The sequence below is a fragment of the Oncorhynchus clarkii genome, chromosome 18, assembly GCF_045791955.1.
Source record: "Oncorhynchus clarkii lewisi isolate Uvic-CL-2024 chromosome 18, UVic_Ocla_1.0, whole genome shotgun sequence".
Classification (NCBI taxonomy): domain Eukaryota; kingdom Metazoa; phylum Chordata; class Actinopteri; order Salmoniformes; family Salmonidae; genus Oncorhynchus; species Oncorhynchus clarkii.
In genome coordinates this window covers 65914677-65986765 of record NC_092164.1, presented here as the reverse complement: position 1 = coordinate 65986765, position 72089 = coordinate 65914677, and the positions used below count along the sequence as shown (strand labels likewise).

Here is a 72089-nt window from a genome sequence, read left to right as displayed (position 1 = left end):
TCCTATTTCAGACTCAGACCACTGAAAACATAGTCCCTGTAGCTATGAGTTTAGGACTAACATTCCTATAAGATTCTAAACAGATGTTGAACTAAAAAACAACCATTTCCATCAATCGTTAATTCTAGTCCTCTCGTCCTCTGCGTTGTGCATTTATCTTCGACATAGTTTTGCAGCAGGAAGGCAGGCGACAAGCTTAGGTCTGCATGTTAAGCCCATAAAAATGCTTTGGGTTTATTCTGGATTTATTTTGGTGAGAGTGAGCGCTCTAGATTAGCCTCTTCCTCTCCGCCTTAATCGTGCTTGCAACCAAAGTCTTTCAAGATACAGTATGACGCAGGAGTCAGGAGGGTAGTGACGAGAAAAGTCAGTGATTAGAAGTTTACTCACAGCAGCCCAGTGATGAACCATGATTACTGATCAGCCACGGTAGTCTGAGCCCAGGGCCTGTTGATCGAGTCACAGTATCAGCCACAGTGTTCTCGACCCAGGGCCTGTTGATCGAGTCACAGTATCAGCCACAGTGGTCTAGACCCAGGGCCTGTTGATCTAGTCACAGTATCAGCCACAGTGTTCTAGACCCAGGGCCTGTTGATCGAGTCACAGTATCAGCCACAGTGTTCTCAACCCAGGGCCTATTGATCTAGTCATAGTATCAGCCACAGTAGTCTGAGCCCAGGGCCTGTTGATCGAATCACAGTATCAGCCGCAGTGGTCTGGACCCAGGGCCTGTTGATCGAGTCACAGTATCAGCCGCAGTGGTCTAGACCCAGGGCCTGTTGATCTAGTCACAGTATCAGCCGCAGTGGTCTAGACCCAGGGCCTGTTGATCTAGTCACAGTATCAGCCACAGTAGTCTGAGCCCAGGGCCTGTTGATCGAGTCACAGTATCAGCCACAGTGGTCTGGACCCAGGGCCTATTGATCTATTCACAGTATCAGCCGCAGTGGTCTAGACCCAGGGCCTGTTGATCTAGTCACAGTATCAGCCACAGTGGTCTAGACCCAGGGCCAGTTGATCTAGTCACAGTATCAGCCACAGTGGTCTAGACCCAGGGCCTGTTGATCTAGTCACAGTATCAGCCGCAGTGGTCTAGACCCAGGGCCAGTTGATCTAGTCACAGTATCAGCCGCAGTGTTCTAGACCCAGGGCCTGTTGATCTAGTCACAGTATCAGCCACAGTGTTCTAGACCCAGGGCCTGTTGATCTAGTCACAGTATCAGCCACAGTGGTCTGGACCCACATACTTTTGGCCATGGAGTGAACAGACTAACAACCATTTATCTATTTGACAATAGATATAAAGTGTGTGTTTGTTTTTCCACAGGAAATCTACACAACACGTTGTATGAATGGTGCAGCCTACTGACCTATTTTATTACTGTCCTATTTACGTTATCCAAAAGTGTCCGGTATGGTCATTTGTTATCAAGACCCGGAGTAAACATAACCCTGGACTGTCCATATTTGAGATGTGTAACTCCGTCAAATCAAAATCGGGGAGATTGAGTTATTTTGCCTGAATGGCAGGGTTCTGGAGTCAAACCCATGCCGACATGGTAGTCTCGCTCTGTACGCTCTGAGGGCAGCCCACGATTCAACTCAATGAGGATACACTAGTGAAGCCTATTGAATATCTGTCGTGTGTTATTAAGCTATATAAAACAACGGTTGTTGATCTGCACGGCTGGATTTCAGTTACATTTTTGCACATTTGAATGTTGCAGTAATAGGACGTGGGCCTAACATTTCAGCGAGTGAGAGAGAACATTATTTTAGATAACAATGACTCGACTGCCTTCGCATTGAGAAAAAAGAGAAGTACAACTGTTTAACCCCTCACAAGGCTCATTTGAATTTTCCTGATGCATCAGGAAAATTCTCTGCAACAAAAGAGTGATCGAGTTAAGATCTGACATCTGTAATGCTTGTATGGATGTCAACCCCAATACGTGTCCATGTCATCGTCACCAATTAACTGCATAACAGTTAAAAACGACTATGACTATCACCACTGAGCTTTGTACGCTAGCTATGCTACCAGTTTATACGAACAGGAGTTAGCATTTAGCAGTAACTTATTATAAACATGAAACTTTTTTCATGTTTATAATAAGTTACTGCTAAATGCTAACTTCTAAATGTTATGCAGTGAAAACAGCCAGATATTTACACAAATCCAGACTTTAACCTTCATTATGTGCCTGTTACAACACATCAATCATGACGAATTTGACAAATATCCACTTTAGTTAGATCAGATTTGTTGAATGTGCACCAGTCGTCATTCTATCCCCTGTGGTCTGCATTCCATCGACCCCCTTTACCGCATCTATAACTCCTTCCTTCCTATTGGGTCCTGAGACACAATCTATCTTACCCCATACCGCTGGGATAATGGTGAGTATTGTCAGAATTATAGGGAAGGACATTGTGTTTTCTGTCTGTCTGGAAACAGGTAGCCCAGTGGTTAGAGTGTTAGGCCAGTAACCAGAAGGTTGCTGGATCAAATCCCTGAGCTGACAATGTAAAAATCTATCATTCTGGCCCTGAACAAGACAGTTGACCCACTGTTCCCTGGGAGGCTGTCATTGTAAATAATAACTTGTTCTTATTAACTGACTAGCCCTGTAAACATTTTTTTTTTTTTAAAGCAACAACATTATTGCAGGGAAACTTGGTATTGATTGGTGATGGCCCACAGTCTGGTGCATTGATCAAGGTATTCTGACTTTGTCACCGGTCTTACAGATAGAATCTAAATCCAGACCCAACAAATTCTCTGTTACTTTTCAGAGAAATCAGAAACAAATGCTGGGTTAAAAAACATGTTATTTTGGTCCTTCTGGCAATATTCTGCACAACGTTCCTTTTTTTAATCAATGAGTATAAATAAAGTTTGCGTTAAACACCTCCCCATTGATTAGCTTGTTAGTTTGGGAAAATAACCAAAAAACATGAACAGAAAGTGTTTCACTTGTTGTTATCAGAAGCAATTATCAGGCTGAAATTACCCAGAGCTGGAACGGTAAATGCTACACACAGCACACACACACACTCACAGACACACACGCGCACACACACACACACACACGCGCACTCACAGACACACACACACATGCACGCATGCACGCACGCACACACACACACACACACACACACACACTATTACATGCACACACACACACTATTACACGCATACATGCACACACACACACACTGTTACACGCATACATGCACACACACACACACACACACAAACACACACACACACACACACACACTATTACACGCATACATGCACACTGCAGATAACAGAAACAATTAATAGGCTGAAGAAGATAGATAAATCTTGTGTGCCTACTGCCGCGTTTCCATAATGACAGGTAAATGGAGAAGAAGTGGCGTTTGGGATGCAGACGTTCTTCTAACTAATTAATTATAAACACAATTTACGCTTCATTATTCAGCAGCAGCCAATTTAGTTTATCACCCCAATTATTTAAAAAGGTCAGAATGAAACAACACTTTTTAGAGTCAAAATATGTAATAAACATTTAACTGTGGGCTGTGAGAATGGATGTATGAGAGGAAGGACATTTTCTGAAGCCGACTATAGCCTGGCTGCAACTCTGTCGACCGTAGCCTGGCTGCAACTCTGTCGACCGCAGCCTGGCTGCAACTCTGTCGACCGCAGCCTGGCTGCAACTCTGTCGACCGCAGCCTGGCTGCAACTCTGTCGACCGCAGCCTGGCTGCAACTCTGTCGACCGCAGCCAGGCTGCAACTCTGTCGACCGCAGCCAGGCTGCAACTCTGTCGACCGCAGCCAGGCTGCAACTCTGTCGACCGCAGCCAGGCTGCAACTCTGTCGACCGCAGCCAGGCTGCAACTCTGTCGACCGCAGCCAGGCTGCAACTCTGTCGACCGCAGCCAGGCTGCAACTCTGTCGACCGCAGCCAGGCTGCAACTCTGTCGACCGCAGCCAGGCTGCAACTCTGTCGACCGCAGCCAGGCTGCAACTCTGTCGACCGCAGCCTGGCTGCAACTCTGTCGACCGCAGCCTGGCTGCAACTCTGTCGACCGTAGCCTGGCTGCAACTCTGTCGACCGCAGCCTGGCTGCAACTCTGTCGACCGCAGCCTGGCTATAGCCGTCGACCGTAGCCTGGCTAAAACTCTGTCGACCGTAGCCTGGCTGCAACTCTGTCGACCGTAGCCTGGCTACAACTCTGTCGACCGTAGCCTGGCTACAACTGTAGACTGTAGCCTAGCTATAACTGTAGACTGTAGCCTAGCTATAACTGTAGACTATAGCCTAGCTATAACTGTAGACTATAGCCTAGCTATAACTGTAGACTATAGCCTAGCTATAACTGTAGACTATAGCCTAGCTATAACTGTAGACTATAGCCTAGCTATAACTGTAGACTATAGCCTAGCTATAACTGTAGACTATAGCCTAGCTATAACTGTAGACTATAGCCTAGCTATAACTGTAGACTATAGCCTAGCTATAACTGTAGACTATAGCCTAGCTATAACTATGTTGAGTTTCTGCATTTTGTTCTTTTTCAATCTATTGCAAAGACATTGTTGTTCTTGGTAGATGTCAATATATTGATTGTTGGAATAACAAACAAGGAGAGAAGGCAGAATATTACCTAGCTACAGAATAACAAAAGGGTTTGGTACTACTATGACTGCAATCAGTGCATACTTTGTAAGAGTGGTCTTATAATCCATCAAGAGTTATTCAAAGGTCTCTTTACAGGCTCAGTCAATTACACACCAGTACTGTTCATTGGTTCCAGAGGTAGGTAGTTACGTGCTAAAAGTAATTTAGGTACATTTTGGGAGGAACTAGTATTTTCATTTACTCTGTGGGCTATACTGTCTGGATGAACTAGTACTGTTCTAGTTACTCTCTGTGGGCTATACTGTCTGGAGGAACTAGTACTGTTCTAGTTACTCTCTGTGGGCTATACTGTCTGGAGGAACTAGTACTGTTCTAGTTACTCTCTGTGGGCTATACTGTCTGGAGGAACTAGTACTGTTCTAGTTACTCTCTGTGGGCTATACTGTCTGGAGGAACTAGTACTGTTCTAGTTTCTCTCTGTGAGCTATACTGTCTGGAGGAACTAGTACTGTTCTAGTTACTCATTACACCAGGAATGACAGTATACTAGTATTTTAGTTAGTGTGAGGTTCTGTGTTATACACTATAGCCCTTACCATATCATATGTTATGGAATATTATTTGCTGTTGGCATGTGTGGGTATATGTGTTATGCAACATAGCTGACTTGAGACATTGTTAACAGTTTCAGGGCCATGGGTCTTTCTCATGATGGAAAAATACAGAATAACATGAAGACAGGAACTGTGCAATGAGTTGGGGGGGCACATTCAGAACGTAGTGTTGCGAGAACAAATGGTCTTTTGTTAGATAACATGAGCCAGGTGCCTGATAACTGTATATTCTACACAACTACAACGACTGACCGCTGGAGCGCCCGGGGGCTGGGACCAGCTCTGCGCCAACAATCAACGATAGGCTGGGTGAGTCTAAACCACGCCCAGTCTCTACTCTGACAGGCCGGCTCGGAAGCAGGAACTACTTCTGTCAAGAGTATATTATAATATCTTTGTCGGGAACAAGTCAGGAACTGCTACATTAGTTATGTTATACTCACAGACATGATTCAAACAGTTTTAGAAACTTCAGAGTGTTTTCTATCCACATCTAATAATAATATGCATATCATATATTCCTGGCATGAGTAGCAGGAAGTTGAAATTGGGCACGCTATTTACTCAAAAGTGAAAATGCTGCCCCCTATACCTCCAAAAATAGTTAAATCAGCTTTTTTGAGTCAAATAATAGTAACTGTAATGACTTTCCATTATTTGCTGTGTTATTTGCTGTGTACTGGCAGGACAGGAAATCAGCATTCCCATTCCTGGATCCAAGAAAATACTTAAGAGTGAGGTCAAAGGTGGCCAGCTAGGAGGCCCACCGCTGCTCAATTGCACCTAGTTTTGCCTTGTTCAGAGGACACAAAGGGTTATTATCAGTGACTACTGTACAGGGAGCCCCTAGCAAGTACTCTCTGAACCTTTCTGTACCCGCTCACTCTCTGAACCGCCCACTTAAGGCCAAGGAGCTCATGTTTCATGGAGCTGTAGTTATCCATGTTCTGCTCAGTGGGTTTGAGCCCTCTACTAGCAAAGGCAATAGGCCTGAGCCTCCCCCTGCTCTTGAGAGAGAACTCCCTCTAACCAAAAGGCTTCTGAAATTCAGAAATATGCTAGAAAAGGGGTTGAGTTTAAAGCTGGTGGAAAAACATGGTCTCGCAGTCTGTTGTCCATGCCCCTGCCAGTGGTTTCCCTTCCTACCTGGGGAGGGGGGGGGACTCAACTGGGCCCCCTTTCAATGGAGGAGTGCTGCTATCTTGGCAAAATCTGCTATGAACCTTCGGCAGTTGCTGGCAAACCCCAGAAAGGAGCGGAGATCAGCTTTATCTAGGTCAATGGCAACACGTTCTGCAGAACAACATGCCCCGTGGTACTTCACCCACTTCTGGAAGGAAGTACACTTTGACAGTTTAATCTCCAGCTCTTGCTGTTGCAACCTGGGAAAACATTTCCTCCAGCCTCTCCAGGTGTTGCCGCACTGAGAACGAGAACACAATCACATCATCAAGTGACAAAAGAACAAATTGAAAACAACAGTCTCTGAACACGAGCTCCATGAGGTGCTGGAATGTATTTGAGGCATTGCGTAATCCAACCGGCATCCGATTGAATTCAAATAGAGGACCTAACAAGATTCAAAAGCCAGTCTTGGTCCTTGTCCTTTTCGGCAAACTCTACATGACTATATCCACTTGCCAAATCAAGAGTTGAGAGCCACTCAGCCACGGTGAGGGCGTCCAACGATTTTTCAGTTCTTGGCAGAGGAAAAGTATCTTTCCTCATCTTTGCACTCAGTTGTCGACAGTCAACATACATCCTTAGAAGTTCATCTTTCTTCAGCACCAGTACGATAGAAGACGAGTAAGGCCTACAACTCTCCCAGATGACTTGACTCTCCAATAACTGTTTGATGTGAGCCAACTATAACTGGGAGGGTTGCATACGGCGGGAGGGCTGCCGTACTGGAGCGTCATACAGCGAGGGGTGGATACGGTGGTAGGGCTGCTGTACTGGAGCCTCATACAGCAAGGGGTGGATATGGTGGTAGGGCTGCTGTATTGGAGCGTCATACAGCGAGGGGTGGATATGGTGGTAGGGCTGCTGTATTGGAGCGTCATACAGCGAGGGGTGGATATGGTGGTAGGGCTGCTGTACTGGAGCCTCATACAGCGAGGGTTGCATACGGCGGTAGGGCTGCCGTACTGGAGCCTCATACAGCGAGGGGTGGATACAGTGATAGGGCTGCCGTACTGGAGCGTCATACAGCGAGGGGTGGATACAGTGGTAGGGCTGCCGTACTGGAGCGTCATACAGCGAGGGGTGGATACAGTGGTAGGGCTGCCAAACTGGGAGCATCATTCCGCGATGGGTGGATACGGTGGTAGGGCTGCCGTACTGGAGCGTCATACAGCGAGGGGTGGATACAGCGGTAGGGCTGCCACACTGGGAGCATAATTCTGCGAGGGGTGGATATGGTGGTAGGGCTGCCACACTGGAAGCATCATTCCGCGAGGGGTGGATATGGTGGTAGGGCTGCTGTATTGGAGCGTCATACAGCGAGGGGTGGATATGGTGGTAGGGCTGCTGTATTGGAGCGTCATACAGCGAGGGGTGGATATGGTGGTAGGGCTGCTGTACTGGAGCCTCATACAGCGAGGGTTGCATACGGCGGTAGGGCTGCCGTACTGGAGCCTCATACAGCGAGGGGTGGATACAGTGATAGGGCTGCCGTACTGGAGCGTCATACAGCGAGGGGTGGATACAGTGGTAGGGCTGCCGTACTGGAGCGTCATACAGCGAGGGGTGGATACAGTGGTAGGGCTGCCAAACTGGGAGCATCATTCCGCGATGGGTGGATACGGTGGTAGGGCTGCCGTACTGGAGCGTCATACAGCGAGGGGTGGATACAGCGGTAGGGCTGCCACACTGGGAGCATAATTCTGCGAGGGGTGGATATGGTGGTAGGGCTGCCACACTGGGAGCATCATTCCGCGAGGGGTGGATATGGTGGTAGGGCTGCCACACTGGGAGCATCATTCCGCGATGGGTGGATACGGTGGTAGGGCTGCCATACTGGAGCGTCATACCGCGAGGGGTGGATATGGTGGTAGGGCTGCCACACTGGAGCCACATCTAGCAGGGGAATCTCATGGGTGATCAAATTTGTGCACCCAACATCAGTTGTGCTATATTTGTCTAACAGGGCCTTGGCTTGTAGCTGCTCTGCCCTATCCAGCCCCTGAAAAAGGGAGGATAGTCTATCACTGGCCTTTCACTGGGGCTGGCTACCAGAGAAGAAAGTAAGCCTGTACACTCATGTTAGCCACTATCTAAAGAAACGACTCGGGGAGTCATTCTCAACGATTCTTTGAGACATTTGTACAGTAGCTATAACCCTAGCGGGTGACCAGCCAAACATCAGAGTAACCGGCATTGGTAATGGGGAACATAAGCTAGTGGTCTTTCTGATAGAACCAAGGAAGGGGAAAACAACGACCCGTCCAGGGGCACACCATCCTCTGGCTCCAGTGGTAAGAATTGATGCCCACCTCCAATCACTGCTGTCCTTCAAATATAATAAGCATCCAGTGTTAATGTGAAACTCCTGCATGAAATATGACCAAGATCATTTACTGTGTCCCAAATGGCACCCTATTCCCTACATAGTGCACTACTTTTGACCAGAACTCTATAGGCTCTGGTCAAAAGTAGTGCACTATATAGGGTAATAGGGTGCCCTTCAGCATACATTGTTCAATTTGAACTGAGCACTGTTGTTTATGAAGCATGCTGCCGGTAACCATTAGGTTGTGGGTGATTACCCTATACCAGGGGTATTCAAACCCTATGAGGTCTGGATTACTGCTGATTTTTCTATTCTACCTGAGAAATAATTGCACCCACATGGTGTTTCAATCAGTCCCTTATTAGAGGGGAAGAATGGGGGGGGGGGGGGGGGGGGGGGGGGGGGGGGGAGCAGCGGAACTGGCTTCGAGGTCCCGGTTTGAATTTGAGGGCCCTATATGGATCACATGTCTGATAACGCTGAAGGGCTTTATGGATTTGACAAGCTGTTAGGATGACAGGCTGTAAATGTGAAGCCACATGAAAGAGCTTATATGTTGAGGATTACAATCACCACCACAGCTTGCTGTCTATAAGCCATTTCATTTACACCAAGAGGAAATTGGATGTCTGAAAGTCATATCATACTGCCAGGACATTACTGACTATGCTGGTTGTTGTCATGTCATACTGCCAGGACATTACTAACTATACTGGTTGTTGTCATGTCATACTGCCAGGACATTACTAACTATACTGGTTGTTGTCATGTCATACTGCCAGGACATTACTAACTATACTGGTTGTTGTCATGTCATACTGCCAGGACATTACTGACTATACTGGTTGTTGTCATGTCATACTGCCAGGACATTACTGACTATGCTGGTTGTTGTCATGTCATACTGCCAGGACATTACTGACTATACTGGTTGTTGTATGGTCACTTATATCCTAACTAACCCAAATAAAAAATAATCACCATAAAGCCTGTTTTCCAGCCACAGGTAAATAAAATAGTTTTGACTTTCAAAAGTTCCTATTGAGTCTGTTTGATCGAGTTAGAATTGTCTTGTAAGTGGGGGGAGAGAGTTGAGAGACCAGAGAGGCACGTCTCTCCAGTGCACGTGTTCATCAATTACTGTCTGTGTACAATAATTGTATCATATTGATCTGTGAAATTAATTAATCTAGTACTGTTCCTAAGGGCTCCGTGATGCGAGTCCCTAGTTCCGTTACCAAATGGCACCCTATTCCCTATATAGTGCACTACTTTTGCAAACTTTATGGGTCCTGGTTAAAAATAGTACACTATATAGAGAATAGTGCCATTTGGGACACAGGCTCTCGGACACAAGATTATGTTGGCGTTACGGTGTCTATATTAGGACAACCTCAGAGTCACAATGAGCTGGTGCTAGCTTACTCATTAGGACTCTGACATGCTGACCAGAACGCTTGCGTGTTGATTTTGTCCACACACACCAGACGCGATCGGAACACCATGGTTGAAATATCAAAACGAACTCTGAACCAACAATATTCATTTGGGGACAGGTCGAAAAGCATTCAACATTTATAGCAATTTAGCTAGCTAGCTTGCTGTTGCTAACTAATTTGTCCTGGGATATAAACATTGGGTTGTTATTTTACCTGAAATGCACAAGATCCTCTACTCTGACAATAATCCACAGATAAAAGTGTTAGTTAGTTAGTTAGTTTCTAGTAATCTCTCTTCCTTCGGCTTCTTCTTCTTCTTTGGACTTTATATGGTGGTTGGCAACCAACTTTAAGGTGCATTACCACCACCAACTTTACTGGAGTGTGGATGTCAGTCCATCTTTCAAATCACCCAAGTGGGTATATGCTCCTAAAAACCAATGAGGAGATCGGAGAGGCGCGACTTCGCGTCAAGCATCACAAATAGAACCTAGAAATTTCTGTCTTTCCTAATATGGATACCATATTGATTACTCTGAGAATTTCCTAATATGGATACCGTATTGATTGCAAGCTGTTCCCCACATTCAGTCCCTATTGAGACTTCATATGCAACATCTTGCTGAGGATATTACCACCATGTACTATCATCATTATACAGTAAATACACTACCGTTCAAAAGTTTGTGATACGAACACTTCAAACTTAGATTCGTCTGCCCATACCACTTTTCCAATCTTCCTCTGTCCAGTGTCTGTGTTCTTTTGTCCATCTTAATCTTTTATTTTTATTGGCCAGTCTTAGATATGGCTTTGAGGCGTCTGTTTCTCAAACTGGACACTCTAATGTACTTGTCCTCTTGCTCAGTTGTGCACCGGGGCCTCCCACTCCTGTTTCTATTATGGTTAGAGCCAGTTTGCGCTGTTCTGTGAAGGGAGTATTACACAGCGTTGTACGAGATCTTCAGTTTCTTGGCAATTTCTCGCATGGAATAGCCTTCATTTTTCAGAACAAGAACAGACTGACGAGTTTCAGAAAAAAGGTATTTGTTTCTGGCCATTTTGAGCCTGTAATTGAACCCACAAATGCTGATGCTCCAGATACTCAACTAGTCTAAAGAAGGTCAGTTTTATTGCTTCTTTGATCAGAACAACAGTTTTCAGCTGTGCTAACGTAATTGCAAAAGGGTTTTCTAATGATCAATTAGCCTTTTAAAATGATAAACTTGGATTAGCCATTGGAAAATAGGAGTGATGATTGCTGATAATGGGCCTCTGTACGCCTATGTAGATATTCCATTACAAATCATCCGTTTCCAGCTACAAAAGTTTTTTACAACATTAACAATGTCTACACTGTATTTATGATACATTTTATGTTATTTTAATGGACAAAAAATAAAAATAAATCTTTCAAAAACAACATTTCTAAGTGAACGGTAGTGTACATCGAACAGAAGAGACTGGATTCCATTTTGTTCCTGTCCGTGACACTGAAGGACGATGTACTTGTCTACTCATCTTGAGAAATGCATTTTTTTATGGATGCAAATGTTCGATAACATAACATTGTATTTAGAAAGAACGTTACAATGTGGCCACAGTGTTCCAACACAATAGACTGCATAACACTGTGGTTAGATTGAATGTTAGAATGAATGTTATTGTCATGGAATGATTATTGAAAACATGGAGGATATTTTGCTTACAGTTTTTCTCAATTGCTAAAACACTAAAACCCATTGGCTAAACAAAGTTCTCAGTTGCCTGGACTCATTTAGCTAATTATGCAGTCTGTTGTCAATACCTTAAACCATTTCACATGATAAAACACAATTTGCAGATCTCACTTAGACTTTTCAGCAAAACTCTAAACACATTCTCATTCTCAAAACACATTCTGCACTCTAATGCACATGTCATCCATACTGGTAAACACAAGTGGCAACAATCAAATACAAATAGAGAACATACAGTGCCTTGCGAAAGTATTCGGCCCCCTTGAACTTTGCGACCTTTTGCCACATTTCAGGCTTCAAACATAAAGATATAAAACTGTATTTTTTTGTGAAGAATCAAGAACAAGTGGGACACAATCATGAAGTGGAACGACATTTATTGGATATTTCAAACTTTTTTAACAAATCAAAAACTGAAAAATTGGGCGTGCGAAATTATTCAGCCCCTTTACTTTCAGTGCAGCAAACTCTCTCCAGAAGTTCAGTGAGGATCTCTGAATGATCCAATGTTGACCTAAATGACTAATGATGATAAATACAATCCACCTGTGTGTAATCAAGTCTCTGTATAAATGCACCTGCACTGTGATAGTCTCAGAGGTCCGTTAAAAGCGCAGCGAGCATCATGAAGAACAAGGAACACACCAGGCAGGTCCGAGATACTGTTGTGAAGAAGTTTAAAGCCGGATTTGGATACAAAAAGATTTCCCAAGCTTTAAACATCCCAAGGAGCACTGTGCAAGCGATAATATTGAAATGGAAGGAGTATCAGACCACTGCAAATCTACCAAGACCTGGCCGTCCCTCTAAACTTTCAGCTCATACAAGGAGAAGACTGATCAGAGATGCAGCCAAGAGGCCCATGATCACTCTGGATGAACTGCAGAGATCTACAGCTGAGGTGGGAGACTCTGTCCATAGGACAACAATCAGTCGTATATTGCACAAATCTGGCCTTTATGGAAAAGTGGCAAGAAGAAAGCCATTTCTTAAAGATATCCATAAAAAGTGTCGTTTAAAGTTTGCCACAAGCCACCTGGGAGACACACCAAACATGTGGAATAAGGTGCTCTGGTCAGATGAAACCAAAATTGAACTTTTTGGCAACAATGCAAGACGTTATGTTTGGCGTAAAAGCAACACACCATCCCCACTGTCAAACATGGTGGTGGCAGCATCATGGTTTGGGCCTGCTTTTCTTCAGCAGGGACAGGGAAGATGGTTAAAATTGATGGGAAGATGGATGGAGCCAAATACAGGACCATTCTGGAAGAAAACCTGATGGAGTCTGCAAAAGACCTGAGACTGGGACGGAGATTTGTCTTCCAACAAGACAATGATCCAAAACATAAAGCAAAATCTACAATGGAATGGTTCAAAAATAAACATATCCAGGTGTTAGAATGGCCAAGTCAAAGTCCAGACCTGAATCCAATCGAGAATCTGTGGAAAGAACTGAAAACTGCTGTTCACAAATGCTCTCCATCCAACCTCACTGAGCACGAGCTGTTTTGCAAGGAGGAATGGGAAAAAATTTCAGTCTCTCGATGTGCAAAACTGATAGAGACATACCCCAAGCGACTTACAGCTGTAATCGCAGCAAAAGGTGGCGCTACAAAGTATTAACTTAAGGGGGCTGAATAATTTTGCACGCCCAATTTTTCAGTTTTTGATTTGTTAAAAAAGTTTGAAATATCCAATAAATGTCGTTCCACTTCATGATTGTGTCCCACTTGTTGTTGATTCTTCACAAAAAAAATACAGTTTTATATCTTTATGTTTGAAGCCTGAAATGTGGCAAAAGGTCGCAAAGTTCAAGCGGGCCGAATACTTTCGCAAGGCACTGTATGTCATTGATTGAACACAACCACTCAAAATTGATTTAACCAGTTTCAAATGATGCGACACAACCAATATAAGCCAGTTCAGAGAGCAAACAGGTTGTTGACGGTGGGAAGGAGAAAGTCTGAGGATGGATACTGTAGTGCAGTGCATTGTAGGCTGTATACTGTACAATGGACTAATTGTATGGCCCTGGACATTGTGCTTTCCATGTATTAACAGTACTGACGGCTCAATAGATTTTGACTGGCTGCAGGTTCATATCAACAAAGACCAAGAATTACAGTATCACAGAGACAAAGGACAAGTGTGTGAGATGCAGGGTACAGTACTGTACAAATAGGGGAACAAGGAGGAGGAAGAACAAAAAACAAAATTGCAAAGAGCAAAGCAGAGTAGTAATTTCTGATCCATTTTGAGCTACTATGATAGAACATGTTTTCGTTCATCAAAGGACAATGACGGAAAAATATGAATATTTGTTTTTGATTCAAAATGTACTTCTTCCTGAGAATTGTATGTTTTGAACAATGTGTTTTCTATTTTTCGGTGTATTGTTTACTGACTGCTTGAGAGTGTATATCATTTTGATCACTTTGTTTATGATTTGAGAGCCGTGTTTGTTTTTGAACAACAGGTAAAAACTGTTTTGAGGCGTTATGGTTCATTTTGCGAGAGGAGTCAGAGGTTATGTAAATAGTGCTTGAAGATGAGGTTTTGTGTTTAATGTTTTCAGGAAATGGAGCAAGGTTTCAGAAATTGTGTTTTAGCAATTGAGGAAAAACTGTAATTCTACGTCACTGTTCATCTCCAGCTTCTAATGGCACCCTATTCCCTAGTGCACTACTTTTGACCAAGTCACATTGGGTTTTGGTCAAAAGGAATGCACTTCATAGGGACTAGGGTGTCATTTGAGACGTACCCAATGACTGGTGACCATTTCAGGCCCAGTAATGGTGTGGATATCGGACTCTATCCAATGTGGGGAGATCCAATCGTTCAGTGGTTTCTAATATCAGTGAGATAGTTCCTGTTTAGTCTCGAGAAATGATTGAACGATGTGGGAGAATATTCTAAAATCACTTACTCAACATCACTTATCTAATCTACCACCTGAGAGAGAGAGAGCGAGAGAATATATGTCACATGCACAGTGAAATGCCTTTCCTGAAGCCCAACAATACAGTAATCAATCAACATGTTTAGTATTACAAGGAAGAACAAAAACACACGATATAAAAATATGAAGAACTCACTAAATTAAGTAAGCATACTATTTTCACACACACAAGGTCAGTTCCAGTACCATATTTACAATGTGGAGGGATACTGGATCGACAGAGGTAGATATGCATAGGGGTAATGTGAGTAGACATCAGGATATATGTGACTAATTTCGCGAGTCACGACTTCACAAGAGAGGCGTTTGAACATTTATTTGTATTATTTATCAAAATGCTTTTTTGGGGGGCAGAAATGAACGTTTTAACTTTCATGTACCTTAATGACAAACGAGTATGCCATCTGTAAATATGAATAAAGTTGTCAAATTACAAGGCTAGTTGGTTTAGCCACAGAAAAACACTGTGGAACCTTCCCGCTAGCAATGATTGGCTGAGATAATGAATGGGCTGGACATGCCGAGAGATGAGTTTCGGATTGGTCTGCGTGTGTAGCATCTTTCCGTCTATGAAATGAGCTCCTCGTTATGTGTAGATAATCAATTCTACTGCAGTTTTTTATAAAGATATAACGTTAGCTATGGTGAACTACAAATAATTGATGTGTCCCCTGCTCTCAATAACATTGCTGACAGGAATTTATCAGGCACTATCGACTAAGGTCAGTGGGAAAAAGTTGTGATGGCGTACACATCACTGACGATCTGAAATGGCCCACCCACACAGACAGCGTGGTGAACGGCGCCTCAGGAGACTGAAGAAATTTGGCTTCTCACCGAAAACACTCACAAACTTTTACAGATGCACAATTGAGAGCATCCTGTCGGGCTGTATCACCGCCTGGTACGGCAACTGTACCACCCGCAACCTCAGGGCTCTCCACAGGGAGATGCGGTCTGCACAACGCATCACCGGGGGCAAACTACCTGCCCTCCAGGACACCTACACCACCCGATGTCACAGGAAGGCCATAAAGATCATCAAGGACAACAACCACCCGAGCCACTACCTGTTCACCCCGCTATCATCCAGAAGGCGAGGTCAGTACAGGTGCATCAAAGCTGGGACCGAGACACTGAAAAACAGCTTCTATCTCAAGGCCATCAGACTGTTAAATAGCCATCACAAGGTGGCTTCCACCCGGTTACGTGACCCTGCACCTTAGAGGCTGCTGCCCCATATACAGTACAAAGACTTGAAATCACTGGCCACTTTAATAATGGAACAATAGTCACTTTAATAGTTTACACATTTTTGCTTTACTCATCTCATATAATCAGTTTGGGGCGGCAGGGTAGCCTAGTGGTTAGAGCGTTGGACCAGTAACCGGAAGGTTGCAAGTTCAAACCCCGGAGCTGACAATATGTATATGCTGTATTTTAATCTATGCCACTCCGACATTGATCGTCCTAATATTTCTATATTCCTGTAATTCCATTCTTTTACATTTAGGTTGTCTGTATTGTTGTGAATTGTTAGATATTACTGCTCTGTTGGAGCTAGGAGCACAAGCATTTTTGCTACACCCGCAATAACATCTGCTAAACATGTGTATGTGACAAATACAATTTTATTTGATGGACTACTATCAGGAGGACGATCGTACCACCCTGACTCTCTATGACTCCGAAAATGATTCAGACAATGTGAACCAGAGTTACTTGACAACGGGCCAAGCAAGCTGTACAAACAAAATGGAAACGAAAAAGGACATCTTATTTAATGAAAGCGGTTGACTGTTTTTCCTTCACTCTGCGGTCCAACTCATCCCAAACCATCTCAATTGGGTTGAAGTCGGGTGATTGTGGAGGCCAGGTCATGTTATGCAGCACTCCATCACGCTCCTTCTTGGTCAAATAGCCCTAACACAGCCTGGAGGTGTGTTTGGGTCATTGTCCTGTTGAAAAACAAATGATAGTCCCACTAAACCCAAACCAGATGGGATGGTGTATCACTGCAGAATGCTGTGGTAACCATGCTGGTTAAGTGTGCCTTGAATTCTAAATAAATCACTGACTGTCAGCAAAGCACCATCTCACCTCCTCCTCCCTGCTTCACTGTGGGAACTATGCAAGCGTAAACTACACATGCAGAGATCATTCGTTCACCTACTCTGCGTCTGACAAAGACGAAGAGTAATTCCAGTCTGAGCTTCTGCTTGTATAACAGAAAGCAAATGGCAGACGAGGGAGGGCCTTGTATGTTTGCTTGTGGGTAGAATAACAGTGCTCTTTATCACCCCTAGTGTCAAAAGAGAAGTGTTATTGGAAGTCGGGCTTCGTGTGTCTTAATGACGCAGAATTAAAAATCACCTGCAACCAGAAAAGCAGGCTCTGGATGTCGATTTTCCTGCTATAGCCTCGTTCTTTAAGGGCCAGCATGTGATTTTCATTGTCCTGAGTTGGAACGTCTACAACAGTCACGATAACAGCTGAAGACTCCCTCGGGAGGTAAAAGGGTCGGCATTTGATCATCAGGTATTCCCAAGACGGGTGAACAATGGGTCGAAACTTCCACCCCGCTCAAGTCAGCACACCAGTTGTTGTTGATGAAGAGGCAACTCCACTGTCCTGTCAGCACGGTGAATGGGAGAATCCATCGAGTTGGATGTCTTGTTTGACAGCCATGTTTCAGAAAAGCAGAGAATATCGCAAGTTACTGTAAATTGGCCAGTAGAATGGAGGGAAGAGGTGGCCGGGTTCTCCCTTCGCCTTAATCTCGCCAGGATCCCTTCTCTCTTGCCTCTGTAACGTCGGCGTTTCCTCTTGGGTAACCCAAAAATTGGGTCGGAAGTATAGAAAGAGCCCGGGGCAGATGAGTCAAAGTCAGGATTGAGGTAAGCAACTACTGATCTGACGTTCAAACGTTTTTGTCGGTTGTAAGAAATGATAGCGGAGTCACAAAATAGCAAAGTTGGGTTGGAGCAAAACGGGGGTCATCCAGGATGGACGGGCGGACAGACGGACAATGGAGAAAGAGCCTGCACAGACCTACAGATTGACTTCAAGAAAGCAAGGGATAGGCTGATATGAGGCAGAAGGTTGATTATATTTCACTCGATAAAGACATATCGCTTCCTCCCCATTCAAACACCTCTTTCCCCATCCCCACACACCTACCTCACACCCCCTTCGCCCACACCTGCCTCACACACCCCCTTCCCCACACACCTACCTCACACACCCCCACCTCACACACCCCCGTCCCCCCACACCCCTCCCCACACACCTACCACACACCCCCTTCACCCACACCTACCTCACACACCCCCTTCCCCCCACACACCCCCTTCCCCCCACACCTACCTCACACCCCCTTCCCCCCACACCTACCCCCACCCCTCCCCACACACCTACCTCACACACCACTCCCCCACACCTACCTCACACTCCCCCTTCCCCACACACCTACCTCACCACCCCCTTCCCCCCACACCTACCTCACACACCCTCTTCCCCCTACACCTACCTCACACACCCCCATACCTACCTACCTCACACACCCCCTTCCCCCCCACCTATCTCACACACCCTCCCACACACCTACCTCACTCCCCCCACACCTACCTCACACCCCCCACACCCTCCCTCCCCATGGCCATATATCTCTCTCTCTTTATCTGAGGTCCACTCACACAGACAGCATTGTGAAGAAGGCGCAGCAGCGCCTCTTCAACCTCAGGAGGCTGAAGAAATTCGGCTTGTCACCAAAAGCACTCACAAACTTCTACAGATGCACAATCGAGAGCATCCTGGCGGGCTGTATCACCGCCTGGTACGGCAACTGCTCCGCCCTCAACCGTAAGGCTCTCCAGAGGGTAGTGAGGTCTGCACAACGCATCACCGGGGGCAAACTACCTGCCCTCCAGGACACCTACACCACCCGATGTCACAGGAAGGCCATAAAGATCATCAAAGACATCAACCACCCGAGCCACTGCCTGTTCACCCCGCTATCATCCAGAAGGCGAGGTCAGTACAGGTGCATCAAAGCTGGGACCGAGAGACTGAAAAACAGCTTCTATCTCAAGGCTATCAGACTGTTAAACAGCCACCACTAACATTGAGTGGCTGCTGCCAACACACTGACACTGACTCAACTCCAGCCACTTTAATAATGGGAATTGATGGGAAATGATGTAAATATATCACTAGCCACTTTAAACAATGCTACCTTATATAATGTTACTTACCCTACATTATTCATCTCATATGCATACGTATATACTGTACTCTATATCATCGACTGTATCCTTATGTAATACATGTATCACTAGCCACTTTAACTATGCCACTTTGTTTACATACTCATCTCATATGTATATACTGTACTCGATACCATCTACTGTATCTGCCTATGCTGCTCTGTACCATCACTCATTCATATATCCTTATGTACATATTCTTTATCCCCTCACACTGTGTACAAGACAGTAGTTTTGGAATTGTTAGTTAGATTACTTGTTGGTTATTACTGCATTGTCGGAACTAGAAGCACAAGCATTTCGCTACACTCGCATTAACATCTGCTAACCATGTGTATGTGACAAATAAAATTTGATTTGATTTGATTTGATTTGAACCTTTCAGATATTCTCTCCCTCTCCTGCATATATGAGCCGTTCGTTCCCCAAGATGCATTTTTAGCAATGTAGTTCTATTAGCACACTGGGTGTAATTGAATTAGGAGATTATACCACAGGCTGTGCTCAAGAACGTACCACCAAGCAAATGTTTTAGACTCTTCATAATTGTGCAGTTATCCTGTATATAGCAGTTGATTCATATTCTTCTTAACGTGATTAACCAATACGTAACGTGATTAATTTTGTTTTCGGTCGAGCAGATTTCACCAATCGTTTAAAATCATGATTTAAGTACATGGGGGAGTTCTTGTTGTGGTATTTACCCCAGGGGGGGGGGGGGGGGGGGGGGGGCTGGCTCGTTCAATGATGGGTTATAATGAAATAATCTGTTAGAGACATTATGTAAAATCAGAACATTGTTGTTTTATACGACTCTTCAAGATGGGCAACACGTCCAATAAAGTCATCCGAACCTTTCCTGGAAGTGTTTTTCTCCCACAATCAAAAGTTTGGGGAAGATTAACACCTTTTAACAAGATGTCGTTTAATATTCTGTGTATTTCAGATCAGGCCACCTACTGTGCATGCTGTGACTTTAGCTACAGTGTCACCCCACAGTAACAAACGCATCCCTGCTTGTCACATATAAGCAGACATTTTGAAATAAAATAGGCTATTATCTCTATTCTCTTTTCCCTCCATATCAGACCACCATTGCAGACGTACTCTAAGCTACTACGGTAACCACACAGCAAAACCAAAATTGGTTCTTTAAAGTTTTGCGTAATACTACTTTACATTGTAGCAAAGTGTCATTTCTTCAGTGTTGTCACATGAAAAGATATACTCATATTTACAAAGATGTGAGGGGTGTACTCACTTTTGTGATATGCTGTAGGTATATGGTTGGATGACAAGTCATTCAAAGGTTGGATGACAATGTCCTTCAAAGTTCATATGGATAATCTTGTGAGGAAGCTTAAATTTAAATTGGGTTTTTATTTTCGTAATCAGGCTCGCTTCCCACTAGAAAGAAGCTTGTTCAGGCCACTTTTCTCTCTGTAATTGATTATGGTGACTAGTTGTATATGCATGCAGCCTCCTCTGTCTTACAGAGACTGGAGTCTGTTTATCATGCAGCCTCCTCTGTTTATCATGCAGCCTCCTCTGTCTTACAGAGACTGGACTCTGTTGATCATGCATCCTCCTCTGTTTATCAGAGACTGGACTCTGTTTACCATGCATCCTCCTCTGTTTATCATACAGCCTCCTCTGTTTATCATGCAGCCTCCTCTGTTTATCAGAGACTGGACTCTGTTTATCATACAGCCTCTGTTTATCATACAGCCTCCTCTGTTTATCATACAGCCTCCTGTCTGACAGAGACTGGACTCTGTTTATCATACAGCCTCCTCTGTTTATCATACAGCCTCCTGTCTGACAGAGACTGGACTCTGTTTATCATACAACCTCCTCTGTCTTACAGAGACCGGACTCTGTTCATCTAGGTATCCTTGCGCTTTATTACAAATGCTAAGTCACTCAGCCACCATTGCACCAAATGGTAGGTTGGACCTCAGTAGTATATGCACAGAAAGCTACATTTGTATGTGTTCATCTACAAAGCCCTTTTGGGTAAACTCCCTCTTTACCTCTTGTCTGGTCTCCTTCCCCACCAGAAGTTACCATACCCGGTCTGCTAGGTGGATGCTACTTAAAGTCCCCAGGACATTCACAGAATTAGGCAAGACTGCCTTCTCTTCTTGTGCACCAGATGCATGGAATATTCTACAACCCATGCTTCATCTAGATATGTTAGTGCCTCTGAATGAATTTAAAATATTGATGGGAGACTGTTTCAGAGGAGTGGAAATGTTTTTTTTAAGGCTGGATCATGTTATATTGTTGTATGTTTTAATGATGTAATGTATTGATTGTTGCGGCCTTCTTGGCCAGGTCTCCCTTGAAAAAGAGACTCTGGATCTCTTTGGGCTTTTCCTGGTTAAATAAAATATACAGGCGATGGGAACATTGAAAAATAACTCAAATTGTGGTTTAGGTCCTAATTGACCATGAAAGAGAAAATACATATAATGCAATATCTGTCACGGCTGTTAAAGGAAGAGGACCAAGGTGCAGCGTGGTGATCGTACATTTTCCTTTATTAATCAAAATGACGTCGAAACAAAACAATAAACACTACAAAACCAAACCGTGAAGCGAAAGGCTAAGTGCCCTAAACAAAGTCAACTTCCCACAAACACAAGTGGGAAAAAGGGCAGCCTAGTGGTTAGAGCGTTGGACTAGGAACCCGAAGGTTGCGAGTTCAAACCCCTGAGCTGACAAGGTACAAATCTGTCGTTCTGCCCCTGAACAGGCAGTTAACCCACTGTTCCCAGGCCGTCATTGAAAATAAGAATTTGTTCTTAACTGACTTGCCTGGTTAAATAAAGGTAAAAAAAAAAAAAAAAAAAAAAAAGTATGGTGCTCAATCAGAGACAACGATAGACAGCTGTCCCTGATTGAGAAGCCTACCCGGCCAAAACATAGAACTACACAACATAGAAGATAGAATACCCACCCCAACTCACGCCCTGACCAACCCAAAATAGAGACATAAAAAGGATCTAAGGTCAGGGCATGACAATATCACAACTATCTCCTGGTGGTGCAGAGGGTTAATGACTGCAGAGCTGAAGAATGCAGGTTCTATCCCAAATAATTGAAGCTCAGTTCTCATCTACTAAAAGAGAGGATGTCTTTATTTTGTCCAAATGTATAAAATAGGTAGAAATGCTGAACATAGACTTGACTGATAAAAAATATATTTAAAAAAAAAAAAGTTATCACCCCATATATTTCCTACTTTGACATGCTTGAAATAGTTATCCTAGATCAGCAGAATTAGTTATCCTAGATCAGCAGAAATAGATATCCTAGATGAGCAGTCATAGATATCCTAGATCAGCAGTCAAAGTCTTGGATACCTTGTAAATATGGATTAGTTATGTCTAAGAAGACTAAAAAAGGAAGCGTGAACTTCCTGATTGACCATACTGCCATGGCTACAAGATAAGAGAGCTTCCCTGGTGGGCCAGCGAATTAAAGCCCTGGCTTTGGGAACCACACATTGTAGATTCTAAAACCCTACAGGTGCAGATTGTCAACATATGATATAACATGTTCTGAGGACCTCCGTGACAAGGTAAAATGTAGTTTGCGTGAACATCAATGGAATATCATGTCAAAGTTAAAATAAAAAAATATGCTATGAACGTCATAAAAACAGACTTTATCGGAAACTGCGCCAATGTGAATAACACAAGAATACTTTTGGAACATCCCAGACAACTCCCATAACCTAATGACATGTTCTGGCAGCCTTTGAAGAACGAAGACAAGGTGTTGTGTCAACATTCCATCAACATCATAGGGATGTCATCACAACTAAGCATATCTGGTGTTTTAGGAACCAAACTCCCACAACCTAATACATGTTCTGGGAACCTTTTAAATGAATGAGAAAGGCTGTTCTGTCAACATCAAAGGAATATTTTGTGTACCGTGATACAAACACTATCTGAATGTCAGCACAACTGGAAAGTTTTAGTGTTTTGGGAATCTCTTGTCATATCCCTACAAAAGTTCCCATAACCTAAAAGTACAATTCAGAGAACCTTTAAAAGAACAGATGAAATGTGTCCTGAGAATGTTCTTGTAAACATCAGGTGAATGTTTTACACAAATACAACAGCCACAGGACAACTTTGTTAGAAAATCGTAAAAGGACCATTCCCCAAATCTGAAGAGATATATATATATATATATAAAATAATAATAAACAACCTACTCCACAATTTCAATCTACTTAGTCTTACTTCAGGCCTGAAAGGATGGGACACCAACACTTAACACACCCTGTAACTCTTCTGACGTCAAGTCTCTCACACCCAAAAACCTCTCTGCAGCTAACACCACAACCTTTATTTTCTGCGACTTACGTTCCATCCCTGCATTACAGTTGATAGCCATTGCTACAAATGTAATCTCAAAGAAACACATATCACTTGTTGATTTATCACTCTGTTCTAGTACAGATCTACTAGTCACTCCACTCCTCTCAGGATCACTCCCTCTGTTCTGGTACAGATCTACTACTCACTCCACTCCTCTCAGGATCCCTCCCTCTGTTCTGGTACAGATCTACTAGTCACACCACTCCTCTCAGGATCCCTCCCTCTGTTCTGGTACAGATCTACTAGTCACACCACTCCTCTCAGGATCCCTCCCTCTGTTCTGGTACAGATCTACTAGTCACACCAGTCCTCTCAGGATCCCTCCCTCTGTTCTGGTACAGATCTACTAGTCACTCCACTCCTCTCAGGATCCCTCCCTCTGTTCTGGTACAGATCTACTAGTCACACCAGTCCTCTCAGGATCCCTCCCTCTGTTCTGGTACAGATCTACTAGTCACTCCACTCCTCTCAGGATCCCTCCCTCTGTTCTGGTACAGATCTACTAGTCACTCCACTCCTCTCCTCTCAGGATCCCTCCCTCTGTTCTGGTACAGATCTACTAGTCACTCCACTCCTCTCCTCTCAGGATCCCTCCCTCTGTTCTGGTACAGATCTACTACTCACTCCACTCCTCTCAGGATCCCTCCCTCTGTTCTGGTACAGATCTACTACTCACTCCACTCCTCTCAGGATCCCTCCCTCTGTTCTGGTACAGATCTACTAGTCACTCCACTCCTCTCCTCTCAGGATCCCTCCCTCTGTTCTGGTACAGATCTACTAGTCACTCCACTCCTCTCCTCTCAGGATCCCTCCCTCTGTTCTGGTACAGATCTAATAGTCACTCCACTCCTCCCCTCTCAGGATCCCTCCCTCTGTTCTGGTACAGATCTACTAGCCACTCCTCTCCTCTCAGGATCCCTCCCTCTGTTCTGGTACAGATCTACTAGTCACACCACTCCTCTCAGTATCCCTCCCTCTGTTCTGGTACAGATCTACTAGTCACTCCACTCCTCTCCTCTCCTCTCCTCTCAGGATCCCTCCCTCTGTTCTGGTACAGATCTACTAGCCACTCCTCTCCTCTCAGGATCCCTCCCTCTGTTCTGGTACAGATCTACTACTCACTCCACTCCTCTCAGGATCCCTCCCCCTTCACCCATCTTCCTTCACTGCCTCAGCAAATTACAATTTCTGCACGACTCTAACCCTGGAAACCTCAACCTACCTCTCTCACACAGGACATTTCTGATCCCCAGCCCCATGGGCACCACTACAATTAACACATACCACGACTTTCCCCGATTCCACACACTCATTTGTCTCATGCCCTTCTGCACATCTAGGAACCTCCCTCCTACACACTGCCGCCACCTAGGAACCTCCCTCCTACGCACTGCCGCCACCTAGGAACCTCCCTCCTACACACTGCCACCTGCACATGAGCTTGACACCTGTAACAACGTACATTTATTCGGCACAAAAGCTCATACAGGATAACTTATATATCCTAACATCACTTGTTGTCTGTTCTTTTGCCTGACAAACTCTTCTGTTTCACCACTCACGCCACCCTGTCTGCGTCGCATCAAACGACGAGCATCACAAACACCGGGACTCTTCCCCTTCAGTTGGTCAACTTTCACATTTACCTCTACCCCAGTAATCACTCCTTTCAATGATGCCTTTTTTCTTGAGAGCAAAACAATTTACAACTCTTGCCTCCATCGCCTGCTTCTTCTGACCAGCAGAAACACAAACAATTATCACAAGACCACTTCTGGTTACCCTCACCTTTTCTACACACACCCCCCAACTCTGTTTTCACCCACCTTGAAACCACAAATGGATCAGCCAAAAGGCAGGGGTCTACTTTTCCCAAAAACGTCCGGTTTTACTTCATTGCAGACGCATTCCAGCTCTCACGATGCCCGAACACAGTAGGTATTTTAAAACATCAGCTAACCACATCACATGATCTGATTGGATGCAGCTGTCATTCACCTGATCGGTCACACGGGCTTTCACCTTACTCACAGTGAAGACAAAAGCATGTCAACTCTAGCCCTGGATTTGATCAAAGAAACAGCTGATTTTCCATCCTGTTAGTTCTCTGCTTATGCTACAGTGCCCCCTGAGGGTGGTTTTATGTACTGCGCCTCTCTGTGGAGGACCCGGCAGGATTTCATAGGACAAAAAAGAGCAGTAATTTAGCACAACTTGTTCGGGGAAAAAGAGACAGAGAGAGAAAGAGAGACCATGCCATGCCATACCGCGTGGCTTCTCTGTCAGGTTGAGACTGGTCAACTACTATTGCTTTAATGTATTATTACTGTTGTTGTAGTTGCTGTTAATGGTAATCACATTTCCACTACTACTATAATTATTGATGCCTTATTGCTGTTGGTCCCACCATGTGTTTGTTATATGCATACTTTGAGAATGTAAGTAATTTAACTTGCCATGTCAATAAAGTCTACTGAATTGAATTGAAATTAAGAGAGAGAGAGCTTTCAAGGCCAAAGAGAGAGAGATTTTTGTTGATGTTTTGTATCTTCTCTCTTTTGTTTATTTCATTTACTTTGGCAATGTAAACACTTGTTTCCTATGCCGATGAAGTTCCTTTGAACTGAATTGAGAGAGAGAGAGAGAGACCCACAAAATGAGGTGGAAACTGAGCTGCACTTCCTAACCTCCTGTCCAACGTATGACCATATTAGAGAGACATATTTCCCTCAGATTACACAGATCCACAAAGAATTCGAAAACAAATCCAATTTTGATAAACTCCCATATCTACTGGGGGAAATTCCACAGTATACCATCACAGCAGCAAGATTTGTGACCTGTTGCCACAAGAAAAGGGTAACCAGTGAAGAACAAACACCATTGTAAATACAACCCATATTTATGCTTATTTATTTTCCCTTGTGTTCTTTAACCATTTGTACATTGTTACAACACTGTATATATATATATATATGTATAATATGACATTTGTAATATCTTTCTTGTTTTGACATTTCTGTATGTGTAATGTTTACTGTTAATTTGTATTGTTTATTTCACTTTTGTATATTATCTACCTCACTTGCTTTGGCAATGTTAACACATGTTTCCCATGCCAATAAAGCCCTTGAATTGAATTGAATTGAGAGAGAGAGAGAGAGAGAGAGAGCGAGAGAGAGAGAGAGAGAGAGAGAGAGAGAGAGAGAGAGAGGTGAATATTGAAATATGTTTGTGCATTTTTTCATAATTAACAATTCATGAAAACAGTCTGTGGACATCTTTATCAAATTATATCAGAAGAACATTCCACTGATATAATTTGTGACAATGTATTGCGCAATCATTTCATTGGCGCCCACTAGCGTCCGTGGGAAACAGTGGTATTAAATTTGTCATCTCTCGCCATCCGTATTTCTCCGACGACAAATTGTTTGTGAGGAGCAAATTCTAAAAAGCAAACTGGGAAAGAGGATTACAATTTATTTCTCTCTAAACACAAGAAGTATCTGTCATTTAAGATTTTTTTTAAAATGGGTGAGTTATGATGTGTTTCTAGACCGTATGGTTCATACACGGGACTAGAGAATACTGCGTGTTGGAATAACTTACATGATTGTCAAATCCCCCACTAGCTAGCAAGCTATTGTTATTGTTTTCACCTACAGAATACAACCTTTTATTGGTACCGTATTATCTAGGTTGTCAGGACGACGTGTCCTTCAAGAAAGTCTACAAATGACATAAGGTGGCAATTTCAGAAGCAAACGCCAACTAACGTTAACCTTACATGCATCGCCTGCTAACGTTAGGTAGTTAGCTTTTTTGCCTGTCTTACCAGGTTAATATGGAAGCCAGTAGTACGCAGGTTGTTAGATAACTAGCAAAACATGTTAACGCCCGTCAATTTATTAACTCGTTGGCGAGTTACTTACTGAAATGAGCAACCAGTCATATCCCTGTTACTTGCATGTTGACACCTACTGAGAGTTAACTAGGGCGGGTCACACAAACATTGTTTTGTTGACAAGTTAACTTAGCTAACTGGTTAGCGTTACACTAGCTATCTAAGGCTTGTCGTTGCTACAACTTGAGGTTCATAACTGAACGAACTTAACGTTAGCAAAAGCTGTCGTACTCTGTTGAATTTCCGACTGTATTACCGCCTACTGGGAATGCACATTAGTCAGGGGAGGACCATACTCCTCTGTGAATTTCATAAAAATAGTGAACCATTAAAGTTACACTTTTTTAAATATATATATTTTTTATATTAAACTATAGTAAATATATTTACGTCACCAAATCATTAATTAAAACACTGTTTTGCAATGAAGGGCTACAGTAGCTTCAAAAGCACTCTTTAGGGTAGCACCCGGGTGTAGCTGGAGGACAGCTAGTGTCCGTCCGTCCTCTGGGGTAGGCTGGGCACATGACATTTAACAATGCTTTTTTCCCTTTTCTCATAAACACTAGTTCATTGAATCTGCTGTGAAGCCCAGTTTCATAATATTACCATATGTTCCCAGCTGATATTTTTGAAGTAATCACGGAAAACATCTTGCTCAATTATATTGTACTTCCGGCGCCGACAGAGATGGCCGCATCGCTTCGCGTTCAATTTACATTACTCATCTCATATGTATATACTGTCCTCTATACCATCTACTGCATCTTGCCATCTTTATGTAATACATGTATCACTAGTTACTTTAAACAATGCCACTTTTATATGTTTACAAACCCTAAATTACTCATCTCATATGTATATACTGTACTCGATACCATCTACTGCATCTTGCCTATGCCGTTCTGTACCATCACTCATTCATATATTTTTTTATGTACATATTCTTTATCCCTTTACACTTGTGTGTTTAAGGTAGTTGTTGTGAAATTGTTAGGTTAGATTACTCGTTGGTTATTACTGCATTTGTCGGAACTAGAAGCACAAGCATTTCGCTACACTCGCATTAACATCTGCTAACCATGTGTATGTGACAAATACAATTTGATTTGATTTGAAAACCTGGCCTTATTTAAGGGTATTTTTCACCCTGCCAGCTCCTCTTCGTTCTATAGTGTTCTGAACATTCTATTGTAATTTTATTGTTCTGCGTCACAATGCCTGCGTTGCTATTGATGGCAAGGAGACCTGCCCACGTTGCTGGTAGTTAACATGTAAACAACAACATAAAGTCGCTAATGGAACTCTGAGGTCGTCCAGGCCAAGGTGGCGAGACACAGTAGTGATGACACCATAGGCCTTGTTGATCTCTGCACCAGACAGGATGCTCTTGCCAGCGTACTTGGGGTCCAACATGTACGCTGCGGTGTGTATGGGCTTCAGGCAGAAGTCTTCACGCCTTGTGATGTATTTCTTAACTATAGTTTCCTCTGCTTGGAGCAACAGTGAAGTGGGCAGGGCAGTACGGATTTCTTCTCTTACATCTGCAAGCAGCATACATGAGTCTACATGAGTCTGAACATCAGACAGGATGGCATTGTCTCCCTCAATCCGTGCGATGGATACTGCTATAGGTTTCAGGAGTTTCAGGCTGCTTACCACTCTCTCCCAACATACATCATCCAGGAGGATCCTCTTGATGGGGCTGTACATATCGGCAGACTGGGATATGGTAATTTCATGGAGAGACTCCTTCCCCTCCAGGAGAATGTCAAACATGATGACAACACCACCCCAACGGGTGTTGCTGGGCAGCTTCAATGTGGTGCTCTTATTCTTCTCACTTTGCTTGATGAGGTAGATTGCTGCTATATCTTGATGACTCTTCACATACCTAACCATTTCCTTGGTTCTCTTGTAGAGTGTATCCATTGTTTTCAGTGCCATGATGTTCTTGAGGAGCCGATTCAATGCATGAGCAGCACAGCCAATGGGTGTGTTGTGAGGATAGGACTCCTCCACTTTAGACCAAGCAGCCTTCATGTTCGCAGCATTGTCTGTCACCAGTGCAAATACCTTCTGTTGTCCAAGGTCATGGATGACTGCCTTCAGTTCATCTGCAATGTAGAGACCGGTGTGTCTGTTGTCCCTTGTGTCTGTGCTCTTGTAGAATACTGGTTGAGGGATGGAGATGATGTAGTTAATTATTCCTTGCCCACGAACATTCAACCTCCCATCAGAGATGATTGCAATACAGTCTGCTTTCTCTATGATTTGCTTGAACTTTACTTGAACTCTGCATCCAGCAAATGAGTAGATAAAGCATGTCTGCTTGAAAGGGTGTATGCTGGGCGAGAAACATTCAGAAATCTCTTCCAATACACATTGCCTGTGAGCATCAGAGGTGAACCAGTTGCATACACAGCTCGAACAAGACATTCATCAGCATTTCTCTGACTACGTTCGTTCCTTCCTTGAGTCAAAAAAAACTTCTGATTCCAGGAGGACCATGAGCTGTTGCTATCGATAAGGTGTCTGATTCATAATTTTCACCTCCAATAGAAGTAGAGGGACTTTTGTCAGAGGTTGCTTGTTGTGAGTGCTAAGGGAACTTTATGCACTTGGCCAGATGATTCTGCATCTTTGTTGCATTCTTCACATGTGATTTGGTACAGTATTTGCAAATGTACACAGCTTTTCCTTCTACATAAGGTGCTGTGAAATGTCTCCACACATCAGATAGTGCCCGTGGCATTTTCCTGTAAAGACGAGAAAGAAAATGAGGAAAAAACACCAAATACAATTCCATGTACAGATAAATAGTTAAGCAGTTAGATTAAACAACTCCTTTGTAAGATAAATGTTTTAAAATGAAACGTGTATGGAAACAGGTGAATTAACACTACTCGGTTAGCAGGCTCAAGCAAGCTAAACCCCACATGGTAGCAAAAACTAACTAGCAGAAATTAACTAGTTTGAAATTATTTAAACACACTTTGCTGTAGGCTACTACTGAAGTTTACATACGCTAAGTTAACTGTGCCTTTTTAAACGGCTTGGAAAATTCCAGAAAATGATGTCATGGATTTAGACGCTTCTGATAGGCTAATTAACATCATTTGAGTCAATTGGATGTGTACCTGTGGATGTATTTCAAGTCCTACCTCCAAACTCAGTGCCTATTTGCTTGACATCATGGGAAAATAAAAATATATCAGCCAAGACCTCAGAAAAACAATTGTAGACCTCCACAAGTCTGGTGGAGGTCCTTGGGAGCAATTTCCAAATGCCTGACGTTCATCTGCGCCACGTTAATCTGTACAAACAATAGTACGCAAGTATTAGCACCATGGGACCACTCAGCTGTCATACCGCTCAGGAAGGAGACGCGTTCTGTCTCCTAGAGATGGAACGTACTTTGGTGTTGAAAAGTGCAAATCAATCCCAGAACAACAGCAAAGGACCTTGTGAAGACATGACCTGAAAGGCCACTCAGCAAGGAAGAAGCCACTGCTCCAAAACCGCCATAAAAAAAGCCAGACTATGGTTTTCAACTGCACATGGGGACACAGATTGTACTTTTTGGACAAATATCCTCTGGTCTGATGAAACAAAAATAGAACCGTTTGGCCATAATGACCATTGTTATGTTTGGAGGAAAAAGGGAGAGGCTTGCATGCTGAAAACACCATCCCAACCTTGAAGCATGGGGGTGGCAGCATCATGTTGTGGGGGTGCTTTGCTGCAGGAGGGACTGGTGCACTTCACAAATTAGATGGCATCACGAGGGAGGAAAATTATGTGGTATCATGAGGGAGGAAAATTATGTGGTTATATTGAAGCAATATCTCAAGACATCAGTTGAAGCTTGGTCGCAAATGGGTCTTCCAAATGGACAATGACCCCAAGCATACTTCTAAAGTTGTGGCAAAATGGCTTAAGGACAACAAAGTCAAGGTATTGGAGTGGCCATCACCAAACCCTGACCTCAATTCTATAGAAAATGTGTGGGTAGAACTGAAAAAGCGTGTGCGAGCAAGGAGGCCTACAAACCTGACTCAGTTACACCAGCTCTGTCAGGAGGAATGGGCCAAAATTCACCCAACTTATTGTGGGAAGCTTGTGGAAGGCTTCCCGACACATTTGACCCAAGTTAAACAATTTAAAGGCAATGCTACCAAATACTAATTGAGTGTATGTAAACTTCTGACCCACTGGGAATGTGATGAAAGAAATAAAATCATAAATCATTCTTTATACTATTGGTTTGACATTTCACATTCTTAAAATAAGGTGGTGATCCTAACTGATGTAAAACAGGGAATTTTTACTAGAATTAAATGTCAGGGATTGTGAAACTAAGTTCAAATGTTTTGGCTAAGGTGTACGTAAACTTCCAACTTCAACTGTATATGCAGGCAAGGTGTTATTGGACGTGTCAGTCTGTCCACTTGATTACTCACATTTTTCTCTCAACCTGTGTGCACTTACGTTAACAACTTTAATTTTATAGGCTGCTTTGTAGGAACCTCATGATGGCTATAGGGAAAATTGTAGTATCATGTAGAGCGTTGGACTAGTAACCGGAAGGTTGCAAGTTCAAACCCCCCGAGCTGACAAGGTACAAATCTGTCGTTTTGCCCCTGAACAGGCAGTTAACCCACTGTTCCTAGGCCGTCATTGAAAATAAGAATTTGTTCTTAACTGACTTGCCTGGTTAAATAAAGGTAAAATAAAAATAAAATAAGAAATATTGAACTGGGTGAATGGAATATGAATCTATCATCCAATATGCTGTAATATAAATAAGGCCATCACTTCGCCTGTGATGTTACAATCACACTCCATGGTGCCCAGTCTGGCTGGCTCTGGTGACTCGGGTCAGCCTGGCTGGTTCTGTTGACGCGGGTCAGCCTGGCTGGGTCTGGTGCCCAGTCTGGCTGGCTCTGGTGACGCGGGTCAGCCTGGCTGGTTCTGTTGATGCGGGTCAGCCTGGCTGGGTCTGGTGCCCAGTCTGGCTGGCTCTGGTGACGCGGGTCAGCCTGGCTGGTTCTGTTGACTCTGGTCTGGTGCCCAGTCTGGCTGGCTCTGGTGACGCGGATCAGCCTGGGTGGTTCTGTTGACTCTGGTCTGGTGCCCAGTCTGGCTGGTTCTGGTGACTCGGGTCAGCCTGGCTGGTTCTGTTGACTCTGGTCTGGTGCCCAGTCTGGCTGGTACTGGTGACGCGGGTCTGGTGCCCAGTCTGGCTGCTTCGCGTGCCATGATTGCACAAATGCTGAGTCGGGGAAGTTTGGCCGGCAGTCAGGCGGCTGGTTGGCAGTTCAGGCGCTTCCTGCTAACTCTGCAATTAAATCACCTGAATAAATATGTTTGTTCTGTCTGACAGCTCACTGCTGGAGAGAAGAGCTCTGTGTGTGTGTGTGTGTGTGTGTGTGTGTGTGTGTGTGTGTGTGTGTGTACTGCACAGCACAGCATATGCTCCAGTGTATTTTTAACCATGTGTCCGGGAGCTTGTTACACTGGGGCTCATGTACCCCTGTGTCATCACCAAGCGGTATTTCTCCCTGGGATCTGACACACACATCACACACAGTTATGCAACTCAGTCTTACATGCATCCTAAGTTACTGTCTCTGACTATCCACTCACAAACCTAAAAAACACAGACACAAATACACACACACACACACGCGCGCGCATTGACATCCCTGGAAGAGTCTGGTTCCTTGGAATGTGTTCCTTCTCTTGGCAGTGATTTTCCCGGCCGACTGTTGCTAAACTTCCATGACAAACTTTGTGAAAAATAAAAAATAAAGTACTGTTAAAAGATATTGATTAGTAGAGAAGATTTGTAATGAAGATGATTGTTTGTGTTTCAGAGCCGTCAGCCAGTCCAGCAAAGGATAACCACAGGATGAACAGCTACAAGAACAAAGCCCTGAATGTGGAGGAGATGAGACGCAGGAGAGAGGAGGAGGGTGTCCAGCTGAGGAAGCAGAAACGAGAACAACAGGTACACAGCCTAGAGCACCTAGCCTAGAGCACCTAGCCTAGAGCACCTAGCCTAGAGCACCTAGCCTAGAGCACCTAGCCTAGAGCACCTAGCCCATAACACCTAGCCCACTGCTAGTGTCTAAACAGGAGACAGGTACACAACATAACCCCCCTGTATAGGACCTAGCCTAGAGCACCTAGCCTAGAGCACCTAGCCTAGAGCACCTAGCCCATAACACCTAGCCCACTGCTAGTGTCTAAACAGGAGACAGGTACACAACATAACCCCCCTGTATAGGACCTAGCCTATAACACCTAGCCTATAACACCTAGCCTATAACACCTAGCCCACTGCTAGTGTCTAAACAGGTACACAACATAACCCCCCTGTATAACACCTAGCCTATAACACCTAGCCTATAACACCTAGCCCACTGCTAGTGTCTAAACAGGTACACAACATAATCCCCCTGTATAGGACCTAGCCTATAACACCTAGCCCACTGCTAGTGTCTAAACAGGTACACAACATAACCCCCCTGTATAGGACCTAGCCTATAACACCTAGCCTATAACACCTAGCCAATAACATCTAGCCCACTGCTAGTGTCTAGACAGGAGACAGGTACACAACATAACCCCCCTGTATAGAACCTAGCCTATAACACCTAGCCTATAACACCTAGCCCACTGCTAGTGTCTAAACAGGTACACAACATAACCCCCCTGTATAGGACCTAGCCAATAACACCTAGCCTATAACACCTAGCCTATAACACCTAGCCCACTGCTAGTGTCTAAACAGGTACACAACATAACCCCCCTGTATAGGACCTAGCCAATAACACCTAGCCTAGAACACCTAGCCCACTGCTAGTGTCTAAACAGGTACACAACATAACCCCCCTGTATAGGACCTAGCCTATAACACCTAGCCCACTGCTAGTGTCTAAACAGGTACACAACATAACCCCCCTGTATAGGACCTAGCCTATAACACCTTGCCCACTGCTAGTGTCTAAACAGGTACACAACATAACCCCCCTGTATAGGACCTAGCCTATAACACCTAGCCCACTGCTAGTGTCTAAACAGGTACACAACATAACCCCCCTGTATAGGACCTAGCCTATAACACCTAGCCTATAACACCTAGCCTATAACACCTAGCCTATAACACCTAGCCTATAACACCTAGCCTATAACACCTAGCCTATAACACCTAGCCTATAACACCTAGCCTATAACACCTAGCCAATAACACCTAGCCTATAACACCTAGCCTATAACACCTAGCCTATAACACCTAGCCTATAACACCTAGCCTATAACACCTAGCCTATAACACCTAGCCAATAACACCTAGCCTATAACACCTAGCCAATAACACCTAGCCAATAACACCTAGCCTATAACACCTAGCCTATAACACCTAGCCTATAACACCTAGCCTATAACACCTAGCCTATAACACCTAGCCTATAACACCTAGCCTATAACACCTAGCCTATAACACCTAGCCTATAACACCTAGCCTATAACACCTAGCCTATAACACCTAGCCTATAACACCTAGCCTATAACACCTAGCCGATAACACCTAGCCTATAACACCTAGCCTGGCGAGAGGAGGTCAAAGGGCCACAGCGCACACACTGCTGTGTTGTTTCTCTCCTGTATTTGGCAGCTGTTCAAGAGGAGAAACGTTGACATGTTGAACGAGGAAGGAGTCATGTTTGAGAGTCCACTGGTCGACTCGTATGTCACCTCCACAGCCACAGAGGAAGGAGTCCTAACTAAAGACCTGGTAGAGATGCTCTTCTCAGAGGACCCAGAGCTCCAACTCGCGACAACACAGTCATTCAGGAAACTACTGTCCAAAGGTACCAGGCTGTTCAGTGAATATTACCTGCGTATGGCCGTGCACACTTAGTCCTGCTGGCCCTCCTGGGGGACCCTCAGGCTGCTGGCCCTCCTGGGGGACCCTCAGGCTGCTGGCCCTCCTGGGGGACCCTCAGGCTGCTGGCCCTCCTGGGGGACCCTCAGGCTGCTGGCCCTCCTGGGGGACCCTCAGGCTGCTGGCCCTCCTGGGGGACCCTCAGGCTGCTGGCCCTCCTGGGGACCCCCCCTGGCCCTCGGTCTGCAGGCTTTTGCTCCAAGCCCAGCACTAACTCAGATGATTCAGCTACCTCCCTCTAGGGTGGTAAAGGTTGAGTCTATGGTGCTAATTGTTACACTATTACTCAAATAGTCTGTCTGATGTGTTCCAGAACCCAATCCACCTATTGACGAGGTCATCAACACCCCAGGCATTGTAGAGAGGTTTGTAGAGTTCCTGAAGAGGAGCGTCAACTGCACATTACAGGTGAGACCTTTTGAAATATTAGGAACCACTCTTTATTGGTAAAATATAAAAAGTTAACCTAAAATGGAGAATGGCCAGACTTAAATAGCTAGTAAATCATTGTGGATATATTGTCAATTATTGCAATCTACAATAACATTTCTGTCATTGAATGTTTATTTTTGTTGTTTTTTTGTATTAAGTTTCATTATCAATAACAATGTGTCGTTTTAATAAAGTGTCTGTTTGTGTGTAGTTTGAGGCAGCCTGGGCCCTGACCAACATAGCATCAGGTACATCCATGCAGACTAACATAGTAATCGAGGCAGGAGCAGTCCCCATCTTTATAGAACTACTCAACTCGGACTTTGAAGATGTTCAGGAACAGGTAAAGCCCGAAACCCTGTACACATAAACAGTCAATGGAACAAAAATGTATTACAAGACCGTCTATAATTTATACCTACTTTCTCTCTCTCTCTTCGTTCTCCTCTCTGCCAGGCGGTGTGGGCGTTGGGTAACATAGCAGGGGACAGTCCAGTGTGCAGAGACTATGTACTCAACTGTAATATCCTGCCACCACTATTAATGTGAGCACACACAATCACACACTACTGTTTATGTATTGTGTCCTCTGATGTTATCTACTACTCCACATATAAAGATAGCTCATGGTTCCTCTTCCCCGGTTCCTCTCCAGGCTTCTGACTAAATCCACCAGACTGACAATGACCAGGAATGCAGTGTGGGCTCTGTCTAACCTGTGCAGGGGGAAGAGCCCCCCACCTGTATTTGAGAAGGTAACATCCAACCCTATATTCATTTAACATCTCACGGTAGTAGTGCTGCTCTAAGATCAGTGTTGCCGTTGATATCGTAATTAATAAGATTACATGGACAGGGGGGGGGGGGGGGACCTGATCCTAGATCAGCATTCCTACTGTGACACACTGTATGAATAAGGGCCCAGGTATCTGAGACGTTGTCTGAATAAGGCCCCAGGTATCTGAGACGTTGTATGAATAAGGCCCCAGGTATCTGAGACGCTGTATGAATAAGGCCAAACGGTGTTTGAGACTCTGTATGAATAAGGCCCCAGGTATCTGAGAGGCTGTCTGAATAAGGCCCCAGGTATCTGAGACGCTGTATGAATAAGGCCCCAGGTATCTGAGAGGCTGTATGAATAAGGCCCCAGGTATCTGAGAGGCTGTATGAATAAGGCCCCAGGTATCTGAGACGCTGTACGCTGTATGAATAAGGCCCCAGGTATCTGAGACGCTGTATGAATAAGGCCCCAGGTATCTGAGACGCTGTATGAATAAGGCCCCAGGTATCTGAGACGCTGTATGAATAAGGCCCAGGGTATCTGAGACGCTGTATGAATAAGGCCCCAGGTATCTGAGACGCTGTATGAATAAGGCCCCAGGTATCTGAGACGCTGTACGCTGTATGAATAAGGCCCCAGGTATCTGAGACGCTGTATGAATAAGGCCCCAGGTATCTGAGAGGCTGTATGAATAAGGCCCCGGGTATCTGAGACGCTGTATGAATAAGGCCCCGGGTATCTGAGAGGCTGTATGAATAAGGCCCCGGGTATCTGAGAGGCTGTCTGAATAAGGCCCCAGGTATCTGAGACGCTGTATGAATAAGGGCCCAGGTATCTGAGACGCTGTACGCTGTATGAATAAGGGCCCAGGTATCTGAGACGCTGTATGAATAAGGGCCCAGGTATCTGAGACGCTGTCTGAATAAGGCCCCAGGTATCTGAGACGCTGTATGAATAAGGCCCCAGGTATCTGAGAGGATGTATGAATAAGGCCCCGGGTATCTGAGACGCTGTATGAATAAAGCCCCGGGTGTCTGAGACGCTGTACGCTGTATGAATAAGGCCCCGGGTGTCTGAGACGCTGTATGAATAAGGCCCCGGGTGTCTGAGACGCTGTACGCTGTATGAATAAGGCCCCGGGTATCTGAGACGCTGTATGAATAAAGCCCCGGGTGTCTGAGACGCTGTATGAATAAGGCCCCGGGTGTCTGAGACGCTGTACGCTGTATGAATAAGGCCAAACGGTATCTGAGACGCTGTCCGAACCGCTACAAACTTATGTGGAAAGGGCAGATTGTCACGAACACGAGGGTGTTTTGCACTGCGACCCCCCCCCCCCAACAAGTGTCATGGCAAGTGGTGCACTAATATATAGGCGATGAGGTGTCATTTGACCCTGTTTGGGTTCAATGGAGCTAATCTGTAATGCTGTGTTAGGCCCGTCTGTTAGCTAGCTAGCTAGCTGATGGGTTTTATCTGCTATTGACTCTGGCCGGCCAGAACACACAAAAGCCCCAGTGACTCACAGACTGAGCATGTGACCAGGGGACAGTATGTGACGAGGCAGGAGTTTCTCTCACCCTGTCAATCTGTCAATCGGCTAAAGTGTTATTGTTCTCTTCAGCTCTGTTTCTCTATTGGCATTAATAGAAGAAGGACAGGAAGCCATTTTAAAACTACTTCAAATTCACTCAAGGTGAAGGACCAGCTCTTGGCTGTGTCCCAAATACACTTAGATGGTTCCCTTGGCATTAATATAAGAGGGACAGGAAGCCAATTTAGAACTACTTCAAATTATCTCAAGGTGAAGGACCAGCTCTTGCCTGTGTCCCAATACACTTAGATGGTTCCTTTGCCTGTCACCTTTCCCTTACAGTACTGGGATGTTACAGGGTCAGAGAGGGCAGAGTATTCAGCCCTGTCAGTAGTGCTAAAGGAGAGAGGGCGTGTTCGAGTATCAGTTTCTCTTATCAAAATCATTGACTTAAGCACAGAATGCATCCCTACGCATTCTACAAAGAGGATATCAGAGTTCAGAGGTGTGATGTCATATCAGAATGAGAAGACTGATTTTCAGAGGTGTGATGTCATATCAGAATGAGAAAGACCTATTTTCAGAGGTGTGATGTCATATCAGAATGAGAAGACCGATTTTCAGAGGTGTGATGTCATATCAGAATGAGAAGACAGATTTCAGAGCGTGAGGGGAGGTCACAATACTGTTTGTACCCTTGTTTACGTGGATAAGCTTTTTAATTAAACCTACTTGAAACATGCCATTAACACTGTTATTATCCTGGCATTTAATTATTATTTAGGTTATTACTTATAAATATTAATCAACAAATTAAGAAATGTCACGTTGGAGAGGATCTGTCGCATTTTTGTGTTGACACAACATTAACCGACTCAGAATAAAGATATTCAGTGCATTCGGGAAGTATTCAGACCCCTTGACTTTATCCACATTTTGTTACGTTACAGCCTTATTCTGAAATGGATTAAATTGTTTATTTCCCTCATCAAATCTACACACAATACACCATAATGACATCACAATACCCCATAATGACATCACAATACACCATAATGACATCACAATACCCCATAAGGACAAAGCAAAAACAGATTTGCAAATGTATATAAAAATGTACTGAAATATCACATTTACATAAGTATTCAGACCCTTTACTCAGTACTTTGTTGAAGCACCTTTGGCAGCGATTACAGCCTCGAGTCTTCTTGGGTATTATGCTACAAGCATGGCACACCTGTATTTGGGGAGTTTCTCCTATTCTTCTCTGCAGATCCTCTCAAGCTCTGTCAGGTTGGATGGGGAGCTTCGCTGCACAGCTATTTTCAGGTCTCTAGAGACGTTCGATCGGGTTCAAGTCCAGGCTCTGGCTGGGCCACTCAAGGACATTCAGAGACTTGTCCCGAAGCCACTCCTACGTTGTCTTGACTGTGTGCTTAGGGTCATTATCCTGTTGGAAGGTGAACCTTTGTCCCAGTCTGAGGTCCTGAGCGCTCTGGAGCCCCCCCCCCCCCCCCCCCCCCCTCCCTCCCCGTGAGCAAAACATTTAAACAGCCCCCCCTCGTGATAGTAATGTTCTGCCCATCTGCCATGGGGCGCAGAGAAAATGCAATGCAAGTCAGCTGCAATTCTACACGTTTTGCCATGGGGTTGAGGCAAATGTTTTTAAGATAACTGGTCATCAATGGGCCCCACCACGGTTGGTAGTTTGACCATGCTTACTACAAGTTTAGATTAGCCGCTAGAGAGCATGTAGATTAATTTAGCAATCCTCCTGCCAAAAAATTGCTGCCATGGGCTAATTGAGTGACTGCACAACCATATGTAGAAATTGGGCCTTCAAAAGGGTATAGACTATCCCACTGTCTGTGCCCCTGTCCCACTGTCTGTGCCCCTGTCCCACTGTCTGTGCCCCAGGTTGTAAGTATCTCGATCCCCCAACTGTCCCCCTGCCTGGCTGTCTCCCAGGTGTCTCCCTGTCTGTCCTCTGTCTCCCAGGTGTCTCCCTGTCTACAGGTCCTGTCTAGACTGTTGTTCAGCAGTGATTCAGATCTGTTAGCAGATGCCTGCTGGGCTCTGTCTTACCTCTCTGATAGAATACACTAAATGTCCCCCTGTCGGTCCTCTGTCCCCCAGGTGTCCCCTTGTCTGCAGGTCCTGTCTAGACTGTTGTTCAGCAGCGATTCAGATCTGTTAGCAGATGCCTGCTGGGCACTGTCTTACCTCTCTGACGGACCCAACGAGAAGATCCAGGCTGTCATCGACTCCGGCGTCTGCAGGCGCCTCGTAGAGCTGCTCATGTAAGTGTGTCTGTTACTGCAGGCGCCTCGTAGAGCTGCTCATGTAAGTGTGTGCGGGTGCCTCGTAGAGCTGCTCATGTAAGTGTGTGTGCAGGCGCCTCGTAGAGTTGTGTGTGTATCTGTGCGTGCAGACTTCAGGGGCCTCAGCGTAGTGACTTTTGAATGTTCCCTCTGTCAGGCACACGGACTACAAGGTGGCGTCTCCTGCTCTGAGAGCAGTGGGGAACATCGTCACGGGAGACGACATCCAGACCCAGGTGGTGTTGAACTGTTCAGCCCTGCCTTGTCTGCTCCACCTGCTGAGTAGTCCTAAAGAATCCATCCGGAAAGAAGCCTGCTGGACCGTCTCCAACATCACCGCTGGCAACAGGGCTCAGATACAGGTGAGGTCCAGACTTCACACACAGACAGACAAACACTGCAGATTAACATCACCGCGGGCAACAGGGCTCAGATACAGGTGAGGTCCAGACTACACAGTTCCAAACTGACGCTTGAAGCAACGTCGGCACAAGAACTGTTTGTCGGGAGCTTCATGAAATGGGTTTCCCATGGCAGAGCAGCCGCACACAAGCCTAAGATCACCATGCGCAATGCCAACCGTCGGCTGGAGTGGTGTAAAGCTCGCTGCCGTTGGACTCTGGAGTAGTGGAAACGTGTTCTCTGGAGGGATGAATCACGCTTCACCATCTGGGTTTGGCGGATGCCAGGAGAACGCTACCTGCCCCAATGCATAGTTCCAACTGTAACATTTGGTGGAGGAGAAATAATAGTCTGGGGCTGTTTTTCATGGTTCGGGCCCCTTAGTTCCAGTGAAGGGCAATCTTAACACTACAACATACAATGACATTCTAGATGATTCTGTGCTTCCAACTTTGACAACGGTTTTTTGAAGGCCCCTTTCCTGTTTCAGCATGACATTTCCCCCATGAACAAAGCAAGGTCCATACAGAAATGATTTGTTGTGATGGGTGTGGAAGAACTTGACTGGCCTGCACAGAGCCCTGACCTCAACCCCATTGAACACCTTTGGGATGAATTGGTAGCCGACTGCGAGCCAGGCCTAATCGCCCCAACATCAGTGCCCAACCTCACTAATGCTCTTGTGACTGAATGGAAGCAAGTTCCCCGCAGCAATGTTCCAACATTTAGTGGAAAGCCTTCCCAGAAGAGTGGAGGCTGTTATAGCAGCAATGTTCTAACATCTAGTGGAAAGCCTTCCCAGAAGAGTGGAGGCTTTTATAGCAGCAAAGGGGGGAGGGGGACCAACTCCATATTAATGCCCATGAATTTGGAATGAGATGTTCGACGAGCAGGGGTCCACATTCTGTTTGTCATGAAGTGTATCTTTTTACTCAAGTATGTAATTGAGTACTTTTTCCCAACACTGCTTATAGGGATTAATAGCTCAAATGGCCCCAAAAACACACACAGGCACGGGGATTCAGTGTCCTGTGCCCATCTTCTCCCCACATAGAACTAACTCCACCAAGCGGTATTGTCTGAGAGAATGACGAAACGCTATTAGACATTTGTAGCAAATGGATGTGTACCGTCTGTATTCCTACTGAGGCAGCGGGGTGTAGAGCGTGAGACATCTCAGACACACGTTAGCTAGCTACAACATGTTGTACAGATGTCCAACGAGCAGGGGTCCACATACAGCTACAGTTCTCTACAGTTACATAACACAGACGGGTACAGTTCAGAGACTGTACAGATCCATAGAGATCTTCAAGACCGTACAAGGTTTTTTATTTAGTCTTTAGTTTGAATAAAGGAAATGGTTTTGTGCTGCTCTCCATTTTAGTAAGACATCTCTTATCTTTCTATCTACTACTATTCTCTCGTGTTCCTCCTCTCGTGTTCCCCCTCTCCTCCTCTCGTGTTCCCCCTCTCCCCCTCTCGTGTTCCTCCTCTCGTGTTCCCCCTCTCCTCCTCGTGTTCCCCCTCTGCTCTACTAGACGGTGATTGATGCCAACATCTTCCCTGTGCTGATCGACATCCTGCAGAAGGCAGAGTTCAGAACCAGGAAGGAAGCAGCCTGGGCCATCACTAACGCCACCTCTGGAGGAATGCCTGAACAGATCAGGTATAAAGTCACACCCACATCACCAGGACAGATGAGATATAACCTACACCTCTCACCTGGACAGATGAGATATGACCTACACCTCTCACCTGGACAGATGAGATATGACCTACACCTCTCACCTGGACAGATGAGATATGACCTACACCTCTCACCTGGACAGATGAGATATGACCTACACCTCTCACCTGGACAGATGAGATATGATCTACACCTCTCACCTGGACAGCTGGTATAATTATAGTGTAGATAGGAGAGTAGAACCAGGAACGAGGTGGCTGGGGTTGTTGTTTTGGTATTGAACTGTTATTGCTTTCACCTATAATCCTTTCAGATCAGAGATTGACCGTGGGAGGGGTCAAGAACCCTGGTCATGTCGGAATAGGAAAGAGGGAGGGGTCAAGAACCCAGGTCATGTCGGAATAGGAAAGAGGGAGGGGTCAAGAACCCTGGTCATGTCGGAATAGGAAAGAGGGAGGGGTCAAGAACCCTAGTCATGTCGGAATAGGAAAGAGTGGGGGTCAAGAACCCTGGTCATGCGGAATAGGAAAGAGGGAGGGGTCAAGAATCCTGGTCATGTCGGAATAGGAAAGAGGGAGGGGTCACGAACCCTGGTCATGTCGGAATAGGAAAGAGGGAGGGGTCAAGAACCCTGGTCATGTCGGAATAGGAAAGAGGGAGGGGTCAAGAACCCTATTCATGTCGGAATAGGAAAGAGGGAGGGGTCAAGAACCCTGGTCATGTCGGAATAGGAAAGAGGGAGGGGTCAAGAACCCTAGTCATGTCGGAATAGGAAAGAGGGAGGAGTCAATAACCCTAGTCATGTCGGAATAGGAAAGAGGGAGGGGTCAAGAACCCTAGTCATGTCGGAATAGGAAAGAGGGAGGGGTCAAGAACCCTAGTCATGTCGGAATAGGAAAGAGGGAGGGGTCAAGAACCCTAGTCATGTCGGAATAGGAAAGAGGGAGGGGTCAAGAACCCTAGTCATGTCGGAATAGGAAAGAGGGAGGGGTCAAGAAGAGGTGGATTGGTGTTAGTTGTTCTCTCCTACTCGTGTGGTCTGAGATTCCAGGCTCAGCTGTTTTTCCACGGTGTGCATCCTTAAATTCCCTTGTTGTCCCGGCGATATCAGACAGGAGCTACATTTGGTGAACTTGCATGTGTCTGAGGCCTGGTTGGGAGCTGTTTGTTCATATTGAGTTTCTTTGCAGTTATTTTTCCCCGGAATGTCACGAGACAATAACACTCCTGTCTCAAGGCCGCTGCATTTGGCAAGCGTCTGGATTGTACCAAACACATTCCAGATTTATTACATAGGTTTCTCTCTTTCTCCCTGTCTTGCTTTCTCCTCTCCTTCTTCGACGACACACTTTCTCTCCTCCCTATTTTTCTTTGAGGTTCAATGCATCTTTCTCCCTCTCCCTCTCCCTCTCCCTCTCCCTCTCCTTCTCCCTCTCCTTCTCCCTCTCCTTCTCCCTCTCCTTCTCCCTCTTCTTCTCCCTCTCCTTCTCCCTCTCCTTCTCCTTCTCCCTCTCCTTCTCCCTCTCCTTCTCCCTCTCCTTCTCCTTCTCCCTCTCCTTCTCCCTCTCCTTCTCCCTCCTCCTTCCTCTCCTTCTCCCTCTCCTCCTTCTCCTTCTCCCTCTCCTCCTCCTTCTCCTTCTCCCTCTCCTCCTTCTCCTTCTCCCTCTCCTTCTTCTCCCTCTCCCACTCCCTCTCCCTCTTTTTGTTTTTTAAATCTGTATTTTCTTTCTATACCCTTCTCTCTCTAGGTACCTGGTGAACCTGGGCTGTATCAAGCCTCTGTGTGACCTGTTGACCGTGATGGACAGTAAGATAGTCCAGGTGTCTCTGAACGGTCTGGAGAACATTCTGAGACTGGGAGACCAAGAGGCCAAGCAGGATGCAGGACCCAGTGGTACCGGCATCAACCCCTACTGCTCTCTCATAGAGGAGGCCTATGGTACATACACACACATCAACCCCTACTGCTCTCTCATAGAGGAGGCCTATGGTACATACACACATCAACCCCTACTGCTCTCTCATAGAGGAGGCCTATGGTACGTACACACACATCAACCCCTACTGCTCTCTCATAGAGGAGGCCTATGGTACACACACACATCAACCCCTACTGCTCTCTCATAGAGGAGGCCTATGGTACATACACACACATCAACCCCTACTGCTCTCTCATAGAGGAGGCCTATGGTACGTACACACATCAACCCCTACTGCTCTCTCATAGAGGAGGCCTATGGTACATACACACATCAACCCCTACTGCTCTCTCATAGAGGAGGCCTATGGTACATACACACATCAACCCCTACTGCTCTCTCATAGAGGAGGCCTATGGTACATACACACATCAACCCCTACTGCTCTCTCATAGAGGAGGCCTGTGGTACGTACACACATCAACCCCTACTGCTCTCTCATAGAGGAGGCCTATGGTACATACACACACATCAACCCCTACTGCTCTCTCATAGAGGAGGCCTATGGTACATACACACATCAACCCCTACTGCTCTCTCATAGAGGAGGCCTATGGTACGTACACACACATCAACCCCTACTGCTCTCTCATAGAGGAGGCCTATGGTACGTACACACATCAACCCCTACTGCTCTCTCATAGAGGCCTATGGTACACACACATCAACCCCTACTGCTCTCTCATAGAGGAGGCCTATGGTACACACACACATCAACCCATACTGCTCTCTCATAGAGGAGGCCTATGGTACATACACACATCAACCCCTACTGCTCTCTCATAGAGGAGGCCTATGGTACATACACACACATCAACCCCTACTGCTCTCTCATAGAGGAGGCCTATGGTACATACACACATCAACCCCTACTGCTCTCTCATAGAGGAGGCCTATGGTACACACACACACACATCAACCCCTACTGCTCTCTCATAGAGGAGGCCTATGGTACACACACACATCAACCCCTACTGCTCTCTCATAGAGGAGGCCTGTGGTACGTACACACATCAACCCCTACTGCTCTCTCATAGAGGAGGCCTGTGGTACGTACACACATCAACCCCTACTGCTCTCTCATAGAGGAGGCCTATGGTACACACACACATCAACCCCTACTGCTCTCTCATAGAGGAGGCCTATGGTACATACACACATCAACCCCTACTGCTCTCTCATAGAGGAGGCCTATGGTACATACACACATCAACCCCTACTGCTCTCTCATAGAGGAGGCCTATGGTACATACACACATCAACCCCTACTGCTCTCTCATAGAGGAGGCCTGTGGTACGTACACACATCAACCCCTACTGCTCTCTCATAGAGGAGGCCTATGGTACACATACACACATCAACCCCTACTGCTCTCTCATAGAGGAGGCCTATGGTACGTACACACACATCAACCCCTACTGCTCTCTCATAGAGGAGGCCTATGGTACGTACACACATCAACCCCTACTGCTCTCTCATAGAGGCCTATGGTACACACACATCAACCCCTACTGCTCTCTCATAGAGGAGGCCTATGGTACATACACACATCAACCCATACTGCTCTCTCATAGAGGAGGCCTGTGGTACATACACACACATCAACCCCTACTGCTCTCTCATAGAGGAGGCCTATGGTACATACACACATCAACCCCTACTGCTCTCTCATAGAGGAGGCCTATGGTACACACACACACACATCAACCCCTACTGCTCTCTCATAGAGGAGGCCTATGGTACACACACACATCAACCCCTACTGCTCTCTCATAGAGGAGGCCTATGGTACATACACACATCAACCCCTACTGCTCTCTCATAGAGGCCTATGGTACACACACACACATCAACCCCTACTGCTCTCTCATAGAGGAGGCCTATGGTACATACACACATCAACCCCTACTGCTCTCTCATAGAGGAGGCCTGTGGTACGTACACACATCAACCCCTACTGCTCTCTCATAGAGGAGGCCTGTGGTACGTACACACATCAACCCCTACTGCTCTCTCATAGAGGAGGCCTATGGTACATACACACATCAACCCCTACTGCTCTCTCATAGAGGAGGCCTATGGTACATACACACATCAACCCCTACTGCTCTCTCATAGAGGAGGCCTGTGGTACGTACACACATCAACCCCTACTGCTCTCTCATAGAGGAGGCCTATGGTACACATACACACATCAACCCCTACTGCTCTCTCATAGAGGAGGCCTATGGTACGTACACACACATCAACCCCTACTGCTCTCTCATAGAGGAGGCCTATGGTACGTACACACATCAACCCCTACTGCTCTCTCATAGAGGCCTATGGTACACACACATCAACCCCTACTGCTCTCTCATAGAGGAGGCCTATGGTACATACACACATCAACCCATACTGCTCTCTCATAGAGGAGGCCTGTGGTACATACACACACATCAACCCCTACTGCTCTCTCATAGAGGAGGCCTATGGTACATACACACATCAACCCCTACTGCTCTCTCATAGAGGAGGCCTATGGTACACACACACACACATCAACCCCTACTGCTCTCTCATAGAGGAGGCCTATGGTACACACACACATCAACCCCTACTGCTCTCTCATAGAGGAGGCCTATGGTACATACACACATCAACCCCTACTGCTCTCTCATAGAGGCCTATGGTACACACACACACATCAACCCCTACTGCTCTCTCATAGAGGAGGCCTATGGTACATACACACATCAACCCCTACTGCTCTCTCATAGAGGAGGCCTGTGGTACGTACACACATCAACCCCTACTGCTCTCTCATAGAGGAGGCCTGTGGTACGTACACACATCAACCCCTACTGCTCTCTCATAGAGGAGGCCTGTGGTACGTACACACATCAACCCCTACTGCTCTCTCATAGAGGAGGCCTGTGGTACGTACAGTGCATTTGGAAAGTATTCAGACCCCTTGACTTTTTCCACATTTTGTTACGTTAAGTTTATTTTTACCCTTCAATCTACACACAGTACCCCATAACGACAAAAAAAAAAAAAAAAAGTTTAGAAATTTTAGCAAATTATATCAAACTTTTTTTTTTTTTACTGAAATATCACATTTATGTAAGTATTCAGACCCTTCACTCAGTACTTTGTTGAAGCACCTTTGGCAGTGATTACAGCCTCAAGTCTTCTTAGGTATGATGCTACAAGCTTGTATTTGGAGAGTTTCTCCCATTCTTCTCTGTAGATCCTCTCAAGCTCTGTCAGGTTGGATGGGGAGTTTCTCCCATTCTTCTCTGCAGATCCTCTCAAGCTCTGTCAGGTTGGATGGTGAGTTTCTCCCATTCTTCTCTGCAGATCCTCTCAAGCTCTGTCAGGTTGGATGGGGAGTTTCTCCCATTCTTCTCTGTAGATCCTCTCAAGCTCTGTCAGGTTGGATGGGGAGTTTCTCCCATTCTTCTCTGCAGATCCTCTCAAGCTCTGTCAGGTTGGATGGGGAGTTTCTCCCATTCTTCTCTGTAGATCCTCTCAAGCTCTGTCAGGTTGGATGGGGAGCGTCGCTGCACTGCTATTTTCAGGTCTCTCTAGAGATGTTAGATCGTGTTCAAGTCCAGGCTCTGGCGGGGACACTCAAGGACATTCAGAGACTTGTCCCGAAGCCACTCCTGCGTTATCTTGGCTGTGCTTAGGATCGTTGTCCTGTTGGAAAGTGAACCTTTGTCCCAGTCTGAGGTACTGAGCACTCTGGTGCAGGTTTTCATCAAGGTTCTCTGTTCTTTGCTCTGTTCATCTTTCCCTGGATCCTGACTAGTCTCCAAGTCCCTGCCGCTGAAAAACATCCCCACAGCATGATGCTGCCACCGCCATGCTTCACCGTAGGGATGGTGCCAGGTTTCCTCCAGACGTGACGCTTGGCATTCAGGCCAGAGTTCAGTCTTGGTTTCATCAGACCAGAGAATCTGGTTTCTCGTCGTCTGAGAGTCCTTTAGATGTTTTTTGGCAAACTCCAAGCGGGCTGTCATGTGCCTTTTACTGAGGAGTGGCATCCATCTGGCCACTCGACCATAAAGGCCTGATTGGTGGAGTGCTGCAGAGATGGTTCTCCTTCTGGAAGGTTCTCCCATCTCCATCGAAGAACTCAGGAGCTCTGTTAGAGTGACCATCAGGTTCTTGGTCACCTCCCTGACCAAGGCTCTTCTCCCCGATTTGCTCAGTTTGGCTGGGCGGCCAGCTCTAGGAAGAGTCTTGGTGGTTCCAAACTTCTTCCATTTAAGAATGATGGGAGGCCACTGTGTTCTTGGGGACCTTCAATGCTGCAGACATTTTTTTGGTACCCTTCCCCAGATCTGTACCTCAACACAATCATATTTTGGAGCTCTACGGACAATTCCTTTCGACCTCATGGCTTGGTTTTTGCTCTGACATGCACTGTCAACTGTGGGACATTATATAGACAGGCGTGTGTGTGCCTTTTACAAATCATGTCCAATCAATTGAATTTACCACAGGTGGACTCCAATCAAGTTTTAGAAACATCTCAAGGATGATCAATGGAAACAGGACGCACCTGAGTTCAATTCAAGAGTCTCATAGCAAAGGTTCTGAATACTTATGTAAATAAGCTCTCTTTTTAAAAATGTATTTTTTATACATTTGCAAACATTAATATAAACCTATTTTTGCTTTGTCATTATGGGGTATTGTGTGAATTATTGTATTTAATCCATGTTAGAATAAGGCTGTAACATAACACTGTGGAAAAAGTCAAGGGGTCTGAATACTTTCTCAATGCACTGTTATATACAAACACCTTCATATAGTACATGAACACACACACATACAGGACACACATACACATACAGGACACACACACACACACACACACACAGGGGAGACACATACAGGACACACACACACATACATAAACTCAGCAAAAAAATAAACGTCCTCACTGTCAACTGCGTTTATTTTCAGCAAACTGAACATGTGTAAATATTTGTATGAACATAAGATTCCACAACTGAGACATAAACTGAACAAGTTCCACAGACATGTGACTAACAGAAATGGAGTAATGTGTCCCTGAACAAAGGGGAGGTCAAAATCAAAAGTAACAGTCAGTATCTGGTGTGGCCACCAGCTGCATTAAGTACTGCAGTGCATCTCCTCATGGACTGCACCAGATTTCCCAGTTCTTGCTGTGAGATGTTACCCCACTCTTCCACCAAAGCACCTGCAAGTTCCCGGACATTTCTGGGGGGGAAGGGCCCTAGCCCTCACCCTTCGATCCAACAGGTCCCATACGTGCTCAATGGGATTGGGATCCGGGCCCTTCGTTGGCCATGGCAGAACACTGACATTCCTGGGCATCTTTCTTTTGGTGTTTTTCAGAGTTAGTAGAAAGGCCTCTTTAGTGTCCTAAGTTTTCATAACTGTGACCTTAATTGCCTACCGTCTGTAAGCTCTTAGTGTCTTAACGACCGTTCCACAGGTGCATGTTCATGAATTGTTTATGGTTCATTGAACAAGCACAGGAAACAGTGTTTAAACCCTTTACAATGAAGATCTGTGAAGTTATTTGGATTTATACGAATTATCTTTGAAAGACAGGGTCCTGAAAAAGAGACGTTTCTTTTTTTTTGCTGAGTTTACATACAGGACACACACACACACACACACACACACACACACACACACACACACACACACACACAGGACATACATACATACATACACACTTGCATAATCTACCATGTGAATGAATAGATCATCTCTCTCCATCTCTAGGTCTGGATAAGATAGAGTTCCTTCAGAGCCATGAGAACCAAGAGATCTACCAGAAGGCCTTTGATCTGATAGAGCACTACTTTGGAGTGGAGGAGGAGGACCAGAACCTGGCTCCTCCGGTGGACCAGGCCAATCAGCAGTTCCTCTTCCCTCAGCAGGAGGCACCCATGGAGGGCTTTCAGCTATAACGCCCTCCCTGTCCTCTGGTTCTCATCTGGTTCACCAACCATCACTCATACCCATGGAGGAGTTTCAGGTGAAACATCCACCCCCTTATCCTCATACCCATGGAGGAGTTTCAGATGAAACATCCACCCCCTTATCCTCACCCCATGGAGGAATTTGGCATATAATCAGTCCCCTCCATGTCCCCTCCACCCTCCATGTCCAACCATTGCCCCATCCTCTATACCCAGCCTGAGCCCAAGGGGCTAGTTTTAGCCCCAACAGATGAAGGGTGGAGGTGACACACCCCTCCCCCCCCACCTGTGACGCAATGACCTTATCCACCTTATATCCTCCACCCCCATGGAAGGTAGAGCGTTGTCCTCTTCCTCCTTTCCCATGGAAGGCTTTACAGATTTAACTATCCAACCTATATTTACAGTCTTTGAGCTGGCTTTACCTACCCTAACAGATCAGACACTTCTAACGGAATGCCACGTCTCGGCTGTAGAGCCAATAGGAGACCTGAACTCAACCCGCTTGACCTGACGATAAAACAAAGCTCTTCCTGATCAGTGATCACACAACCAGGGCCGAGGTTTGGTCCAGTCCAGGTTTCGGCAATGCACAGATACAATAACAGATACACCGCCAGTGCTGTTGATACCCTGATTCTTCTGACCGTAACGGTGGTTTGATTTGGTTTGGTTATTAGTGCTTCCTGTCTGCCCATAGGGGATGTCCTTCTTCGGGATGTAGGGGTTTCATAGGTCAAACCTGACCAGTGGGAGAGATGTGTTTTTTTTATTTAATTTTTACCCAGCTCCTTTACGACAATTATCTTCCTAGTCCTTATCTGTTTCCCCTCGTTTTAGCTTTTATCAACCCTGTGTTTCTCTCTCTGACTTGTTCTAAAACGTACTGCATCTACATGCACCACCTGAAGACTGAAGTGTCCCAGGACAGAAGAATGGCCTCTCTCTACTGTTAACAATAAAACAATCCGGATGTATTCTCAACTCAGAGGCCAAACTCTCATTCGTATTGGTTTCTGTCTATATCGGACATACAGGGTTCCACTAAGCAATTCTGTGGATTCTTAGGAATTCTAGAACTATGGTTTGAAGTGTAGAGCCAAGGTTCTCCCCTTCTCGAACTAACTGAGTCCTTTCTCTACAATGTCTTTTTTTTTGTTGAACTTTTAGTTTTGTGCTTGTGGAGGAGGAGCATGTTGGGATCTGAATCGTAAAATCAGGAAACCGTCGGGGGCTAAGGGAGGATGTTGATTGGGGAAGGGAAGGGCGGGGGGGCTGTGAGGGGGAAGGGAGTATAGGTGTGTGGGGATATTGAAAGATATATAAAGTGACCTAGGTTATTAGCTTGATCCGAGCTTGATTATAACTAGCAATATAATGTTTGTTGTGTGCCGTGTTCTTAGGTTTGAATTATGAAGTGATTGTAAATGTTTAAACAGCACACCGCTAGGGGGGGGGGGCGCTACGCTAGCCATAGCTCGAGAATATGTGATTATCCAAACCAAACTTATTTTTACATATAAATACAGACACTGTCAGATCTCCATTTGGCTTTCGAGGGATCGTTGCTCTTTTATATAGGGATTAGGGATGATTCCTTACTTGGAAAAACACGCGTGACTAAGTCAAACCTTAGTCAGATGGTAACATCAGATTTATGTAAAAAATGTAAGTTACTCACACGCATGTCCGGTTAGGATATGGGCTTTTTTGTTTTTCTTTTGGATTACTCTGACCCCTGGGATGCGTTCCATAGGAGCCTGGCATGCGTTCCAAACGGCACACTATTCCCTATATAGTGCACTACTTCTGACCCTATGGGCTCTGGCCAAAAGCTGTGTAATATATATATATATATATATATATATATGTGTGCCATTTGGGACTTGACCCTGGGGTAAATATTTGTTTGTGCTGGCTGAGTTGCCCCCTATTGCCTTACCTACTGTCACGAAGTATCCCTTTGCCAAACACCTGGTAGTACACACCTGGTAGTACACACCTCTCGTGTGAGAGAGGATGGTGGGGTGAGGGAGGTGGGAGAGGCAGGGAGCGGGAGAGGGGCAGGGTGGGAGAGGAGGAAGGGGGGGGGTGAGGGAGGTGGGAGAGGCAGGGGGCGGGAGAGAGGCAGGGTGGGAGAGGAGGAAGAGGGGAGGCTGGGGAGTGCCGTAATTTAGGTCTTTAGAAAATCTAACAATATATAAGAATTTCATGTCCCATTGAGAAGAGAAAGTACAGGGGGCAGAGTTTATCACATATTAGATGGTATAGTTCAGGGGGCAGAGTTTATCACATATTAGATGGTATTGCTCAGGGGGCAGAGTTTATCACATATTAGATGGTATTTTTCAGGGGGCAGTTATCACATATTAGTGGCGGTGAGGTAATACCATCTATCATCTAGTTGGCGGTGAGGTAATCCCATCTATCATCTAGTTGGCGGTGAGGTAATCCCATCTATCATCTAGTTGGCGGTGAGGTAATACCATCTATCATCTAGTTGACGGTGAGGTAATACCATCTATCATCTAGTTGGCGGTGAGGTAATACCATCTATCATCTAGTTGGCGGTGAGGTAATACCATCTATCATCTAGTTTGCGGTGAGGTAATACCATCTATCATCTAGTTGGTGGTGAGGTAATACCATCTATCATCTAGTAGGCGGTGAGGTAATACCATCTATCATCTAGTAGGCGGTGAGGTAATACCATCTATCATCTAGTTGGCGGTGAGGTAATACCATCTATCATCTAGTTGGCGGTGAGGTAATACCATCTATCATCTAGTTGGCGGTGAGGTAATACCATCTATCATCTAGTTGGCGGTGAGGTAATATCATCTAGTTGGCGGTGAGGTAATACCATCTATCATCTAGTTTGCGGTGAGGTAATATCATCTAGTTGACGGTGAGGTAATACCATCTATCATCTAGTAGGCGGTGAGGTAATACCATCTATCATCTAGTTGGCGGTGAGGTAATACCATCTATCATCTAGTTGGCGGTGAGGTAATACCATCTATCATCTAGTTGGCGGTGAGGTAATACCATCTATCATCTAGTTGGTGGTGAGGTAATACCATCTATCATCTAGTAGGCGGTGAGGTAATACCATCTATCATCTAGTAGGCGGTGAGGTAATACCATCTATCATCTAGTTGGCGGTGAGGTAATACCATCTATCATCTAGTTGGCGGTGAGGTAATACCATCTATCATCTAGTAGGCGGTGAGGTAATACCATCTATCATCTAGTAGGCGGTGAGGTAATACCATCTATCATCTAGTTGGCGGTGAGGTAATACCATCTATCATCTAGTTGGTGGTGAGGTAATACCATCTATCATCTAGTTTGCGGTGAGGTAATACCATCTATCATCTAGTTTGCGGTGAGGTAATACCATCTATCATCTAGTTGACGGTGAGGTAATACCATCTAGTAGGCGGTGAGGTAATACCATCTATCATCTAGTAGGCGGTGAGGTAATACCATCTATCATCTAGTTGGCGGTGAGGTAATACCATCTATCATCTAGTTGGCGGTGAGGTAATACCATCTATCATCTAGTTGGCGGTGAGGTAATACCATCTATCATCTAGTTGGTGGTGAGGTAATACCATCTATCATCTAGTTTGCGGTGAGGTAATACCATCTATCATCTAGTTTGCGGTGAGGTAATACCATCTATCATCTAGTTGACGGTGAGGTAATACCATCTATCATCTAGTAGGCGGTGAGGTAATACCATCTATCATCTAGTTGGCGGTGAGGTAATACCATCTATCATCTAGTTGGCGGTGAGGTAATACCATCTATCATCTAGTTGGCGGTGAGGTAATACCATCTATCATCTAGTTGGCGGTGAGGTAATACCATCTATCATCTAGTTGGCGGTGAGGTAATACCATCTATCATCTAGTTGGCGGTGAGGTAATACCATCTATCATCTAGTTGGCGGTGATGAAATAAATGGTATTATCTAGTTGGTGGTGAGGTAATACCATCTATCATCTAGTTTGCGGTGAGGTAATACCATCTATCATCTAGTTGGCGGTGAGGTAATACCATCTATCATCTAGTTGGCGGTGAGGTAATACCATCTATCATCTAGTTGGCGGTGAGGTAATACCATCTATCATCTAGTTGGCGGTGATGAAATAAATGGTATTATCTAGTTGGTGGTGAGGTAATACCATCTATCATCTAGTTGGCGGTGAGGTAATATCATCTAGTTGGCGGTGAGGTAATACCATCTATCATCTAGTTGGCGGTGAGGTAATACCATATATCATCTAGTTTGCGGTGAGGTAATACCATCTATCATCTAGTTGGCGGTGAGGTAATACCATCTATCATCTAGTTGGCGGTGAGGTAATACCATCTATCATCTAGTTGGCGGTGATGATATAAATGGTATTATCTAGTTGGTGGTGAGGTAATACCATCTATCATCTAGTTGGCGGTGAGGTAATATCATCTAGTTGGCGGTGAGGTAATACCATCTATCATCTAGTTGGCGGTGAGGTAATACCATCTATCATCTAGTTGGCGGTGAGGTAATACCATCTATCATCTAGTTGGCGGTGATGAAATAAATGGTATTATCTAGTTGGTGGTGAGGTAATACCATCTATCATCTAGTTGGCGGTGAGGTAATACCATCTATCATCTAGTTGGCGGTGAGGTAATACCATCTATCATCTAGTTGGCGGTGAGGTAATACCATCTATCATCTAGTTGGCGGTGAGGTAATACCATCTATCATCTAGTTGGCGGTGAGGTAATACCATCTATCATCTAGTAGGCGGTGAGGTAATACCATCTATCATCTAGTTGGCGGTGAGGTAATACCATCTATCATCTAGTTGGCGGTGAGGTAATACCATCTATCATCTAGTTGGTGGTGAGGTAATACCATCTATCATCTAGTTTGCGGTGAGGTAATACCATATATCATCTAGTTTGCGGTGAGGTAATACCATCTATCATCTAGTTGGCGGTGAGGTAATACCATCTATCATCTAGTTGGTGGTGAGGTAATACCATCTATCATCTAGTTTGCGGTGAGGTAATACCATATATCATCTAGTTTGCGGTGAGGTAATACCATCTATCATCTAGTTGGCGGTGAGGTAATACCATCTATCATCTAGTTGGCGGTGAGGTAATACCATCTATCATCTAGTTGGCGGTGAGGTAATACCATCTATCATCTAGTTGGCGGTGATGAAATAAATGGTATTATCTAGTTGGTGGTGAGGTAATACCATCTATCATCTAGTTGGCGGTGAGGTAATACCATCTATCATCTAGTTGGCGGTGAGGTAATACCATCTATCATCTAGTTGGCGGTGAGGTAATACCATCTATCATCTAGTTGGCGGTGAGGTAATACCATCTATCATCTAGTAGGCGGTGAGGTAATACCATCTATCATCTAGTTGGCGGTGAGGTAATATCATCTAGTTGGCGGTGAGGTAATACCATCTATCATCTAGTTGGTGGTGAGGTAATACCATCTATCATCTAGTTTGCGGTGAGGTAATACCATATATCATCTAGTTTGCGGTGAGGGAATACCATCTATCATCTAGTTGACGGTGAGGTAATACCATCTATCATCTAGTAGGCGGTGAGGTAATACCATCTATCATCTAGTAGGCGGTGAGGTAATACCATCTATCATCTAGTTGGCGGTGAGGTAATACCATCTATCATCTAGTTGGCGGTGAGGTAATACCATCTATCATCTAGTTGGCGGTGAGGTAATACCATCTATCATCTAGTTGGCGGTGAGGTAATACCATCTATCATCTAGTTGGCGGTGAGGTAATACCATCTATCATCTAGTTGGCGGTGATGAAATAAATGGTATTATCTAGTTGGTGGTGAGGTAATACCATCTATCATCTAGTTGGCGGTGAGGTAATACCATCTATCATCTAGTTGGCGGTGAGGTAATACCATCTATCATCTAGTTGGCGGTGAGGTAATACCATCTATCATCTAGTTGGCGGTGAGGTAATACCATCTATCATCTAGTTGGCGGTGATGAAATAAATGGTATTATCTAGTTGATGGTGAGGTAATAGTGTGGTTATTGAGTGTAAGGTTACATCTGATATCAGTTGTTGTTTTTGCGTTCTACTGTTGAATCCTCCAACCAGGCTTTCTGTTAAACGGGAATTTGAGGTAAGTTACTGCAACTCTGCCGTGTTTAAAAGAAATGGGAATGAGAACTTGTAATGTTCCATGGGTCATTGTGATGGGGATAAGTACTAGGTATCATTGTGATGGGGATAAGTACTAGGTATCATTGTGATGGGGATAAGTACTAGGTATCATTGTGATGGGGATAAGTACTAGGTATCATGGTGATGGGGATAAGTACTAGGTATCATTGTGATGGGGATAAGTACTAGGTATCATTGTGATGGGGATAAGTACTAGGAATCATTGTGATGGGGATAAGTACTAGGTATCATGGTGATGGGGATAAGTACTAGGTATCATGGTGATGGGGATAAGTACTAGGTATCATGGTGATGGGGATAAGTACTAGGTATCATTGTGATGGGGGGATAAGTACTAGGAATCATTGTGATGGGGATAAGTACTAGGAATCATTGTTATGGGGATAAGTACTAGGTATCATTGTGATGGGGATAAGTACTAGGTATCATTGTGATGGGGGGATAAGTACTAGGTATCATTGGGATGGGGATAAGTACTAGGTATCATTGTGATGGGGGGATAAGTACTAGGTATCATTGTGATGGGGATAAGTACTAGGTATCATGGTGATGGGGATAAGTACTAGGTATCATGGTGATGGGGATAAGTACTAGGTATCATTGTGATGGGGGGGATAAGTACTAGGTATCATTGTGATGGGGATAAGTACTAGGAATCATTGTGATGGGGGGGATAAGTACTAGGTATCATTGTGATGGGGATAAGTACTAGGTATCATTGTGATGGGGATAAGTACTAGGTATCATTGTGATGGGGATAAGTACTAGGTATCATTGTGATGGGGATAAGTACTAGGTATCATTGTGATGGGGATAAGTACTAGGTATCATTGTGATGGGGATAAGTACTAGGAATCATTGTGATGGGGGATAAGTACTAGGTATCATTGTGATGGGGGGATAAGTACTAGGTATCATGGTGATGGGGATAAGTACTAGGAATCATTGTGATGGGGGGATAAGTACTAGGAATCATTGTGATGGGGGGATAAGTACTAGGTATCATGGTGATGGGGATACGTACTAGGTATCATTGTGATGGGGATAAGTACTAGGTATCATTGTGATGGGGATAAGTACTAGGTATCATTGTGATGGGGATAAGTACTAGGTATCATTGTGATGGGGATAAGTACTAGGTATCATTGTGATGGGGATAAGTACTAGGAATCATTGTGATGGGGGATAAGTACTAGGTATCATTGTGATGGGGGGATAAGTACTAGGTATCATGGTGATGGGGATAAGTACTAGGAATCATTGTGATGGGGGGATAAGTACTAGGAATCATTGTGATGGGGGGATAAGTACTAGGTATCATTGTGATGGGGATAAGTACTAGGAATCATTGTGATAGGGGGATAAGTACTAGGTATCATTGTGATGGGGGGATAAGTACTAGGTATCATTGTGATGGGGGGATAAGTACTAGGTATCATGGTGATGGGGATAAGTACTAGGAATCATTGTGATGGGGGGATAAGTACTAGGTATCATGATGATGGGGATAAGTACTAGGTATCATGATGATGGGGATAAGTACTAGGTATTGTGGTGATGGGGATAAGTACTAGGTATCGTGGTGATGATGGTAAGTACCAGGTATCATTGGTATAGTGATATGTACTAGGTATCATGGTGATGGGGATAAGTACTAGGTATCGTGGTGATGATGGTAAGTACCAGGTATCATTGGTATAGTGATATGTACTAGGTATCATGGTGATGGGGATAAGTACTAGGTATCATTGTGATGGGGATAAGTACTAGGTATCATTGTGATGGGGATAAGTACTAGGTATCATGGTGATGGGGATATGTACTAGGTATCGTGGTGATGGGGATAAGTACTAGGTATCGTTGTGATGGGGATAAGTACTAGGTATCGTTGTGATGGGGATAAGTACTAGGTATCATGGTGATGGGGATAAGTACTAGGAATCATTGTGATGGGGATATGTACTAGGTATCGTTGTGATGGGGATAAGTACTAGGTATTGTTGTGATGGGGATAAGTACTAGGTATCATGATGATGGGGATAAGTACTAGGTATCATGATGATGGGGGGATAAGTACTAGGTATCATTGTGATGGGGGGGATAAGTACTAGGTATCATGGTGATGGGGGGATAAGTACTAGGTATCATTGTGATGGGGGGATAAGTACTAGGTATCATTGTGATGGGGGGGATAAGTACTAGGTATCATGGTGATGGGGATAAGTACTAGGTATCATTGTGATGGGGGATAAGTACTAGGTATCATTGTGATGGGGATAAGTACTAGGTATCATGGTGATGGGGATAAGTACTAGGTATCATTGTGATGGGGGGATAAGTACTAGGTATCATTGTGATGGGGGGATAAGTACTAGGTATCATTGTGATGGGGATAAGTACTAGGAATCATTGTGATGGGGATAAGTACTAGGTATTGTTGTGATGGGGATAAGTACTAGGTATAGTTGTGATGGGGATAAGTACTAGGTATCATGATGATGGGGATAAGTACTAGGTATCATGATGATGGGGATAAGTACGAGGTATCATGGTGATGGGGATAAGTACTAGGTATCATTGTGATGGGGATAAGTACTAGGTATCATTGTGATGGGGATAAGTACTAGGTATCATGATGATGGGGATAAGTCCTAGGTATCGTTGTGATGGGGATAAGTACTAGGTATTGTTGTGATGGGGATAAGTACTAGGTATCATGATGATGGGGATAAGTACTAGGTATCATGATGATGGGGATAAGTACTAGGTATCATGATGATGGGGATAAGTACTAGGTATCATGATGATGGGGATAAGTACTAGGTATCATGATGATGGGGATAAGTACTAGGTATCATGATGATGGGGATAAGTACTAGGTATCGTGGTGATGGGGATAAGTACTAGGTATCGTGGTGATGATGGTAAGTACCAGGTATCATTGGTATAGTGATATGTACTAGGTATCATGGTGATGGGGATAAGTACTAGGTATCGTGGTGATGATGGTAAGTACCAGGTATCATTGGTATAGTGATATGTACTAGGTATCATGGTGATGGGGATATGTACTAGGTATCGTGGTGATGGGGATAAGTACTAGGTATCGTTGTGATGGGGATAAGTACTAGGTATCGTTGTGATGGGGATAAGTACTAGGTATCATGGTGATGGGGATAAGTACTAGGAATCATTGTGATGGGGATATGTACTAGGTATCGTTGTGATGGGGATAAGTACTAGGTATTGTTGTGATGGGGATAAGTACTAGGTATCATGATGATGGGGATAAGTACTAGGTATCATGATGATGGGGATAAGTACTAGGTATCATGATGATGGGGATAAGTACTAGGTATCATGATGATGGGGATAAGTACCAGGTATCATTGGTATAGTGATATGTACTAGGTATTGATGTGTATTATCCTAGAGAGTCTCTGTTCAGAGGTAGAGGCCACTCATTTTGACACCTAGAGAGTCTCTGGTCAGAGGTAGAGGCCACTCATTTTGACACCTAGAGTCTCTGGTCAGAGGTAGAGGCCACTCATTTTGACACCTAGAGAGTCTCTGTTCAGAGGTAGAGGCCACTCATTTTGACACCTAGAGAGTCTCTGGTCAGAGGTAGAGGCCACTCATTTTGACACCTAGAGAGTCTCTGTTCAGAGGTAGAGGCCACTCGTTTTGACACCTAGAGAGTCTCTGGTCAGAGGTAGAAGCCACTCATTTTGACACCTAGAGAGTCTCTGTTCAGAGGTAGAGGCCACTCATTTTGACACCTAGAGAGTCTCTGGTCAGAGGTAGAGGCCACTCATTTTGACACCTAGAGAGTCTCTGGTCAGAGGTAGAGGCCACTCATTTTGACACCTAGAGAGTCTCTGTTCAGAGGTAGAGGCCACTCATTTTGACACCTAGAGAGTCTCTGTTCAGAGGTAGAGGCCACTCATTTTGACACCTAGAGAGTCTCTGGTCAGAGGTAGAGGCCACTCGTTTTGACAGGAGAACCTCTATCTCGGACAGCGTGTCATTGGAAATGAAAACGTAGATCTAACGACAACCGGGGTTTGGCAAGGGATACGTCTTTTCATTTAGACCGTGACGAACCTAACCGTGGAAATTCTAGTAAAGAGATGTATTTGCACACACACTTCATGCATACAACACCAGAAGACAGTACACTGTACACACGGACGAGTGTTACACAACAAGGAAAAACAACTTCCATAATCCAGTTTATTTGTATTTTTTTTTTGAATGAACATGGGTTTTCCTTTTTCTGTGTTCTATTTCTACAAGGTTTTGGTTTTCTGATGCACTATGTTCATTCAGTGTTTTTTAATTGCATCGTTTTGCCACTTCCTGTTAGGCACTTTTTGAAGTTATGCACTTCGGAAAAACATGTTTTAATTCAATAACCCACAGTGCATTGCTCCTATTGAAACGATTAGATTAATACTGGAGGTGGAAAGTATGACACAAAGGATTATTAAAGTGAAACAATCAAATTCACAGCATCATTTCATACCTCTCTTTTTTTTTTTTTAAAGAATATCAGAGAGAATGTGACATTTCTGGTATTTTTTTCTTGAGGAAGTTTACGGTGTATTTCCTGATATTAAGGAAACCTATTTTCTTCCTCTGCTACATTGACTGAAGATGGTTTGATGTTATGCCCTTAGACACAGATCTAGGATCAGCTTACCTTCAATCATAACCTTAAATATCAATTGGGGGGGGGGGGGGGGGTGTCAGTTAAAGCTGAACTCAGATCAGTGTCTATGGGTTGAGTGGAGCTTATGGATCCCAAACGTCTGGTAGTGTGACCACTGACTGCAGTTGTGTGAGGGAAGAGACATATGTCCAATGATTATATTCCCATCGGAGTCTGGTAGCAGCTTGTTCTGTGGAACCATCCATTTCCCCTTGTGGAGTTGAACCGACTGGGTTGAGCTAAATAGTAATAGTAGGATTTTTGGTTTGTTTGGTAGCGAAAAAAGTGAATGTGGACTATTTTTTATTTTAAACTTTTCTAAAAGTCTGAAGTGTCTTTTTTGGAAGGATATCTGTAACGCAGCAGGATTTCCTCATTTTTGGGGGGTGACTTCTTCATATGCTAGCTATGAGAGAACCCTTGTCATTGCACCTGTTTATATAGCAAGTCATTCCCTTATGGTTCTATTGTCCTACCTGGTGTGGTGTCTCGGTAGGTTGAGCCTGTGAGGTTGTGAGCCATGACTTTATGCAATATCTTACTGTATTATATGTTCAACTCTGCAATGAGGATGATTCATGGTCTGCAATGAGGATGATTCATGGTCTGCAATGAGGATGATTCGTGGTCTGCAATGAGGATGAATCATGGTCTGCAATGAGGATGATTCATGGTCTGCAATGAGGATGATTCATGGTCTGCAATGAGGATGATTCATGGTCTGCAATGAGGATGATTTAAGGTCTGCAATGATGAAGATGATTCATGGTCTGCAAAGAGGATGATTCATGGTCTGCAATGAGGATGATTCATGGTCTGCAATGAGGATGATTCATGGTCTGCAATGAGGATGATTCATGGTCTGCAATGAGGATGATTCATGGTCTGCAATGATGAGGATGATTTATGGTCTGCAATGATGAGGATGATTTATGGTCTGCAATGATGAGGATGATTTATGGTCTGCAATGATGAGGATGATTCATGGTCTGCAATGATGAGGATGATTTATGGTCTGCAATGATGAGGATGATTCATGGTTTGCAATGAGGATGATTCATGGTCTGCAATGATGAGGATGATTTATGGTCTGCAATGATGCGGATGATTCATGGTCTGCAATGATGCGGATGATTTATGGTCTGCAATGATGAGGATGATTTATGATCTGCAATGATGATGATTTATAGTCTGCAATGAGGATGATTCATGGTCTGCAATGAGGATGATTCATGGTCTGCAGTGACGGTGAGTCGTGGTTTGCAGTGGTTTTGGACACGTTGTGCTTTGGTTGACATGCAAAATGTATTCAAATTTGTTAAGAGACAGCTTGGCATTGATCTGACATAGAGCAGCGGGTAATGGTCATTGACTACAGGCTATCTTAGGATTCTGTACACCATGGTTGTCTAAAGGGAAATGGTTGTCCACAGAACAAGTGACCCCCCCCCCCCCCCCCAAAAAAAAAAAAACTGACATTTGAGACTAAATAAATCTAGAAAAGAATGAAACATTAGCTAAATAACTTTCTCTACATCACTAACACGTGAAGCAGCATTTATATATTAGTAGTCTTTGGTTTTTTTTGTTTGGTTTTTTCGGGTGTACTTTTGTGTGCAGTCTATCAACAAAGACTACCAGAATAGTAAGATATTATACAAATCGGTGGATTAAATATATATATTTCTAATTGTGAAGAATGAAAATGCACTCCTATTCACTGAAGTGCCAATCCTGACCAACTAAAGACTTGAGGTTGATTAAACGTCTTTTGAGTTGGTGATCATAATCTTTTCTTTCCTTGAATGTGCACGTTTGTAGTGCAAAATACTGTTGTTTTCTTTCTTCTTATCTTCTAGTTCCATGACTTGCCGTGGTTTCTCTAAACAAAGTGGCATTCTTTACTGCTTTTGCACAAAAAAAACAAAAACTGGGATTGAGTCAGAACAGAGGAATAATTTTAATCGGCAAAAAAAAAACAATAGGTATTTTATTCTATCGTGGTGATCCGTCTAAAGTGAATAATGATGCTCTTTTCTTCCGTTTGAATGTGTTGTTTTCACTGTTCAGACCTCACGCTGATGCAACTGCAGGACCGCCAGTCCAGACATGGGTTTGATTAGAGAAAGGCAGAGCCATCAAGTGTAATTTTAGGCTGAGAACAGACTGCATTCTACATTAGGTCCCTGAGTTATTCCTTAGTCGGGTAATATGGTCTGGAAAAGCTCCGAGCCCAGGCCAATACAGGGCCACGTTCAGTAGCTAAACGTTGCAGATAGAGGAGCCAACGTGATTCATTCTACATTTTAGAGGCATGTTTGTTCTACATAGCATATTTCTATCTTAATGTTCTAAACTGTTGTGCCCTGCTGAATGGTCTACTCAACTTGAACTTCCATGTTGGCACGACCCATCTACCCACAAACAGCCACATAATGAGTAACCCATCTACCCACAAACAGCCACATAATGAGTAACCCATCTACCCACTAACAGCCACATAATGCACGACCCATCTACCCACAAACAGCTAACAGCCACATAATGAGTAACCCATCTACCCACAAACAGCCACATAATGAGTAACCCATCTACCCACAAACAGCCACATAATGCACGACCCATCTACCCACAAACAGCCACATAATGAGTAACCCATCTACCCACAAACAGCCACATAATGCACGACCCATCTACCCACAAACAGCCACATAATGAGTAACCCATCTACCCACAAACAGCCACATAATGCACGACCCATCTACCCACAAACAGCCACATAATGAGTAACCCATCTACCCACAAACAGCCACATAATGAGTAACCCATCTACCCACAAACAGCCACATAATGCACGACCCATCTACCCACAAACAGCCACATAATGAGTAACCCATCTACCCACAAACAGCCACATAATGCACGACCCATCTACCCACAAACAGCCACACAATGAGTAACCCATCTACCCACAAACAGCCACATAATGCACGACCCATCTACCCACAAACAGCCACACAATGAGTAACCCATCTGCCCACAAACAGCCACATAATGCACGACCCATCTACCCACAAACAGCCACATAATGAGTAACCCATCTACCCACAAACAGCCACATAATGCACGACCCATCTACCCACAAACAGCCACATAATGAGTAACCCATCTACCCACAAACAGCCACATAATGCACGACACATCTACCCACAAACAGCCACATAATGCACGACCCATCTACCCACAAACAGCCACATAATGCACGACCCATCTACCCACAAACAGCCACATAATGAGTAACCCATCTACCCACAAACAGCCACATAATGCACGACCCATCTACCCACAAACAGCCACATAATGAGTAACCCATCTACCCACAAACAGCCACATAATGCACGACCCATCTACCCACAAACAGCCACATAATGCACGACCCATCTACCCACAAACAGCCACATAATGCACGACCCATCTACCCACAAACAGCCACACAATGAGTAACCCATCTACCCACAAACAGCCACATAATGCACGACCCATCTACCCACAAACAGCCACATAATGAGTAACCCATCTACCCACAAACAGCCACATAATGCACGACCCATCTACCCACAAACAGCCACATAATGAGTAACCCATCTACCCACAAACAGCCACATAATGCACGACCCATCTACCCACAAACAGCCACATAATGAGTAACCCATCTACCCACAAACAGCCACATAATGAGTAACCCATCTACCCACAAACAGCCACATAATGCACGACCCATCTACCCACAAACAGCCACACAATGAGTAACCCATCTACCCACAAACAGCCACATAATGCACGACCCATCTACCCACAAACAACTAACAGCTAATTTAAAATGGAGAAGACTTTTTTTTAAAAAATTTTATTATTTAACTTTTTTTTGTTGACTTTGTGGTGCTTTGCCATTGCATGTACATTGACTTGGATATGGAGGGTATATAATTATTATTGGCTGTCCAGACCCAGTCACTCAATCAACCAATCACTTGTCCAGAGACAGCTTTCAGCTATCTCTTGATTTAGCACAATGAATCAGAAGCTACATCCTTGGCTGAGAATGAACCAACCAATCAGAGCTGCAATAGAATATTCTCTAAAAGTCAACCATCCCCAGGGATTCATTTAAGACTGCTCCCAAAAGTGCATCCTATTTCCTATCTAACGTCCTACTTTTAGAACAGGGGTCCATGGGGCTCTGGTGAAAAGTAGTGCAGTAAATAAGGAATAGACTGTCATTTGGGACAGAACCTTCTTTCCTTCCTCCCTTCTCCCGCTTCAGTGCAATTAACAGAGCTGAATGAATCCTACACATGCCTAATGATTTCTGCAAAGTGCTGAAATGCTTCATATGGCAATAGTAGAAGGGACAGGAGGTTTTTCCTGACCAGGAGAAAATCAAATGTTATTTGAGACATGCCTCCAATACAACAGTGAAATGCTTACAAGCCCTTAACCAGTTTTAAGAAGAAAGTGTTAAAAGTATTTATTTACTAAAATGACTGTGTCCCAAATGGCATAAATATTCCCTATAGCAAGGGTATTTTCTCTTCTACTTGATAATTAATTGCACACATCTGGTGTCCCAGGTCTAAATCAGTCCCTGACTAGAGGGGAATCACCCACCTGGTGTCCCAGGTCTAAATCAGTCCCTGGTTAGAGGGGAATCACCCACCTGGTGTCCCAGGTCTAAATCAGTCCCTGATTAGAGGGGAATCACCCATCTGGTGTCCCAGGTCTAAATCAGTCCCTGACTAGAGGGGAATCACCCATCTGGTGTCCCAGGTCTAAATCAGTCCCTGATTAGAGGGGAATCACCCATCTGGCGTCCCAGGTCTAAATCAGTCCCTGGTTAGAGGGGAATCACCCATCTGGTGTCCCAGGTCTAAATCAGTCCCTGGTTAGAGGGGAATCACCCATCTGGTGTCCCAGGTCTAAACCAGTCCCTGATTAGAGGGGAATCACCCACCTGGTGTCCCAGGTCTAAACCAGTCCCTGGTTAGAGGGGAATCACACACCTGGTGTCCCAGGTCTAAACCAGTCCCTGATTAGAGAGGAATCACCCACCTGGTGTCCCAGGTCTAAATCAGTCCCTGGTTAGAGGGGAATCACCCATCTGGTGTCCCAGGTCTAAATCAGTCCCTGATTAGAAGGGAACAATGAAATAGTGCAGTGAAACTGGCTTCGAGGTCCAGCGTTGAGTTTGAGGGCCCTATATAGTGCACTACTTTTGACCAGAAACCTATTGGCCCATGGTCAAAAGTAGTGCACTATAAATGGAATATAGGGTGCCATTTGGGATCAAAAGTAGTGCACTATATAGGGAATAGGGTGCCATTTGGGAGGGCCTACTGGGTTGTAGTTATTTGCTCTAGTGTTTCCCTGTCAGGCCCTATGGTCAGGAATAACTCCTACCCGGAGGCAAAGATTTGAAAAAAATAATAAAGATAACATTTAAATGGGACTTTTCTTGTCGTCCGTCCTAGATCCTGTAAATGTGTATATCTCCGAAAATCCCAAGCCACGCCTTTTAGTGCTCAGCTTTGTCAAAATAATGATCTCTGTTCTACAATTGTTTACAATGCAACACGTTTGTAAAGTATTTTTCACATGTCATAACTGACCAGTCTTGGCGTATACTCTTTGATCCTCTCATTTTATCTTTCGCAATGTATTTATTTCTAAAAACAAATATTTTACTTTATTTTTTATTTTTTAGCTTTCGATAACCCATCTTGTACTGTGACTTGACTTGACTTTACCGACGGTATGAATGAGTGACACAACTGATACGCTTCAACGGAACATGACACAAGAATACATAAACAACAACAAAAATGCATTAACAAATATTGGAAATGTTTTCCAAGTGCAAGTTGTGGAAACTGTAAGATATATAATATATATATTAAAACAAATGTTGCAACCCTTTTAATGTCTGTTGATTTTCCATTGCTTGAACATGTTTTGAATGACAAAAAGATACCAAAATGTGAATGCATTTTGCTTCTGTATGTGTGAGAAGAAACTACACTGAACAAAAATATAAACGCAACATGTAAAGAGTTGGTACCATGTTTCACGAGCTGAAATAAAAGATCCCAGAAATGTTCCATGTGCACGAAAAGCTTACTTCTCTCAAATGTTGTGCACAAATTTGTTTACATCCCTGCTAGTGAGTGTTTCTTCTTCGCTAAAATAGTCAATCCACCTGACAGGTGTGGCATATCAAGAAGCTGATTAAACAGCATGATCATTGCACAGGTGCACCTTGTACTGTGGACAATAAAAGGCCACTCTAAAATGTGCAGTTTTGTCACACAACACAATGCCACAGATGTCTCAAGTTTTGAGGGAGAGTGCAATTGGCATGCTGACTGCGAATGTCCACCACAGCTGTTGTGAGAGAATTTAATGTTAATTTCTCTACCATAAGCCACCTCTGTCATTTTACAGAATTTGGCAGTACGTCCAATCGGCCTCACAACCGCAGACTATGTGAAACCACGCCAGCCCAGGACCTCCACATCTTGGTTCTTGGTTCTTGGTTCTCTCCAGACCTGACTGCCCTTAACCAACACAAAAACATCCTGTGGCGTTCTGTATTCATATCGAACAGCCCCCGTGAAATGCAACTTTTCAGGGAAGTTAGAAACCAATATACACAGGCAGTTAGAAAAGCTAAGGCTAGCTTTTTCAAGCAGAAATTTGCTTCCTGCAACACAAACTCAAAAAAGTTCTGGGACATTGTAAAGTCCATGGAGATGAAGAGCACCTCCTCCCAGCTGCCCACTGCACTGAGGATAGTAAACTCTGTCACCACCGATAAATCCACTATAATTGAGAATTTCAATAAGCATTTTTCTATGGCTGGCCATACTTTCCACCTGGCTACCCCTACCCCGGTCAACAGCATTGCACCCCCCCACAGCAACTCGCCCAAGCCTTCCCCATTTCTCCTTCTCCCAAATGCAGTTAGCTGATGTTCTGAAAGAGCTGCAAAATCTGGACCCCACAAATAGGCCAGGTTAGACAATCTGTGTGAGGTTGATTGGATGTACTGCCAATTGCACTCTACAGACCCTTTCTTTCTAAAGTTATCGGCTGAAATTGTTGCAACCCCTATTACTAGCCTGTTCAACCTCTCATGTCGTCTGAGATTCCCAAAGATTGGAAAGCAGCTGCGGTCATCCCCCTCTTCAAAGGGGGGGACACTCTTGACCCAAACTTCTACAGACCTATATCTATCCTACTCCTAAGGTCTTCGAAAGCCAAGTTAACAAACATATCCCCAACCATTTTGAATCCCACCGTAACTTCTCCGCTATGCAATCTGGTTTCAGAGCTGGTCATGGGTGCACCTCAGCCACGCTCAAGGTCCTAAACGATATCATAACCGCCATCGATAGGAAGCAATACTGTGCAGCCATCTTCATTGACCTGGCCAAGGCTTTTTTTTTTTATAACTTTTTCTCCCCAATTTCATGGTATCCAATTGTTTTTAGTAGCTAATATCTTGTCTCATCGCTACAACTCCTGTACAGGCTCGGGAGAGACGAAGGTTGAAAGTCATGCGTCCTCCGATACACAATCCAATCAACCGCACTGCTTCTTAACACAGCTCACATCCAACCCGGAAGCCAGCCGCACCAATGTGTCGGAGGGAACACCGTGCACCTGGCGACCTTGGCTAGTGCGCACTGCGCCCGGCCCGCCACAGGAGTCGCTGGTGCGCGATGAGACAAGGACAACCCTACCGGCCAAGCCCTCCCTAACCCTGACGACGCTAGGCCAATTGTGCGTCGCCCCACTGACCTCCCGGTCGCGGCCGGTTACGACAGAGCCTGGGCGCGAACCCAGAGTCACAGCTGGCGCTGCAGTACACCCGGGAGGCCCCCTGGCCAAGGCTTTCGACTCTGTCAATCACCACATCCTCATCAGCAGACTCAACAGCCTTGGTTTCTCAAATGATTGCCTCGCCTGGTTCACCAACTACTTCTCCTACAGAGTTCAGTGTGTCAAATCTGAGGGCCTGTTGTCCGGGCCTCTGGCAGTCTCTATGGGGGTGCCACAGGGTTCAATTCTTGGGCCGACTCTCTTCTCTGTATACATCAACGATGTCGCTCTTGCTGCTGGTGAGTCTCTGATCCACCTCTACACAGACAACACCATTCTGTAAACTTCTGGCCCTTCTTTGGACACTGTGTTAACAACCCTCCAGGCAAGCTTCAATGCCATACAACTCTCCTTCCGTGGCCTCCAACTGCTCTTAAATACAAGTAAAACTAAATGCATACTCTTCAACCGATCGCGGCCTGCACCTGCCCGCCTGCCCAACATCACTACTCTGGACGGTTCTGACTTAGAATATGTGGACAACTATAAATACCTAGGTGTCTGGTTAGACTGTAAACTCTCCTTCCAGACTCACATACAACATCTCCAATCCAAAGTTGAATCTAGAATTGGCTTCCTATTTTGCAACAAGGCATCCTTCACTCATGCTGCCAAACATACCCTTGTAAAACTGACCATCCTACCAATCCTCGACTTTGGCGATGTCATTTACAAAATAGCTTCCAAAACCCTACTCAACAAATTGGATGCAGTCTATCACAGTGCCATCCGTTTTGTCACCAAAGCCCCATATACTACCCACCACTGCGACCTGTACGCTCTCGTTGGCTGGCCCTCGCTTCATACTTGTCGCCAAACCCACTGGCTCCAGGTCATCTACAAGACCCTGCTAGGTAAAGTCCCGAATTATCTCAGCTCACTGGTCACCATAGCAGTACCCACCCGTAGCACGCATTCCAGCAAGTATATCTCACTTGTCACCCCCAAAGCCAATTCCTCCTTTGGCCGCCTCTCCTTCCAGTTCTCTGCTGCCAATGACTGGGACGGACTACACAAATCTCTGAAACTGGGAACACATCTCCCTCACTAGCTTTAAGCACCAGCTGTCAGAGCAGCTCACAGATCACTGCACCTGTACATAGCCCATCTATAAATAGCCCAAACAACTACCTCTCCCCTGCTGTATTTATTTATTTATTTTGCTCCTTTGCACCCTAGTATTTCTACTTTGCACACTCATCTACTGTCAAATCTACCATTCCAGTGTTGTAATTGTTATATTGTATTTACTTCGCCACCGTGGCCTATGTATTGCCTTTACCTCCCTTATCTCACCTCATTTGCTCACATTGTATATAGACTTATTTTTCTACTGTATTATTGACTGTATGTTTGTTTTACTTTGTTTGTGTAACTCTGTGTTGTTATATGTGTCGAACTGCTTTGCTTTATCTTGGCCAGGTCGCAGTTGTAAATGAGAACTTGTTCTCAACTTGCCTACCTGGTTAAATAAAGGTGAAATAAAAAAATCTGGCTTCTTCACCTGGGGCATCATCTGAGACCAGCCATCCGGACAGCTGATGAAACTGAGGAGTATTTCTGTTTGGAATAAAGCCTTTTTGTTGGGAAAAAAATCATTCAGATGCGCTGGGCTGGCTCCCAAGTGGGTGGGCCTATGCCCTCCCTGGCCCACCCATGGCTGCACCCCTGCCCAGTCATGTGAAATCCATAGATTAGGGATTTATGAATTTATTTAAATTAACTGATATCCTTATATGAACTGTAACTCAGTAAAGTTGTTAAAATTGTTGCATGTTGCGTTTATATTTTTGTTCAGTTTCGAAACCGTGAATAAAAGTTTTTGTAGTTCTGAGTAGGGCGTTTGAACGACATATTCCACTTACCCGCAATTGTTAGCTACGCACTTCCGTTGTGCCTTGTGTATTTCCTGTCAGGGTTGGTAGGAGGAAAAGCAGCAGGCAACAGAGACGTGTATTTATAGAGTTGGAAGAAGGTAAACCGTAATTTTTATTTTCTAATAAATTACCTAAAGCTTATCCCAACGAATTAATAATGACTGTGCCATATGAGGTGTCGTGTTTCTTTGGTTTGTTCCCTAGCGTAGAGCCAAGCTAGAAAGCAAAATGCTAACCAGCGAACTTAGCTAGCTTGCGAACTCTTCTAAACGGCACTGTCATTTGTTCAACTAGTTTCACTTTCTAGTAGCTAAGTTGTGTGTTTTGGTTGCTAATAGAAGGGGTATTGTTTCACTTGCTTGACAAAGCTAGTGAGTTGATGACTTTCCAAAATTGTTAACTCTTCCACTAGCTAGCATATAGCTAGCTAGACTTTGACCGTGTTGAAAATGTAACTTCGTCCACATTAATTCGTTGCTATGCTGGTAACTTAGCTAACTAACGTAAACTGTCGTTCGCCATTTCAGATACATTTTACATTAGTATAAGCGTGATTATTGGTGACCAACTGACCGAAAGCTAGCTAACTTAAAGGTTTAACTAGACGTTTGGCAGTTACGTTTCTTGTTTTTCTCAAGTGGAGGTGCAACATGTGTTTTATAATAGCCAGCGAACATTTGAATATTCGGATCTGTAACAGACACGGCACAGTTAGATTTTTCCATATACAAACATAATGATCGATTACCATTTTTTTTAATACTATGTTTCAGGCAT

At 44.6% G+C, this 72089-nt stretch overlaps 2 protein-coding genes and 1 long non-coding RNA gene across 5 annotated transcripts in view; all 3 read left to right on the top strand.

The window, feature by feature from the left end:
* The first annotated feature begins 26941 nt into the window (after positions 1–26941).
* Positions 26942–51884, top strand: LOC139373866 (karyopherin alpha 6 (importin alpha 7)). 3 transcript variants are annotated; one of them, XM_071114956.1, is made up of 13 exons: positions 26942–27099; positions 33349–33482; positions 35151–35346; positions 35734–35828; positions 36064–36195; positions 36309–36397; positions 36508–36607; positions 40304–40467; positions 40646–40850; positions 42432–42559; positions 44329–44519; positions 50333–50588; positions 50635–51884. In XM_071114956.1, the coding sequence occupies exons 1-12, from the start codon at positions 27096–27098 to the stop codon at positions 50518–50520; spliced, it is 1626 nt and encodes a 541-aa protein (XP_070971057.1). In that variant the 5' UTR covers positions 26942–27095; the 3' UTR covers positions 50521–50588; positions 50635–51884. The 3 variants fall into 3 exon arrangements, with proteins under 3 accessions (XP_070971057.1, XP_070971055.1, XP_070971056.1); XM_071114954.1 differs by lacking the exon at positions 26942–27099 and having other exon boundaries at positions 33324–33482; XM_071114955.1 differs by lacking the exons at positions 26942–27099; positions 50635–51884 and having other exon boundaries at positions 33324–33482; positions 50333–50608.
* A 7716-nt stretch (positions 51885–59600) lies between these two features.
* LOC139373865 (uncharacterized) lies at positions 59601–62977 on the top strand. Its single transcript, XR_011627619.1, has 2 exons — positions 59601–59777; positions 60198–62977. It is a non-coding gene; the product is annotated as an uncharacterized lncRNA (long non-coding RNA).
* Positions 62978–71315: 8338 nt separating this feature from the next.
* Positions 71316–72089, top strand: part of LOC139373864 (taxilin alpha) — a 13439-nt gene continuing 12665 nt past the window's right edge. Inside the window, exons 1-2 of the mRNA XM_071114953.1 lie at positions 71316–71410; positions 72086–72089. The exon at positions 72086–72089 is cut by the window's right edge and continues 199 nt beyond it. The gene's annotated coding sequence lies outside the window, so the exon portion shown is untranslated. The remainder of the gene's footprint in view (positions 71411–72085) is intronic.

Excerpts from the sequence above, each read along its gene's own strand:
- LOC139373866 (XM_071114954.1), top strand. The coding sequence starts at position 33,324 with ATGAAGATGATTGTTTGTGTTTCAGAGCCGTCAGCCAGTCCAGCAAAG. Across the intron at positions 35,347-35,733 it reads CAGGAAACTACTGTCCAAAG|AACCCAATCCACCTATTGAC; the intron begins GTACCAGGCTGT and ends GATGTGTTCCAG. Across the intron at positions 36,608-40,303 it reads CCCCACCTGTATTTGAGAAG|GTGTCCCCTTGTCTGCAGGT; the intron begins GTAACATCCAAC and ends TCTGTCCCCCAG.